The sequence below is a fragment of the Humulus lupulus genome, chromosome 5, assembly GCF_963169125.1.
Source record: "Humulus lupulus chromosome 5, drHumLupu1.1, whole genome shotgun sequence".
In the NCBI taxonomy this organism is placed as follows: domain Eukaryota; kingdom Viridiplantae; phylum Streptophyta; class Magnoliopsida; order Rosales; family Cannabaceae; genus Humulus; species Humulus lupulus.
In genome coordinates, this window is record NC_084797.1 from 105,209,648 (window position 1) to 105,268,749 (window position 59,102).

The 59,102-nt window shown below is 40.0% G+C and overlaps 2 protein-coding genes and 1 long non-coding RNA gene across 5 annotated transcripts; 1 reads left to right on the forward strand and 2 right to left on the reverse strand.

The window, feature by feature from the left end:
• Positions 1 to 35,612: 35,612 nt before the first annotated feature.
• LOC133780532 (uncharacterized) lies at positions 35,613 to 37,968 on the reverse strand. Of its 2 annotated transcripts, none has more exons than XR_009869393.1 (3): positions 37,314 to 37,968; positions 36,883 to 37,218; positions 35,613 to 36,580 (listed from the first exon to the last, which is right to left on the reverse strand). It is a non-coding gene; the product is annotated as an uncharacterized LOC133780532 (long non-coding RNA). The 2 variants fall into 2 exon arrangements; XR_009869394.1 differs by having other exon boundaries at positions 36,660 to 37,218.
• A 2,936-nt stretch (positions 37,969 to 40,904) lies between these two features.
• LOC133777570 (actin-related protein 2/3 complex subunit 5A-like) lies at positions 40,905 to 42,648 on the reverse strand. The gene is made up of 4 exons (XM_062217247.1): positions 42,479 to 42,648; positions 42,328 to 42,400; positions 42,072 to 42,172; positions 40,905 to 41,368 (listed from the first exon to the last, which is right to left on the reverse strand). Exons 1-4 carry the CDS (start codon positions 42,631 to 42,633, stop codon positions 41,233 to 41,235), a joined length of 465 nt encoding a protein of 154 aa, XP_062073231.1. The 5' UTR covers positions 42,634 to 42,648; the 3' UTR covers positions 40,905 to 41,232.
• A 173-nt stretch (positions 42,649 to 42,821) lies between these two features.
• Positions 42,822 to 45,445, forward strand: LOC133777569 (uncharacterized). 2 transcript variants are annotated; one of them, XM_062217245.1, is made up of 2 exons: positions 42,822 to 43,035; positions 43,387 to 45,445. In XM_062217245.1, exons 1-2 carry the CDS (start codon positions 42,948 to 42,950, stop codon positions 45,213 to 45,215), a joined length of 1,917 nt encoding a protein of 638 aa, XP_062073229.1. In that variant the 5' UTR covers positions 42,822 to 42,947; the 3' UTR covers positions 45,216 to 45,445. The 2 variants fall into 2 exon arrangements, with proteins under 2 accessions (XP_062073229.1, XP_062073228.1); XM_062217244.1 differs by having other exon boundaries at positions 42,822 to 45,445.
• Positions 45,446 to 59,102: the final 13,657 nt, after the last annotated feature.

Sequence of the window (59,102 nt, forward strand, 5' to 3'; positions counted from 1 at the left end):
CCGTGGTTTGCGGATTATGTTAATTATTTGATAGCGAAGGTTGTGCCTCCTAACATGTGAACGCAGCAACTTAAAAAGTTCTATTCGAAAGTTAAGCATTATTATTGGGATGAGCCCATTCTTTTTTGTCATTGTGCTGACCAAGTGATTAGAAGATGTGTCCCAGAAGAATAAATGATTTCCATTCTTACTCATTGTCATACTTTGCATTGTGGCGGTCATTTCAGAGGAACAAGTACAAGAGCAAAAGTTCTGCAATGTGGGTTTTATTGGCCTATGTTATTTAAAGATGCTAATGTCTTTGTCAAGAGTTATGATCATTGTCAAAGAACCGATAATATATCAAGAAGAGATCAAATGCCAATGACTAGTATTTTGGAAGTTGAGTTGTTTGATGTGTGGGGAATAGACTTTATGGGACATTTCCCGTCATCTTATAATAATAAGTACATTATGCTTGCAGTGGATTATGTTTCTAAATGGGTAGAAGCTGCAGCAACTCCTAAATGTGATGGTAAAGAGGTACTTAAATTCCTTCACAAAAATATTTTTACTTGGTTCGGTACTCCAAGAGCAATTATTAGTGATAGAGGGAATCATTTTTGCAACAAATCATTTAGTGCTCTCTGTGCTCGTTACGGAGTTCATCATCGAAAGGTGTTATTCTACCATCCACTTGCAAATGGTCAAGCCAAAGTGTCAAATCGGGAGATTTAAAGCATTTTGGAAAAGACTGTAAATACATCTAGGAAGGATTGTTCGAAAAAGCTTGACGATTCACTATGGGCTTATCATACAACATTCGAAACTCTGATCAGTATGTCATCATATCAATTGGTGTTTGGTAAGGCATGCCACTTATCGGTGGAACTTGAGCACAGAGCTTACTGGGCTGTGAAAAAGTTAAACATTGACCACTTTATGGCGGGACAAAATAGGCTTATGGAGTTGAACGAGCTCGATGAATTTTGAAATGAAGCTTATGAGAATGCGAGATTTATAAAGATAAGTGGAAGGCCTTTCATGATAAGCGCATACTTAGGAAATATTTTCAACCGGGAGACAAAGTACTGCTATTCAATTCTAGACTTAAGCTCTTTCCCGGTAAATTGAAGTCGAGATGGTCAAAACCATACACAGTAGTTGCTTCATTTCCATATCGAGCAGTGCAAATTCATAGTGAGAAGACGAGATACTTTAAGGTGAATGGTCAGAGATTGAAGCATTATTTGGAAGGTTCGGTGGAGAAATGCAAGTATGTGGTGATTATGAAATCACTCTGAATTGAATGAAAACAAGAGTCCGGCTAAAAGACGTTAAAGACAATGCTCTTAGGAGGCATTCCTATGTTTATTGTTATTTTATTTTAACTTTATGTTATTTGTTTTTATTTTGTTTGGAACAATGTTTTAGGGAGTTTATGCTTTAGTTACTTTTAGTTTTAATTAGGAAAATTTTTGATGTAATTTATAAACCGTGAAAAACGCAATGGTTCTACAAGAAATGCTTTAAAAAATATATATTTTTTCGAAGTTGTAGCGCTACAGCGCTATCCAGGTAGCGCTACGGCGCTACTTCCAGAGCCCATAGGTTTTCTAAATAGAAAAGCAGTGCTACAGCGCTGTGAAGGTGGCGCTACGACGCTCTTTCCAAAACCAAAATTGGCCAGAATTGCCCAGGTAGCGCTACAGCGCTATAATAAGTAGCGCTACAGCGCCCTTAATCATCAAATTTTTTTAAAAAAAGGCTAGGTTTCAAATTTTTTTCCCCAAACCCTCATTTTTTCTTCTCCGATTTCATTTTCTCTCTATTCAAATACCCCAAAACCACCATCTATCCTCCATTAATGCCTCCTCCAAGAAATCCCACCATATTTTTCCACCTTTCTTCTTCATCTTCTCTCTTCTCTCAGCCATTTTTCCCATTGATCCAATTCTTCCCACCAAAACTAATTTCAAAATCAACTTTTTGAACCCTAAAAATCGAAGTTCCAAATTTCTTGTAGATAGTTTGAATTTTCAAGGGGCTTTGGTCATTCAAGCAAGTGGAAGGCCATTTCAAAGGCTAGTAAGTGTTTTCACTCATTTTAATTTCAAGATTCTTTCCACATTTGGGGTTTGGTTCAAATGTTGCTTGTCTTTGGGTAGAAATTGATTTTTTCTGCTGTGATCTATGGTATTTGGGTATTTTGTTTTGTGATATTGGATTTATAAGGTTATTTTGAAGAAGGAAAGCAATTAATTTAAGGGGAGGCATTGCCAAAAATTTTATGGGCTTTGTGTTGTTGAGAGCATAGATATTATGGCTCCTAAAAGTAAGGATGGGAAGTCTAAGGATAAAGTTAAAGGCAAAGCTTCTACATCTCAACAAAGGGAGGACACACCAGAGCAGGAGTTTGATGAAACAATGTTTATGAATTTTTTAGATCAAGAACGGTATGAGAAGTTTGTGAGAAAAACATTGAATCCTAAAAGAGAAGTGGAATTTCAATCTGAACCCTTTGATCATCAAATTTTTGAGTTGGTTAGACCAAATCTAGTAGCTCGGAAGTGGGACAACTTTGTTATGAAACTTCAGGTGAACGTATCATTGGTTTATGAGTTCTATGAAAATTTAAAGGCTAAACACAATGATAAAGTATTTGTTAGAGGCAAACGGGTGCCTTTCACAGGTGAATCAATTAATAAGGTGTTTAATGTGCCGCATATAAAAGAGCAAGAGGAGGATTATACAAGATTTTTTAAAGGATACATAGATTATGTTGTTGTGGCTGAAAAGTTATGTTTTGAAGGGGCTCCATGGAATTTATCTGGTTCCTTACCCAAGAGTATTGCTTCATGTCAGTTGAATATTGAGGCCAGATTCTGGGCTTTCTTTGTATGTGCTCGGTTTATGCCAGTGAGTCATGTGTCTGGCATGACTAAGGATTGAGTACTTTTGATGTATGCACTGATGACAGGTATGACTGTCAACGTGGGCTCGTGGATTAAAGAGAACATTGAGTACATTGAAAAAGGCCATACCACTGGAGGTTTGGGCCATGGGTCTGTAATCACTATGTTATGCTACAAAGTTGGAGTGCTCGAGTTAGTCACATATATTTATCAGTCATTGCAACAACCTTTGTCTATTACTCTAATGAAGGATTATCCGGCCCTTGCTCTTTATGTGCCATAGGCGAGGAAGAAAGGTAAACGTCGTGTTGAAGCTGAGGTGGAAGAAGATGCTGAACCGGTGTTGCTGGGGGGTAGTACTGACCCTAGAATGCAGAACGTCAATGATAAATTGGATTATCTTGTCCAAAAAAATCAATACATGGTTCAGCAACAGATGATGAATTAATATATGGGATAATGGTACGAGTATGAAGTCAACCATGTGGCTTGAGTAGATGGTCTTTAAATGAGGCAGATCAGAATTATTTTGCTCCACCACCACCGTATCCACTGTATTCTCCGTTTTTCTCTCCACCTCCCCCTCCGCCATTTGCTGGATTTCAAGAACCACAGCCTCCGCTATCTCAACCTTTTAAGGGACCTTCGTCCCTGCCGCCACAACTGCCATACTGACGTGGCTGTTCAGGTAAGTCTCTTTTCTCATTCTTTATGCACTTTAACGTTGGGGACAATGTTAGGTTTTAAGTTTGGGGGAAGATTTATTTTTAGTGTTATTTGATGTGTTTTTCAGTTAGTTTTTCTTTAGTTAGGTGTATTGAGTCATGTTTTAGAGTGTAAATTAAGTTGGTGATAATTTCCATTTTAATATGATTGACTGTTATGTAGTATAATCCAAAGGAAAAGTTGATGTGCTTCTGAAACAATCTGTGTGCTTGGTTAGATTACTTTGTTTTTTCACTGTGATCTATTGACATTAGAGATCTATTGCTCATAAATTGCAAATGTTATAATTGAATTATTTTATGCATCTCGAATTTGGATTGTGGATTGAAAAAATTCTAGAACTTGTTTGTTTACTATTTGATATGAAATTTGAAACAATGCACATTTAGGAAAATGATATAGGCAATTTTTTTTGGACTGGTTGTGCCTTTCAAGCTAACCCTATTCAATTTTATCCTTAGTTAACCATTTTGAGCCTTATAACTATTTTCTTATTAACACATTCTTTTGACCCTAGTTATGAATTAGATTACCATTTACTCTTTTTGACCCATACCATGAGCATGAAAACTATTATATGAGGGGAGTGAATGTGTAATGGGATGTATGTATCATGTGTTATTCAGAAAATTCCTTGTGATTGATAAAAGTTAAAGAATGAAAAGAAAAAGGAAGTGCAAAATGATTACACACCCAGATAATTGTCTATTGAAAAATCAAAGTTTTGGGGGAGTGTATTGTGAAAAAAAAAAAATTCTCAACCATTGCACAGAAAAGGGGGTAACAAGGGATGAGAGATTTGAAATTTTCTGGGAAAGTTTGTTTAGTTGGAATGCTTGTGGTATGATTAAGCCTAAAAATGTTTCTTTATCTACCTGTACCTAAGCCTTCTATTACAACCTTTGAAAATCCATATTGATTCTTACTTGTGCATTTATTTATATTAATGGAGAATAGTAAGTAGTGCAGGCATATGGAAATACTTGGTTATGCGGTTAGTTGGTGAGAATTTGATGTGCATAAAGTGGTTTAATTATTTTCTTTGTGAGTTATGAGTAAATGAGCTTTGGTGTTAATAGATTGCAGTGAAAAGATGAAGTATTTTGACTGGAAATCTAGATTAATACTTTAAATATCATGATTGTTTTTCTTGAGAATTATATGTGCATAGCAGTCTTGAGTGTTGGAATTGGTTGGTTATGTCAATTTGGTTTGTTTAGGATTAAGTCTAGTCAGACTCTTTACTCAAGGGCAAGTAAAGGTTTAGTTTGGGGGAGTTTGATAAACAAGTTTTAGGCTCGTTTATGGTATAGTTTTTAACAAGTTTTTCATTAGTTTAGGGCTATTTTATTGCAGAATTATGCTTGTTTTTTCATGTTTCAGGTTTTTGATGCTAAGATGGTGAAAAGAGTGGAATGAAGTGAAAGTGGAAGAAAATGAAGTTATTTTGGAGAAAATCGAGTCATTCAGGAGCAATAGGTCTGAGTGTTGAATCTGTCAATAGCGCTACAGCGCTATATAAGTGGCGCTACAACGCTAGAAATGAGAACTTAACGTTGTTGAATCTGTCAGTAGCGCCCCAGCACTACAAAACAAGTTCTACAACACTTGAAGGACCTTAAGATTAGCATCCCCAGTGCTACATTACGGGCGCTACAGCGCTAGAAAAACAATTTCTGAGGAAATTTGGCACTAACAATAGCGCTACAGCTCCTAAGACCTACCGCTACAGCGCTATCGATGCAGTTTTGAGATTTTTAGCTACTTTTTGAAGGTTAAAACTGTCTTTTCACTTGGGAGCATTGGAAAACTATTTAAGGGACATTATTCTGCAAATTAAGCAAGCAGTTTTAGTTTTATAAACCCTATATCTAGAAAAGACTGTTGTAATTAGATTTCTTTTTCTGGTTTATGACTTTCTAGATTTCTTCTTCATCTGAATTCTTTAGGTTATTTTCTATGAACAATTATTTGAATTTTATTGTCATTATGTTATCTATGAACTAAATCTTTTATCTAGGGATTAATGTAGTCACTTGAATTTCAATTTAATTTCATTATGATATTCTATTGATACTTCTTTTCTACTCTAATCTATATGATGTTTGTTTAATGCTAGTAAATACTTGATCACTATTTACTTGATTTAATGGTTTTGATTCAAAATTTGAAAGATGAGAATTGAATATGCTGTCATTAGGTTGCATATTTGACGAAAGTACATGTATGACTTGTGTAGTAATTAGGTTTCCATGCATAATTCCTTCTATATGTTTAAGTTTATCATAGAAATGTAGAAACCCTGCATGTAGGCAGAGATCTTATATCTTGAAAAAGAATAGGAATCGATTATGTTAACCTGCTATTAGAATAGGAAGAAGAAACTTAGAACTGGTTAGTAAAATTAATAGAATGAAAAGTTTATGAAATTAATTCCTAGGCTTTTTATTATTGATTTTTAATTCTTTAATTTATTATTAAATTAAGTTCATAGTTTAGAATTATTCATCTTAATTTTAATCACCAAATAGAAAGTGAAAAATAATTATTGGTAATTGGTTAATAGTCTCTGTGGGACGATCAATGTTCTTATAGACTTTATTACTTGACACGACTACGTATACTTGCGTTCAGAATTTACAGATCAGGGGCTTGGTTTAAAAACCAATGATCTGTTGTGGTATTTGGTTAAAGATTGATTTATTAGTCGAGACATATTTGATTTGAAGGGGTCGACTTATAAGTCGAGGATCTCTAAAGCTCGGCTTATAATTCGAGGGTCTTTAAGCCTCGACTTACAAGTCCGGGGTGTACCGCCTTACTTCCTTAGAGCCGTTACTAACTGAGTTTAAAAACGTGCATTCAACTCGCTAATCAAGGTTTTAAGTCAAATAGTGTAATTACGCCATAAACAGAGTAAAAACTTTAGAAATAACTCTATACCATTGAAAATCATAAAAGTTTAACACTTGGGATTCAAAAATATTGTTTAGAAATATTTACAATATATAAATACAACCAAGTCAGCTAAACGACAAAATCTAGGTTTTGTTACATTCATCTCCCAAAATCCTCTGGCTGTGGCAACCAGGCAGACTAAACATGTACACGCCACTTCATGCCTGCTACACTCATGGTTGGTTGGCTTTCTCCTTACCCTTACCTGCACCACAGAGCATCTGTGAGCCGAAGCCCAGCAAGAAAACCCACAAATAGATAACATATGCAAAACATACACCAAGTATATAAACTGGCCATCAATAGGCTAAACACATACGACCTAGCCGTCCCAGGCGCTTTACCAGGCCCTGGGTTCGTGGTACACACCGTGAGGATATCCCAGGTATCCTTTAGGGACTCGCCCTGGCAACTTGCACTACACGTGCTCAACGCTGCTCCCAACCCCTTTCCGTACTCGGCCTTGCACTCAACGTGCCTAACGCCGTTTCTGGCCCTTTGCCGTTCCCGGCCCCTGCCGACCTCGGCCTACACCGTTCCCGGCTCTTGCCGATCATTCACATAATCGCATTCATAGCATAATAAACAAGTACAGAATACTAGAAAATTCAATCAAAGGGCTACGCCCTGCAATTCAAACACATTGAGCTCAGCCCTGCATACAAGCTCTATGGGAACAAGGGTTTTCTAACCTGAGTCCCGAGCTCTTCGAGCACCGCTATCCCGAGCACAGTCCTCTAACTTGAGCCTCACCGAAACCCTAGTCACAACACATTAACAATATCCATCCATCAAGTTCTAATCCATTATATAACTTTGAGTCATATCCCTAACCTCCGGGGCCTTGAATTCTATCAATTCGGGTGATAAAATCCATCTTGAGCCATAACCATTGAGTTCCCAAGCCTAAACACACTTACAAACTCAAATTGGCACTAAGAGTCGCGGCCCTACCCACAAGCATCGCGGCTAGCCTCGAAACAGAGGCTAGCACCACTCTGAAACCCACACGGGTCGCAGCGCGCATCACCAAGTGTCGCGCCTCAAGCATCTTGGGCTCCCATGGCCGCGCGCACACACGGGCCGCGGCCCTCACCTCCAAACCTAGAAATCTTCATCTTTTTCCCTGCATTTTCTTCAAACCAATTCTCCCAAAACCAAACTAACAACTCTAGATAATCATCACAAGATTCTAGCCCAGTTTTAACATCAAAACCTATCAAGAACCAGCCCCCCAAAACTCAACCTAATAATCAAATCCCAATCTAAACTAAGCCTACATGAAACCTCAATATACAACCTTAAACCAGCTGCAAAATTGACTCAAATAAACATATTAAGAACTTACCTTGAAGAATTATACTTCTGTGCAGAATCTCTAAATCCCAAGCTCAGCTTCAATCCTTAGTTCTTGACTAATGGCCACCCAAAGCTTAATTCCCTTGAGTTTGTCTTAGAGAGTGAAAGAGAGAGGGAGATGAGAAGCTATCTACAGCTGGGAATGAAAGTGAGTGTTGGTTTCTCCAAGTTTCCCAACAGTTCCTTTACTTTGTTTTATTTAACTTAAGCAGGCTCGGGGTACCAAAACGTCCCCGAGGGAAAAATGGTAAATTTCCCCGGTATTCCCTCCTAGACATTCTATCCTCAAATATATCTCCAAATATTTATTTCCACAACCCGATAACCCCATAGCACATCTAATACCCAAATTACCCCTCGAATCGCCCGAGTCGGAATCTCAACCCTGTTGTGACTTTCTGGCTAACCGCTCCCCAGGACTGTCTCGGATCGTGCTGCACAGACATACCACATATATATAGCATTTATCACATTTATACCCCTAATATCCAGACGGGGCCCGCATGCATATTTAACTCAACTAAACATGCATCACTATCATATATTCACATAAATTCACATATCAACATATCAATTCATTTATTGCCCTCCAGGCACACTAATAAAGTCCCTAAGCCCTATTAGCAAATTCGGGTCATTACAACTATCCCCTCCTTACAGAAATTTAATCCTCAAAATTACCTGAACAACTCGGGATACCGCTCCCTCATCTCTGACTCAAGTTCCCATGTCGCCTCCTCAACCTTGCTGTTTCTCCACAGCACTTTCACCAAGGCGATGGTCTTGCTCCGCAAGACTTTATCTTTCCGGTCAAGAACCTGAACCGATTTCTCCTCATAGGACAAATCCTGATCAAGCTCCAGATTCTCAAAACTTAGAACATGCGTCGAATCTAACATATACTTCCGGAGCATGGATACATGGAAAACATTATGAACCCCTGATAAAGCTGGAGGCATCGCTAATCTGTAGGCTACCTCTCCAACCCGTTCCAGAATCTCAAAGGGGCCAACAAACCTAGGGCTCAACTTGCCCAGAACACCAAACCGTTTCACACCCCTCAAGGGTGAAACCCTAAGGAACACATGGTCACCAACCTGAAATTCCACGCTCCTGGGTTTCAGGTCTGAATAACTTTTTTGTCGACTCTGGGAGGCGAGCATACGCGCTCTAATCTTCTCAATTGCCTCATTGGTCCTCTGAACCATTTCAGGACCCAAATATCTTCTCTCACCTGTCTCATCGCAATGAATAGGTGATCTACACTTTCTTCCATAAAGCATCTCGTACGGAGCCACTCCGATGGTCGCCTGATAACTATTGTTGTACGAGAACTCGATCAAAGGGAGATACTTACTCCACGATCCCCTAAAATCTAGCACACAGGCTCGCAACATGTCCTCCAATATCTGAATCGTCCTCTCGGACTGCCCATCCGTCTGAGGATGATAAGCAGTACTAAACCATAACTGTGTGCCCATAGCCTTCTGCAGACTCTCCCAAAACTTGGAAGTGAAGGTGGGTTTTCTGTCGGATATTATCGACCTCGGAACCCCATGAAGTCGAACAATCTCCTTCACATATAGCTCAGCATACTGCTCCACAGTATAAGTTGTCCTAGCAGGCAGGAAGTGGGCGGAATCGGTATACCTATCCACAATCACCCACACAGAGTCATGATGTCTTACGGTCCTCAGCAAACCAACCACAAATTCCATGGTGATCCTCCCACTTCAATTCTGGGATCCCCAGAGGTTGCAGCAACCCCGCTGGCCTCTGATGCTCAGCCTTGACCTGCTGACACGTTAAGCACTTGGCCACATAATCCACCACATCCTTTTTCATGCCTGACCACCAATACAAAGCTCTCAAATCCTGGTACATCTTTGTCGTACTCGAGTGCAAAGAATAGAGAGTGGTATGCAATTCATCTAAGATCTCTCGCCGGATGTCAGAATCCATCGGAACGCAGATCTGACCCTTGTACTTCAGTAATCCCATCTCTGATATAGAAAAGTCCTTAGTCGCTCCGGCTAAGACACTCTCTCTGTGACCTTTCAACTGAGAATCCTTCCCAAGCGCCTCCTCGATCCTCTCAAGGAGTGTAGACTGAAGAGTGATGTTGGCCAACTGACCAACCACCAACTCTATACCTGCTCTGGTCATCTCCTCAGCTAGCTTATCAAATATCTGCCTCGAACTAAACAATTGTCCTGGGCCCTTCCGACTCAATGCATCAGCCACCACATTAGCCTTCCCAGGATGGTATAGGATATCGCAATCATATTCCTTAACCAATTCTAGCCACCGCCTCTGGCGCATATTCAGGTCCTTCTGAGTAAAGAAATACTTTAGGCTCTTATGGTCGGTGTATATCTCGCACTTCTCACCATAAAGATAATGTCTCCAAATCTTAAGTGCGAACACCACCGCTGCCAACTCCAAATAATGTGTAGGATATCTCTGCTCATATTCCTTTAACTATCTCGATGCATAGGCTATCACCTTACCAGCTTGCATCAACACGCACCCCAAACCCTGTCTGGATGCATCATAGTAAACCACAAACTTTTCATTCTTTGTCGACAAGCTTAACACTGGCGCAGTGATCATTCGTCGCCTCAACTCCTTAAAGTTGTTCTCACATCTGTCCGTCCAGACGTACCTTGTCTTCTTCTTTGTCAGTTCTGTCAATGGCGTAGCTATTCTGGAGAACCCCTCAACAAACTGCCGATAATACCCTGCTAAACCCAGAAAACTTCTCACATCAGGAACATTGCTCGGTCTAGGCCAATCTCTGACCGCCTCAACCTTACTTGGGTCAACCAGAATCCCCTCCTTACTGACAATATGGCCCAAAAATGTAACTTATTGTAACCAGAACTCACACTTACTGAACTTAGCATATAACTTATGCTCTCTCAACAACTATAGAACCAACCGTAGATGCTACTCGTGCTCTGTCTCTGACTAAGAATACACTAGGATGTCATCGATGAATACAATCACAAACTTGTCCAGATAATCCTTGAAAACCCTATTCATCATGTCCATGAAGGTTGCTGGGGCATTGGTTAATCCAAAGGACATAACCAGGAATTCATAATGTCCATACCTTGTTCAGAAAGCAGTCTTTGGTATGTCCTCCTCTTTAATCCTTAGCTGATGGTAACCTGATCAGAGGTCTATCTTGGAAAACACTGTTCTTCCCTGTAACTGATCAAATAAGTCGTTGATCCTAGGCAGTGGATACTTGTTCTTAATGGTTAACTTGTTTAGCTCCCTGTAATCGATACACATCCTAAGGGATCCATCCTTCTTCTTAACAAACAACACTAGAGCACCCCATGGCGAGAAACTCAATCTGATGAACCCCAAATCAAGTAACTCCTGCAACTGAATCTTCAATTCCTTTAACTCCACTGGAGCCATTCTATAAGGTGTCCTAGATACTGGCTCCGCTCCTAGTACCAACTCTATAACAAAGTCAATCTCCCACTGCGGTGGCAACCCTGGAAAATCTGTTGGAAACAAATCCGAAAACTCACACACCAATCTAGTCTCACCCGGTCCAACTGACACCACCCTAGAGGTATCCACAATGCTCGCTAGGAATCTTATGCAACCTTCCTACATCAGGTCTCTAGCCTTCATTGCTGAAATCATTGGTACCCGCGGTCCACTAACTGTCCCCACAAACACAAAGGGTACCTTCACTTCTGGTTCAAAAGTCACCATTCTGCGCTTGTAGTCAATCATTGCCCCATACTTCGATAACCAATCCATCCCTAGAATCATATCAAAGTCATACATCTCTAACTCAATTAGATCAACAGACAGTTCCCTACCATCTACCTCTACTGGCAATGCTCTAATCCATATCCTAGAGACTACCAGTTCTCATGTTGGCAACAAAGTCTGAAATCCCCTAGCATACACACCACTAGGTCTACAAAGCTGTTCTATCACTCTAGCAGATACAAATGAATGGGTAGCCCCTGAATCAAACAATGCAGTATACAGAGAACCAGCACTAGAGATATGACCTGTCACAACTGAGGGGATAGCCTCCGCCCGGTCTGTGTCAAACTAAATGCCCTGGCAGGAGCAAGACTGTCACTCTGCTTCTGGTCCTCCTTCTTAACTTGAGGGCAATCCCTCTTCAGATGACTGGCACTCCCATAAACAAAGTAGGCCCTGATCCTGCACTCACCCTGATGTCGTCGCCTGCACCGCGGACACACTGGAAAACTCCTCCAGTTGTCACTGCCACCCTGACGGCCAGTGGAAGCACCCCGTGCCCTCCTATCTGAACTGGGAGGAACAAAGAAATATGGGGCCTTCCTCTTCTGCTCACTAGAACCATCCCCATGAATGAATCCAACAAAAGGAGGCACTGTCCTTCTAGTATCGCGCCTAACAGCGCTTTCCTTCCAATTCTGATCTTCAGCCCTCTCAGCAGTAAGGGCCTTGTCCACTACCTGGCCATAAGTAGTAGTCTCTGGATCCAATGTAATATTCACATCGTGGGCGATCATAACGTTTAACCCCTGCACAAACCTACCCCTTCTTGCCACATCAGTCGGCACTAAATCTAGCGCAAACTTCGCCAATCTGTCAAACTTTATAGCATACTCTGTCACTGCCGATCGGTTCTGAGTCAGGTTGATAAACTCATCAACCTTCGCAGCTCAAACTGCCACACTATAATACTTCTCATTAAATAAGTTTCTGAATTCTTCCCAGGTCATAATTGATACATCCCTTCTCTGAACCACCACGTCCCACCAGATGCGGGCATCATCTCTAAACATGTAGCTAGCACAAGCTACCCTCTCATTCCCCTAAACTCTCATAAAATCCAGAATTGAGGAAGTCATATTCATCCACTGCTCTGCCCACAGTGGGTCTGATCCACCCTCAAAGGTGGGAGGATGTTGTTTCCTGAACCTCTCATACAAAGGTTCCCACCTGTTCTCCATAACAGGTTGAACCGGCACTGGCGCTGCAACCTGCTGAACTGGCAGCCCAGTGACCTGAGGTGGGGCCAGCTGCCTCAACTGTTGCAACTCTTCCTCTGTTCGCTGCAGTCTTACTTCCATCTCGGCAAACATCTCTTGCCAATTATGTGGGGCGGGTGTAGGGTCTTGACCCTGGTTGTCATCCTCGGCCCTACTACCGTGGTGTCTAGCTGATTGTCGAGGCATCTCAACAAATATGCCTACAACCAACGACGCCGCTCATCAAGCATGATAACAATATCCAAAACCACCTCCCAAACACATCAGCCATCCACAAACGGTAACTCATATAGCATATAACACACAACGGACCATGCCCTGGCATCATGCATATACTAACTCATTCATCATGCTCTATATACAATAAGCAGGCAAACAGGGCATTCAAACACATATTCAAACATATTAGTCAATCATACCAACCAACCCTGAGTCGAGCTTGTCACTGACAGCGAGCGTACATGTTCGGTCAATCTCCAGAACCAATAACCTTGGCTTGCTCTGATACCAAGTTGTAACACCCTACTTCCTTAGAGCCGTTACTAAGTGAGTTTAAAAACGTTCATGCAACTCGCTAATCGAGGTTTTAAGTCAAATAGTGTAATTACGCCATAAACAGAGTAAAAACTTTAGAAATAACTCTATACCATTGAAAATCATAAAAGTTTAACACTTGGGATCCCAAAATACTGTTTAGAAATATTTACAATATATAAATACAACCAAGTCAGCTAAACGACAAAATCTAGGTTTTGTTACATTCATCTCCCAAAATCCTCTGGCTGTGACAACCAGGCAGACTAAACATGTACACGCCACTTCATGCCTGCTACACTCATGGTTGGTTGGCTTTCTCCTTACCCTTACCTGCACCACAGAGCATCTGTGAACCGAAGCCCAGCAAGAAAGCCCACAAACAGATAGCATATACAAAACATACTCCAAGTATATAAACTGGCCATCAATAGGCTAAACACATACGGCCTAGCCATCCCAGGCGCTTTACAAAGCCCTGGGTTCATGGTCCACACGTGAGGATATCCCAGGTATCCTTTAGGGACTCGCCCTGGCAACTTGCACTCCACGTGCTCAACGCTGCTCCCGGCCCCTTGCCGTACTCGGCCTTGCACTCAACGTGCCTAACGTCGTTTCAGGCCCTTTGCCGTTCCCAGCCCCTGCTGACCTCAGCCTACACCGTTCCCGGCTCTTGCCGATCATTCACATAATCGCATTCATAGCATAATAAACAAGTATAGAATACTAGAAAATTCAATCAAAGGGCTACGCCCTGCAATTCAAACACATTGGGCTCAGCCCTGCATACAAGCTCTATGGGAAAAAGGGTTTTCTTACCAGAGTCCCGAGCTCTCCGAGCACCGCTATCCTGAGCACAGTCCTATAACTTGAGCCTCGTTGAAACCCTAGTCACAACACATTAATAATATCCATCCATCAAGTTCTAATCCATTAAATAACTTTGAGACATATTCCTAACCTACGGGACCTTGAATTCTATCAATTCGGGTGATAAAATCCATCTCGAGCCTTAACCATTGAGTTCCCAAGCCTAAACACACTTAAAAACTCAGATTGGCACTAAGAGTCGTGGCCCTAGCCACAAGTGCTGTGGCTAGCCTCGAAACAGAGGCTAGCACCACTCTAAAACCCACACGGGCCACAGCGCGCATCACCAAGCGCTGCGGCGCGCATCAAGCATCTCGGGCTCCCATGGCTGCACGCGCACACGGGCCGCGACATGCCCTCCTAGGGCTGCAGCCCTCACCTCCAAACCAAGAAATCTTCATCTTTTTCCCTGCATTTTCTTCAAACCAATTCTCCCAAAACAAAACTAACAACTCTAGATAATCATCACAAGATTCTAACCCAGTTTTAACATCAAAACCTATCAAGAACCAGCCCCCCAAAACTCAGCCTAATAATCAAATCCCAATCCAAACTAAGCCTACATGCAACCTCAATATACAACCTTAAACCAGCTACAAAATTGACTCAAATCAACATATTAAGAACTTACCTTGAAGAATTATACTTTTGTGCAGAATCTCTAAATCCCAAGCTCAGCTTCAATCCTTAATTCTTGACTAATGGCCACCCAAAGCTTAATTCCCTTGAGTTTGTCTTAGAGAGTGAAAGAGAGAGGGAAATGAGAAGCTATCTACAGATGGGAATGAAAGTGAATGTCGGTTTCTCCAAGTTTCCCAATAGTTCCTTTACTTTGTTTTATTTAACTTAAGCTTTAAGGTTACCTCAAGGCTCGGGGTACCAAAACGTCCCCGAGGGCAAAATGGTAAATTTCCCCGGTATTCCCTCCTAGACATTCTATCCTCAAATATATCTCCAAATATTTATTTCCACAACCCGATAACCCCATAACACATCTAATACCCAAATTACCCCTCGACTCGCCCGAGTCGGAATCTCAACCATGTTGTGACTTTCTGGCTAACCGCTCCCCAGGACTGTCTCAGATCGTGCTGCATAGACATACCACATATATATAGCATTTATCACATTTATACCCCTAATATCCAGATGGGGCCCACATGCATATTTAACTCAACTAAACATGCATCTCTATCATATATTCACATAAATTCATATATCAACATATCAATTCATTTATTTCCCTCCAGGCACACTAATCAAGGCCCTAAGCCCTATTAGCAAATTCAGGTTGTTATAGGGGGTATGTGAGGCTCGACTCATAAGTTGGGGGTAGGTGGAACTCAACTTATAAGCTGAGATTGGCATTACGCATGTGGAGTGCAGGCTGAATGGCTGGGCCACCTAGGGGGTGCACCAAGCACCTGACTGGCTCGGATGCCAAACAAATTGAAAGGGAGTGCGAAACACACTTGTGCAACTCTATGGTTGATGATCTGTATTGATTGCAAGGAGCTGAACAAGTTGTTCGTCAAGAAGAAGGTTAGATCCTTAAGAATGTGTATTGATTACAGGGAGCTGAACAAGTTGACCATTAAGAACAAGTACCCATTACCTAGGATCAATGACTTGTTTGACCAGCTACAGTGGAAGATAGTATTCTCGAAGATTAACCTTCGGTCAGGCTACCACCAATTAAGGATTAAAGAGGAGGACATACCAAAGATCGGTTTCCGCACGAGATATTGACACTATGAATTCCTAGTTATGTCCTTTGGATTGACCAACGCCCCAGCAGCTTTTATGGATTTGATGAATAGGGTCTTTAAGGACTATTTGGAAAAGTTTGTGATTGTGTTTATTGATGAAATACTGTTGTACTCCCAGTCAGAGACAGAGCACGAGCAGCATTTATGCCTGGTATTACAGCGGTTGAGGGAGCATAAGTTGTATGCTAAGTTCAACAAGTGTGAGTTTTGTCTACCATAAGTAACATTTCTGGGTCATATTATCAGTAAGGAGGGGATTCTGGTTTACCTAAGCAAGATTGAGGCAGTGAGAGATTGGCCTAGGCCGAGCAGTGTACCAGAAGTTAGGAGCTTCTTAGGATTGGCAGGGTACTACCGGCGGTTCGTCGAGGGATTCCCCTAGATAGGCACACCATTGACCGAATTGACACGAAAGAAGACTAAGAATGTGTGGACGAACGGGCGTGAGAACAGTTTCAAGGAATTGAAGCAGCAGCAGATCACCGCTCCAGTATTGAGTCTGCCGTCAGACAATGAGAAGTTTGTATTCTATTATGATGCTTCTAGACAGGGTTTGGGATATGTATTGATGTAAGCTGGAAAGGCGATAGCCTACACATCGAGACAGCTGAAGGAGTATGAGCAGAGATATCCCACACATGATCTAGAATTGGCAGTGGTGGCATTTGCACTTAAGGTTTGGAGACATTATTTGTATGGTGAGAAGTGCAAAATATACACCGACCATAAGAGTTTGAAGTACTTCTTTACTCATAAGGATCTGAATATGCACCAGAGACGTTGGATAGAATTGGTAAAGGATTATGATTGTGATATTCTATACCATCATGGGAAGGCCAATGTAGTGGCCGACGCACTGAGTCGAAAGGGCCCAGGGCAGTTGTTCAGTTCGAGACAGATATCAGATAAGTTAGCTGAAGAGATGACTAGAGAAGGTATAGAGTTGGTGGTTGGCAGTTAGCCAACACCACTCTTCAGTCTATGCTCCTTGAGAGGATCAAGGATGCACAGGGGGAGGATCCCCAGTTGAGAGAGCACAAAGAGAATGTCTTAGCCATAATTGCTAAAGACTTGTCTATTTCGGAGATGGGATTATTGAAGTACAAAGGTCGAATTTACGTTCCGATGGACTCTTGTATTCAACGGGAGATCTTGGATGAGTCTCATACCACTCCCTATTCTTTACATCTGGGTACGACAAAGATGTACCAAGATTTGAGAACTCTGTATTGGTGGCCGAGGATGAAGAGGGATGTGGTAGATTATGTGGCCAAGTGCTTGACTTGTCAGCAAGTAAAGGCTGAGTATCAGAGGCCAGCAGGGTTGTTGCAGCCTCTAGGCATTCCAAAGTGAAAGTGGGAGGATATCACCATGGACTTCGTGGTTGGATGGTCGAAGACCGTGGGACAACATGATTCTTTGTGGGTAATTGTGGATAGGTATACCAAATCCGCCCACTTTTTTCCTGTGAGGACGACTTATACTGTGGAGCAGTATGCTAAATTGTATGTGAAGGAAATTGTACAACTTCATGGGGCTTCGAGGTCGATAGTATCTGACAGAGACCCCACCCTCACCTCCAAGTTTTGGGAGAGCCTACAAAAGGCTATGGGAACGCAGTTGCGATTTAGTACTGCTTATCATCCTCAGACGGATGGACATTCTAAGAGGATGATTCAGATACTGGAGGATATGCTACGAGCCTGTGTGCTAGATTTTGGGGGATCTTGGAGTAAGTATCTCCCTTTGATTGAGTTTTCGTACAATAATAGTTATCAGGCGACTATCGAAGTGGCTCCGTATGAGATGTTATATGGGAGGAAGTGCAGATCTGTTATCCTTTGGGATGTGATGGGTGAGAGGAGATACCTGAGTCCTGAGATTATTCAAAGGACCAATGAGGCGATTGAAAAGATTAGATCTTGAATGCTCACCTCCCAGAGTCGCCAGAAGAGTTACTCAAACTTAAGACGCAGGAGCATAGAGTTTCAAGTCGGTGTTTCTCAGAGTTTCTCCCTTGAGAGGAGTGAAACGATTTGGTGTACGAGGAAAGCTGAGCCCTAGATCTGTTGGCCCCTTTGAGATTCTGGAACGGGTTGGAGAGGTAGCTTATAGATTGGTGATTCCTCCAGCTCTATCAGGGGTTCACAATGTGTTTCATATATCCATGCTGTGGAAGTATGTATCAGATTCTACACATGTACTGAGTTATGAAAACTTGGAGCTTGACCAGGATTTATCATATGAGGAGAAGCCAATTCAGATTCTTGACTGAAAGGATAAAGTCTTGCGAAGCAAGACCATCGCTTAGTGAAAGTGATGTGGAGGAACAGCAAAGTGGAAGAGGCAACTTGGGAACTTGAGACAGATATGCGAGATCGGTATCCCGAGTTATTCAGGTAATTTCGAGGATAGTTGTAGAATCCCAAATTTTCTAATAAGGCTTAGGGCCTTGATTAGCATGCCTAGAGGGCAAGAATTGATTTAATTATGTTAATAAATGAATTTGATTATTATGTGATTAGAAATGCATGTTTAGGTGGATTAAATATGCATGTGGGCCCCATTTGGTTGTTAGGGGCATATTTGTAATTTTAGCCCATTGGGGGCATAAATGCTATATTTGTATATATTGTGATTGATACCACGTGTGAGTGGTGATATATTTGTGATGCACGATCTGAGACAGTCCTAGGGAGCAGTTTAGCTAGAAAGTCACAACGGGGTCGGATACTCAGCTTGGGAGGAGCCTAGGGGTATTTTGGGGATATAATATGTGTTTGGAATTTATTGAGTAACGGGTAGTAGTTTGGTAATTATTTGGATATGTTGGGATTAAACGAGATTTATAGGAACATTTGAGGAACTAACAGGATTTGGCAATTGACAAGATTGCCCTTGATGATATTTGAGGACTTAGATAACTTAAGGGGCATTTTAGACTTTTGCTAAGATTGAATATGCATTCAGATGATTTGAGAAAACACTAGACTTAAGTGAAAGATAACATCAACACTCTTAACTTCTTCTCTCTCTCTCGGTTCTCTCTCATCCTCTAGAAGACTCAGCTGGTTTTTGGAATTTCGGAGGAGAAACTCATAAACTAAAGCTTGGAACTTGGGAAGGATAAGCCTAGGGTGCTGGAGTACTAGTCTAAGCTCGAAATCATCCTTGAGGTAAGGAACCTAGTACTGAATTATTTGAGTTTCTGCTAAGTTTTGTTAGAATTTTAGGTTTGCATGTGATTTGGATTTTTAAGTTTAATTTTGGATATTGGCTGAGTTTATGAGGTTATCTATTGACTTGTTATGGAGCCTAGATTGTGTGGAAGAAAATTCCAGGCTTAATTCTGGGTTTAGATATTGAGTTGGGTTTATTTTAGAGGAATTGGCTCAAGGAAAATGCAGGAAGAAATGGTTATTTTATGGGTTTGGAGGCTCGAGTCGCAGCCTTGTTCTTCAGGTGTCGCAGCCCGTGTGTGTCGAAGAGGCTGAAAGCCTCTGTCTGCCAGGCGCGCCGCGGCCCAAGGATGGGAGTGCTGCGGCCCGTGTCCTTCAACTGTGAGGCACTTTGCCTCTGACTTGGGTGCACCGTGGCCCTTAGGGGGCTGGTCCGCAACTCAATTTCGAAGTATTGACAGTTTGAAGATTTTTAGCTCGGGAACCCAAATGTTAAGGTTCGGGAAGGATTTTACCACCTAGATTGGTAGAATCCAAGGTCCCGGAGGCTAGAATTATATCCCAAAGTTATATATTGGATTAGAGCTTGAAGGATGGATATTGTTAATGTGTTGTGACTAGGTTTTTAGCCAGGCTCAGGTTAGAGGACTGTGCTCGAGATTGCGATGCTCAAGAAGCTTGGGACACAGGTAAGAAAACTATTGTACCCGTAGAGCAGGGCGTGGCCCTATTGTTTGTATTGCAGGGCATGGCCCTATGTGTTTGAATTGCAGGGCATAGCCCTATCATTTATGTTTAGTATATGTTTAAATATTTGTTGATATTATGCTATGTATTGCATATTTGTGAATGAACAGCGAAGGACGAGAATGGCAGAAAGTCGAGTACAGCAAGGGGTCGGGAATAGCGTCAAGCACGTGGAGCGCAAAGACGAATACAGCAAGGGCCGGGAGCAGCGCTAGCATGCGGAGTGCAAAGTCGAGTACGGCAAGGGGCCGAGACGGCGTTAAGTATGCGGAGTGCAAGTCGTTAAGGCAAGACCCTTTTAGGATGCTGGAGTCATCTTCACAGTGAAGACCGCGAACCCAGGGCATGGTAAAGCACCTGGGACGGCATGGCCGCCATGTGTTTAGCCTATTGGTTGTTTTGTTATATGTTGTTGATAGATATGCATATGTTAATTATTTTGTGTTGAGTTTTCTTACTGGGCTTCGGCTCACGGGTGCTCTGTGGTGCAGGTAAGGGCAAAGGAAAGGTCAACCAACCATGAGTATGGAGAGCGTGGAGTGATGGGTACATGTTCGGCCTACCTGGCTACCACGGCCAGGGGTATTTTTGGGAAGTGCAATGTATAGACTAGAATTTTGTCGCCTAGTCGACCCTAAATGTATTTTGAATTGTAAATATTTTATAAACAGTATCTTGGGATTCCAAATGTTTAATTTTTAGTATTTTCAATGAATGATCACATTTTTATATTTAATGCCTTTATATGACGTTCAACACATTTTGACTTACAAGTCAGGGGTATGTGAGGCTCGACTCATAAGTCGAGGGCTGGTGGGACTCGACTTATAAGCTAAGTTTGGCATCATGCACGTGGAGTGCAGGTTAAATGTTTGGGCCACCTAGGGGGTGCACCAAGCACCTGACTGGCTCGGATGCCAAACAAATTGAAAGGGAGTGCGACATGAACTTATGCAACTCTATGGTTGTTGATCTGTAAAATGTTTATGCTAGTTTCAGTTATTACTGCTAGTCTGATGTATTACTCTATGAATTGTTGAATATGTTTTCTTGTTGAGTCTTTTGGCTCACGGGTGCTTTGTTGTGCAAGTAAAGGTAAGGAAGAGCTTGGCCAGCCATGAGTTGGAGAGTGATAGCAGTGACGTGTACATATGTAGTACGCTCGACCGCCACAGCCGAGAAGCTCAAGGAAGCTAGGGTTGAACCCAGTTTTTGCACCTAGGTCGGCTTATTTTGTATCCTTGGTGTTGTAACCAACTTTTAAACTTTTACTTTGGGGATCCCATGTAAAGAACAAAGTTTTTGGTTAAATGAATTTTTTTATGACTTGACCAAATTTTTAATACCTGAACCTTTAGTAACTTAGTCACATGTTTGGTCCAAATGACTTGTTTAGCAAGTCCAGCACTAATTTTAAACACACTTGGTAACAGACCCTAATTAGCAGGGCGTTACATTTAATATCCCAGATATTAGGAGTACATTTACTTTGTGATCAAATCATATCCCTATATAAATGGGAATTATTTGTATTAAATGTAATAATTATGTAACTGCGTGATTGACTCACGCAATTACCCAAACTTGTCCATGAAACTTCCTTATAAATACTGGGAATATTGGACAGGAAAATGGACCATTATTCTGTAATACCAAAACTCTTCCAAAATAGAGAGAGAAACAACAATAATATTAACTCGTGGACTAGGTGGATTTTAACCATTGAACCACGTAAAAGTTATGTGTTCTTGAGTGAATTCACATTATTATTCTTTATGGTTTACTATTAAACTCTAATATGCCTTATTATTTCTTAATACACTGTTGGCAAAAAAACCGCGTCAACAGTTTAGTGCTTTCTTTGAGAGCAAATTAGTGCTTCATCAAAATCCCAGTCGATTCTCATCATGGTGCTCACTTGTTTAATGCACGATAATGAGATAGAACAGTTTGGTCAGCAGGAGGCCCATCATATCACTATTCTGAATGAACATGGCCTTGAGATTCAGCAGCGACCGGGAAAACAACCGATGGGTCATGGCGACAATGGGAGTTTGGTGTCATTGCCATTGAATCCAAATCCAGACTACCAAACTGCATTCGAATTGGAAAACATGTAATTGAGAAGCCATCTCGCTAAGGCAAACAGGTAGATTGAGGAGGTTTTGGCTCGGTTACCCCCTCTTGCAACCGACGTTAATGTCAGAAAGAGGCAAAGTGGGTCTCACAAGTCCCAAAGGAGTAATCAATCCAAACCAAGTCGATTAGTCAGAACTGCTACCCCAAGTTCTGTATCTACAGGGTGAGATCGCCAGAATTCTCAACCTAGTGGCCCTCATAGGGGTCATGAGTATGTCAGTCGGTCAGTTAGAACCGCAACCCCAAGTTCGGTGCCTCCTTCACAGGTCCCTAGAAATGCCCATGGCAATCCACGAGGAGGGTCTGGGACAAGATCACAAAGACAAAATGTTCCAACAAAACCTCTTACTTGACGTTTGGATCGTCAGGTGCAGAGAGCTAGAGACAATGGAGTAGAACATAGGCAGGCTAATTTAGTCCATCCTGATGGAACAAGGATTGCCTCACCAATAAGGCATCCCCCGTCACCTATAAGACATCGGATGCCACCAAGTAGGAGAAATCCACCTCCATCTATCAATACTTACATCCCAGGGACACGTGTTGAAAATCTAGATCCTCGACCCCAACCGCAAGCTGTAAGCTTCACAAATGGGAGTTAGTGGACCGAAATTTGTCGTATTGGTAGGCCCGAGGGCGACCTAAGAAATCAATTAAGTTCAGCGCAGAGCCCTCGGTACGATCCACAACCCGATTTGCGCGATCGTCTAAATGTGAAGAGGAGGAATCCAACTCGGGATGAAGGTATTAGTTATACTCAACAAGAGGGAGGTCCATCCATAGTACGCAATATGGGAATAGTGCCCCACAAAACAAAGCTCGAGCTTGGAGGGATAATAACCCATCAAACGCATATGATAGGATGGGAGCTGTTGAACATCCCCCAAGTAACCTAGGGACCAGAGACCAAACCGTCGAGAGACTAGCTTTGATGGAAGAGTAAATGAAGTGGCTTTTATCTGGAAAAGACAAAGACGATTGCGACTCAGAGGACGAGCTCAAGCCTTTCACTCCGAATATTGCGGCGGCCACATATCTGATAGGCTTCAGAATGCCACACTTGTCAAAATTTTATGGAGATGGAGATCCATCAGACCACCTTGGAATGTTTAACACCATGATGATGTCCCACAATGTCGGCCTCGATTTAAGGTGTATTTTATTCCCTGCAACTCTTGTCGAGCCGGCCAAGCAATATAAGAGGCATTCCATAAGCTCGTGGAAGAAGTTTTCTTCTGACTTCAAAAGAACCATTCCGAGCGTCACAGGCAGCTCGGGTTGATACCAATTCACTGGCCAATGTAAAGCAGGAACCTGGTGAGACGTTGAAGGCATATCTAAGTAGGTTTGCCAATGTCGCTGCACGAGCTAGGGATGTTGATGATAGCTCCAAGCTCATGGCACTGAGGACAAGAATCCTCATCGGGGGCGATCTATGGCAAGAATTACAAATAAAAGGAGTTAAGAGTGTAGATGACTTCTTGGTCCAAGCTCAAGAGTTGATTAATCTAAAAGAGGCGTGAGCTTCCATCGTAGGAACCAGCCAGACCCCTGTCCAGCCTGTTGGAGTAATAACGGATGTTACAGCTATGGTTCAAACCGTTACCCAGAATAACCAAGGGGGAAATAACAAAAGGAAGGGAAATGGCAAGGGCGACCAGAGCGGGACGAAGAAAAATAAGTCTGGGGAGAAATTCAAACATGTTTACACTACTTAGACCGACCTAACGGACACTAGGGAGCCCATCATCCTGGAAAATTCTACTTTCCTTCCATGGAAGAAGCTAGAGCCATCGTAGAACTAGAGGGCAAAGAGACATTCTTCAAAGTTCTGTCGATTCCATAATGACATCGGGCATAACACTGATGACTGTCGACAGCTGAAGGATGAGATTGAAACTCTCAATTGAGCAGGACCTTTGGCCCAGTACGCCCGAAATCGGGTGGTCCCTAATCAGCCTGCTGGATCAAACCCTCCATCAGTTCCCGAAGCTCCAGTAAGTCAAACTAAAGATCAAGCGAATCAGGTCGACCCTCCTCCGATAGTAGGGGAGATATAACAACCATTTTGGGAGGACCTCATTTGGCAAGCACGAGCAGTGGGGCCCAGAAGAGGTACATTAACAAATTGAAGTCTCATAACGAAGTGGAGTTCGTCCCAGAGCAGTGGTTATCGAAACAACAACGATTGGAAAAGTAACCAATCATCTTCACAAAAGACGATGTTAGCCACGTCCAATTCCCACATAACAATCACTTGGTCATAACCGTTCAGCTCGCCAACCAGAGGGTCTAGAGGACACTGGAAGATAACGGAAGTTCCGTGAATCTACTTTTCAGGTCCACCTTGGAAAAAATGGGGTTTTCTGTAACTAATTGGAAGGCGAACTGAATGACTCTGTACGAGTTTTCTAGTGAAGGGCTGGCAGCCATCGGGACGATCGGATTGGTAGTAACATTGGGAGAAGACTCGTGAACTGTTTCCAAGTTACTTGAGTTCATGGTAATCGATTGTCCAGCTGCGTATAATGCGATTTTGGGCCGACCTGCACTGATGGAATTTGAAGCCATAACCTCTATCGGCCACCTAGTAATATAATTCCCCTCAGCTGCGAGAATATGCACCGTCAGAGGTGATCAGCTCGCTGCCAGAGAATGCTATAACATTTCTATGAAGGGAAAATCACAACCTAGGCAGCAAGTTATGGTCCTAAATGACAGAGGTGAGGTGTCCTAGGCAGTAGAAGTTACTTGTGGGATGGAAGAACCTCAACAAGCAGAGGATAGTGACGTCGCCCCATGGACAACATTGACCCACGAATGGGTGAAGATAGGTTAGAACTCCAAGCCATAAAAGAGCTTGAGGAAGTAAACATTGACCCTAAAGAAGCTTCAAGAGTCGTAAAGGTTGGAAAGAATCTTGATGGTAAAAGGAAGAAGAAGCTGGTCAATTTCTTACAAGAGAATCTGGACATTTTCGCCTGGTCACATGAAGATATGGTGGGAATAAGCCCAAGTGTAATCGTGCACACTTTAAATTTGGACAAGAACATGCTTGCAAAATCCCAAAAAAAGGAGACACTTGGGAACAGTCCGAGCTGAAGCTCTTGAGGAAGAAGTAGCACGATTATTAAAGTGCGGATTTATCTGCGAGGCAAAATACCCGAGTTGGGTTGCCAATCCCGTGCTGGTCCCAAAACCAAATAGGAAATGGAGGACCTGTTGGGGTTTTATGCCTTAATTAAAACCCAAATTCCTTGTAATCTCATTTTATATTATCAATAAAAGAATAGAAATCATTTTTTGACTTGGTCAATCACTTTGCTCACATGTTTTATTTTCATGATTATTTGTTTGATATAAACTTCTATTAAATCCCGAGCATATAGCTAATCTTATTTATAGTGACGTAATCACAGTGGAATATAAATATGATTATATGTTCAAAATAAGTTAGTCCTAAGATTAGTCAGTTCACCGGATTTACACTGACTTGCCAATCTACGATATGATCTACTTACACATTACAGTGTTATGTTCTTTCCAGAACATTAGAAAAGTAGATAAGATCGGATGTATTTGTTACATCAAACAGGGCCGATATTGACAGTTGATAAGATAAGTAAACATACCGTTATTATCTATTCTAGTCATATCATATAGTTGACCATAGGTCAATTCAATCTCAATTCTGAGTGGTTAGTATTCTAACTGATTGTATTATTTGAGTTCTTTGTCTTGTTCGTTACCAGCTTACCCTACGGACTAGCCCATACTTACATCTTGGGAACTCAGTAGTATAATTGAGTGGGAGTGTTAATCATAGATATGAACATCTATAGCTTCTGATGAAGAAGTGAAATGATGGTTTCCTTGTAGTTTAGTTCAAGGTGTTAAATGATAGAGATCTCATTTCAGTAATTAAATTAGTTTACTGAAATATCATTTACAAGGAACTAAGTGTTTTAAGGATAAAATACAATGAGGGGTAAAACGGTATTTTAGTCCTATCTCATTGTAGACCGTCTATAGAGGATTGAGTGACAATTATGGTTGTAACAATGGATAATTAATAGAGTATCTATATTTGTTATAGAGCGTTCTATGAATTCAAGAGTGCAATTCCAAGTCTATAGTGGAGTCACGAGGAATTAATAAGTTAGTAAATTTATTTGTTAGATTTATGATAACTTATTGGAGCTTGATTTCATAGGCCCATGGTCCCCATTGTACCTTGGATAAAATCATCTAGATAGTCTCAATTAATTGATTTAATCATCAATTAGAATTATCAAAGTTGACCAGGTCAATTTTGGATAGTTTCACAGAATTGTGTAATTTTGAGAAGAAAAGAGAAATTATGGCAGATTTATTAATTAAGATAAATTGGTATCTAAATTAATAAATAAATTTAAATCAATGTTCAAATTATAAATAATTAATTTGATAAAGGATTTAAATAATTATTTAATTAATTAAATCAATAGAAAATAATACAGGCCTTGATTTTAAGTCCAATGGGCTTATAATCAAATGGGAAATTTCACGGGCTTATAGCCCATGATAATTTCGACCTAGGGCTTCAGAATGGCTGTTATTTTATTGATTTTTTAATTAAATTAAATGGCCTAATTGAGTCTATAAAAGGAGTGCTTAGAGAGAAGTCAAAAAGAAGTTTGATAAGTCACAAGTCAGATTTTCTAATAGTTTTAGATTCTCTCTAAACACAAGTCATTTTCTAAGCCCCTTTGTTATTTTATCTTCTTCTCTCTATATCTATCTCATGTGTTGAGAATTTCCCACACTAGTCTAGGTGGTTCTAAGGATACATCAGAAGATTGTGAAGAAAATAGAAGATCGGTTCAGTTTCTTGATAATACTCTGCGATAGAAAGGATACAAGAGTTAGAGAAACTGAAGGAAGGACTCTTAATTCCGCTGCGTATACTGTAAGTATTCTATTATTTGTTTCTCTTTGAATTCAATTTTAGAAACATGTTTTAGGCTATCTCGTATTAATTTGTTTAATATTAGATATACATGAAAATAAATAAAGATCATGTATAAGCTAATCCAACAGGACCTGCATCGACTTCTTCAATCTGAACAAAGCTTGTCCCAAAGATTGTTTCCCACTGCCAAGGATTGATCAGTTGGTAGATGCCACGGCAGGTCACGAGCTCATATCCTTCATGGATGCATATTATGGATATAACCAGATCGTGATGAATCCTATGGACCAGAAACATACTAGCTTCATGTCCCAAATAACGTATATTGTTATAAAGTTATACCCTTCAGGCTAAAAAATGTCGGAGCTACATATCAGCTCTTGGTCAACAAGATGTTTGCTAATCAGATCGGGAGAAGTATGGAAGTGGATGTCGATGATATGCTTGTTAAATCAAAGACTGTCGATAACCATGTGTCTGATCTAGAAGAATGTTTTGGGATATTGAGGAGGTATGACATGAAGCTGAATCCTCAGAAGTGCACTTTCGGAGTGGCATCTAGAAAATTTCTAGGATTCATAGTCAACACAAGGGGGATAGAGGCGAATCCTGATAAAATCAAATCGTTGTTAGAAATTCCCTCGCCCAGGTTATGTAAAGAAGTTCAAAGCCTGATTGGAAAGGTGGCAGCTTTGAATCGTTCCATTTCAAAATCAACTGAGGAGTGCGAACAGGCATTCCTCGACCTAAAAACACACCTGACCGAGCCTCCAGTGCTATCTAAGCCTATGTCTGGAGAACCTCTATTCCTTTATTTGGCCATGACAGAAAATGCAGTCAGTGCCGTGTTAATTTGAGAAGAAGACCATGCTCAAAAACTAGTATATTATATAAGCAAGAGACTTCTCGGAGCTGAGTCACGATACCCACTGATAGAGAAGCTGGAATTTTGTCTGATATTGGCTTCCAGGAAGCTCCGATCATATTTCCAGTCCCATTCAATCAACGTCATTACCGACCAACCTTTAAGGCAGGTGTTGCAAAAACTTGAAACGTCGGGACGTCTTTTAAAATGGGCTATCGAGCTTAGCCAATTTGAGATATTGTATGTGCCACGGGCCTCAATCAAAAGTCAGGCCCTTGATAATTTCTCCCGAGAAGGGAATCAATTTCATACAGCTCTAAGATTCAGATTTGAGGCATCCAACAACGATGCCGAATATGAGGCCTTATTAGCTGGGCTGAGAGTGGAAAGGGAGCTCAAGGCAAAGGTCGTCCAATGCTATAGTGATTCTCAGCTCGTGTTTAATCAGGTGTTGGGAGAATATCAAGCTTGAGGTACCAAGATGGCAGCCTACCTAACTAAGGTGAAGAGAGTATTGTCTGAATTTGAGTACAGTACTGTTGAACACATACCTCGTGAGTAGAACTCTAATGCTGACACTTTGGTGCGGCTTTCCATTACCAAAGAAGTTGAGACATTGAATGTGGTGCTAGTGGAGTTCTTGGAAAGTCCAAGTGTAACAGAAGAAATGATAAAGGTCGAAATGATCGACACAATACCGACCTGGATGACTCCCATAATGTAATACCTCACAACAGGAAGGATACCTGACGATAGAAAGGACGCAAGAAAAGTACCTTATCAAGCTCTGCGGTATGTAATAGTGGATGGGACCTTGTACCGACTTGGTCATTCATTGCCTCTCCTACGATGTGTTCTGCCGGAGGAAGCTAAAACCATTTTACAAGAAGTACACGAAGGCTTTTGTGGAGATCATGCTGGGGGGCAAAACCTAACGCTGAAAATACTGAGGCGTGGCTATTTTTGGCCCACTTTAACAAAAGACTCAATCTCGTATGTTCAGAAGTGCGAAAAATGCCAGCGTTTTGCCATAGTTTCCCGAGCTGCTCCAGTCAAGCTAACAATGATCTCATCCCCATGGCCATTTGTGGTATGGGGAATCGACCTAAAAGGGTCCCTATCTATGGGAAAGGTAGGAGTTCGTTATGCGGTGGTGGCGATCGACTATTTCACGAAGTGGGTAGAAGTCGAACCTCTGGCAACCATCACTTCAAAAAGAGTCCTAGACTTTGTGGTAAAGAGTATAATATGTCGGTTTGGGCTCCCTAAAAAGATCGTGTCAGACAAGGGGACACAATTCAACAATGATCTCTTCACTGACTTCTATGAAAAATACGGCATTACTAAGAGTTTCTCCTCACTAGCATATCCGCAGGCCAACGGGCAGGTCGAGGCTGTGAAAAAAACCCTAAAGGTGAGCCTGAAGAAGAGGTTAGATGAAGCCAAAGGATTATGGCCCGAACAGCTCCCACAAGTAGTTTGGGCCTACCAAACTTCTCACAGAACCTCCACGGGACATACTCCTTTTTCCTTAACTTTTAGAAGCGAGGTCATGCTTCCAATCGAAGCCAAGGTAGCCACCCACAGGCAAAGGAAATTTGGCTAGGAATAGAATGATGAACTACTTAACGCATCTCTCGACCTGATTGAAGAAAAATGAGAAGAATCGCAGTTACAGCTCACCCATTATCAACAAAAATCGCTCGCTATTTTAATTGTAAAGTTAAGAGACGTAGATTTGGACTGGGCGACCTGGTTCTCCGAAGGGTCTTTTTGGCGAATAAGGATCCCAATGACAGTGTATTAGGCCCGAACTGGTAGGGACCATATCAGGTCATTGAGGTTTTGCATGAAGGAACTTTCAAGATAGCTCGGCTGAATGGGGAAGTAGTCCCACGTACCTGGAACACCCTACATTTGAAAAAGTATTATCAGTAGTACCACCATAAATATAAAGCTCATTTATAAAATCCTTTGATTAAATAATAGATGGATTATTAAATAATTTTTCTTTTTAAAATTGTATTAGTTCGTGTTCTAATGTTTGTAAAAGTAACCAAGAAAGTTTCTACATTCTGGTTACTTGGGGGCACATAACCTGAGGTTGGCCAAATTAAGCCTGCTTGATACGATTAGGAAACTTAGAAGCTTGGAAAAATTGAATATTCAACAGCTTTTTAAAGCTCGAGTGTTCAATAAACCTAGCACGAACTAAGTTTAAAATCATTTAAAATCCTAGACGTAACCAGATCTGAAATTTAGAAGCTTGAAAAAATTGATTATTCAATGGCTTTTAAATTTTGAATTTTTAATAAACTCAGCACGAACTAAATTTAAAATCATTTAAAATCCTGGACGTAACCAGGTCTGAAACTTAAAAGCTTGGAAAATTTGAATATTCAATGGCTTCTTAAAGCTTGAGTGTTCAATAAACCTAGCACGAACTATTTTTAAAATCCTGGACGTAACCAGGTCCGAAATTTAGAAGCTTGGAAAAATTGATTATTCAAAGGCTTTTTAAAGTTCGAATTATCAATAAACCCAATGCAAACTAAATTTAAAATCATTCAAAATCCTGGACGTAACCAGGTTCGAAACATAGAAGTTTGGAAAAATTGATTATTCAACAGCTTCTTAAAGCTCGAGTTTTAATCAACTTAACGCGAACTAAGTTTCAAACATTAAAAACCCTGGATATAACCAGGTTCGAGGCTTGATTCTTGACAGGTATAGTACAAATAACCAAACAAAAACTTGGATATAACCAATCTCAATAAAATCTATCTTGATCTAAAAATCGATTCCTAAAATCTCGAATGTACAAATCTAAGGATTCACAAGCATGAGTGTAACGACCCAAAATCGCTATTAAGGCTTAAGGGCCTAGATTGTGTGCCAGGGGGGGGGGGGGGATGTTGGGATTTATGTGTGATTTTATGAGTTAAATGCATGGTTATGATTTAGAGTGTGTTATATGACTATTTGATTATTTGAGATGCATGACTATGTGTTTAGTATGCATGTTTAGGTAAAATAAATATGCATGGGGACCCCGTTTGTGTGATAGGGGTAAATTGGTAATTTTAGCCCGCTTAGGGCATATATGTGATAATTGTATTATGTGATTTGTACCACGTGAGTGTGGCGTTTTTATTGTGATGCACGTGCCGAGACGGTCCTAGAGAGCAAGTTAACTTAAAAGTCACAACGGGACTTTATACCCGGCTCGGGAGGAGCCCAGGGGTACTTTGGGAATTTTGTGGTTAAGTAGAGAATTAGCGGTTGATGGTTATTGGTGATTTAGTAACCTGGGTAACCATTAGTTACTGCTGAGAGTAACAAGTTTAGGTGAAAGAAATGGTAGAATTGCAATATAGGAGAAAGGACTAGAGTGCCCTTGAGGTTTAGTTAGCAAAGGGTTTTGATGAAGGGGTAAAATGGTCATTTGGCTGGGAATTTGATATGTTGCAGCTGGGTAATAAGGGGTACACGGTTTGGGGCTTGGTCATATTTTGGTTTTGTTAAAGAATAGAGAGAAGAAAAGCTAGAGGAAAAGCTAGGGCAAGAAGAAGAAGAAGATGAGTGAAGGAGCTGAAATTGGAGACTTAGGAGATGAAGGAAGCTTAGGGTTGGATTCTTCATTCAAGGTAAGGGTTCTATGTAATTTAAGGCTTGTTTCTGTTATGGTTTGAGGAATTTAAGCATGGTTTAAGTTTGAGTTTTGGGTTTTTATTTTCTGAAGTTGAAATCAAAGATGTGGATTTTTGGGGATTTGATTGTGTGTTTGGGTTTCTTTGATGATGTTTCTGAGTTGTTAGATGGTCTATGTGGGGTTTTGATTTGGTTTTGGGGCTTGGGTACCTGCTTGGGATGATTTGGAGTGGTGTTAGCTCGGGGAAAATGCAGGGAGAAACCCAGAAATCTGGGTTTCGCGTAGGAGCGTCGCGGCCCTGTTCTTGGGCGCCGCGGCGCGAGGCTATTTCTGGGCAGAGGGAGGCTTCTGACTTGCTGGGCGCCGCGGCCCTATTGAGCAGGGTGCCGCGGCCCTCTTGGGTGGCGCCACGGCGCTAGGCCATTTTCAGGACTTGAAATTTTGCATTTTTGAGCTTTTGCTCCGGGGGTTCGGGGGATGTTTCCAATGATTTGTTTTAGGAATTTGGGAGTCCCGAGAGTGTGGGATTGGTCCCGGGAAGTGGTTTTGAATTGATTAGTATTAAAGGATGTTTTATGTGTGTTGTGACTAGGCTATTGGAGAGGCTCGTGCTAGAGGACCGTGCTCGTGACTTTGGTGCATTGTGAAGCTCGGGATACAGGTAAGAAAACTGTAGCACCCGAGAATAGGGCATGGGCCCATAGTGTTATTGCAGGGCATGGACCTAGATTGTATTGTGTGCTAATGTGTAACGACCCAAATTCGCTAGTAAGGCTTAAGGGCCTTGATTAGTATGCCTGGAGGGCCTAATGGAGATTATGTGTGGTTTTAGTAATTTAGATGCGTGATTATGATTTAAAGCATGTTATATGATTACTTGAGTATTTGAGATGCATGACTATGTGTGTTAGTGTGCATATAGGCCCAGATTAGGTTAGAAGGGCATAATCGTAATCTTGGCCATTATGGGCATAACTGCTTTGATATATGTGATAATTGTTGAGACCACATTATTATGTGGATATATTCGCGATCAGTGACTCGAGACGATCCTAGTGAGCAAAGTAGTGGAAAAGCCATAGCGGGGATTTATACCCGGCTCGGGGTGAGCTCAGGGGTATAAATGGGAATTTAGTGGATGAGCTGGAGATTATTATAACATTGAGGAATGCTATTGGTGATTAATTAGGTATCGGGAATTAAGCGAGAAATAATAGAGACACTCGAGGAAGTAGCGGGAATTGGGCAAAATGACTAAAATGCCCTTAAGTGGATTAAAGGACTAGAGTTAATAGGGAGGGCATAAAGGTCATTTGATTCTTAAGGATGGGTATTACTGAGGTTTTAAGTTAGTGGAATTTGTAGAATATCAAAGGAGTCTGAAAAAGAAGGGAAAAGAAAGAGGGAAAACAGAGAGAGTTTCTCTAAGTCAGTTTACACTTTCCTTCACCTGTTTCTTGAGAATTTCTGGAGTAAAGCTTAGAGAAGAGCTGGGATAACTAAACATCAAGGATCTTGACCTAAGACTAAGGAATTGGTAGAGGTTTAGCTGGGTTTCACTAACACTTGAGGTAAGATTCTAGAGTTCATCCATTTCTGTTTCTGGTTTTTAAGTTATGGTACTTGAGTTTAATTGAATGGAACTTTGGGGAATTCAGGCTTAAGGCTGAGGAATAGCAAGCCAAGGGAGCCTAGGGATAGCTTGTGGGCGAAATTCTATCAAAGGTATGAATTCTAAGCTCTAATTCTGTTGTTCAACTGGTTTATGTTGGGTTTAGAGTTTGGAGGTGGCTATGGTGAATTTTGAGTTTGTGATTGCATATGCTTGGGTTTTAGATGTTTAGGGTGCTTGGGATGAGTGGAGTGTGGTCATGAAGTTGTTTTTAAGTTTGGGTAAGAGTTGGAAGAGGTTTGGTTGAGGTTGGCTCGAGAAAAATCGCATAAGGGAAATTTTGGTGTTGGGCTGTCTGTGACTAGCGCTACAGCGCTAGCCTTTGGGCGCTGTAGCGCTAGGGCTTTTTGCTGGAAGGGTTTTGGTTTCTGTCTGTAGCGCTATAGTGCCCTCCCAAGAGCGCTGTAGCGCTACCCTGCCTTCTGAAGGGGATTTTGGGATAATTTGCAAGGGTTTTTGACCTAGGGTTTGGGGTTTGGTTCCACCACCTTGTTTGGTGGAACTAGGACATCCCGGGGGCTCGGGATTGGCCCCGGGGCTAGGTTTTGAACTTGAGGGTTGATGATGACTTTGGCCATGATTGTGTTTAGGTGAGCGCTAGGGCTCGAGTGGGATCGTGCTCAAGGTGTCGAAGGATCAAAGCTATTGAATTGAAAGGTAAGAGAACTGCACCTGGTTATATGATTGTGATGGGACTAAGTGCTCCCGAGATTTGTATCATGTCAATGTTGGTATCACGCCATGGGACATGTAAAAGCGGTCTAAGAGTGCCGTACATACTAATAGCGCACAGAGCGCGACTCGGCCATTGGGAGCCATGAACACTGGGATAACAGAGGGAGCAGCCTGTGAGCGCTAGCCCTGGTTATCATTTATAAATTGTGCATGTAATGTGTTGATGTATCTAGTATGTGGAATACTTGACTATATTGAATGGTTATTTGACTGAGGCTATGTGACGCAACGTGAGATATTGACTTGTCTGATAATTGCTTATGCTTTGTTGATATTGTGTTTTCTTGCTGGGCCTTGGCTCACGGGTTCTACGTGGTGCAGGTAAAGGCAATGGCAAGTTGGACTAAGCCTGAGGTGGAGAGCTCCGAGGTGAAATGTACATAGCCAGGTGTTCGATCACCACGATCGAGGAGGGGACCAGGACAGAGATTACCTAACCGCTTGTTTTGCCTTAGTATGGCTGGATATTGTACCTGAGTATTGTAACTTTTGTAAATGATCTTTAAACTTGTATTTTTGGGATCCCGTGTAAACAAATAGTGTTTCTTAACGAAAAATGTGACTTATGAGACCAAAATGCTTTAACCCTAGTCCCTTTGAAACTTCTGCAACACAATTTTAATTAAATGACTTGATTAGCAAGTCTGGCACTTTAAAAACACACAGTGTAACGGTCTTGGCTATCCAGGGCGTTACATAATGTATAACCTTAAATGAATTATTATATGTTGAATGATTATTTCGAAATGTATTATATGTGTGATTATAGTGCAATGAACGGCTAAGGCCGAGAGCGGCAAGGCCGAGAACGGCAATGGAGCCGAGAACGGCGAAAGGCCGAGAACAGCAGTGGGGCCGGAAGTAACACTTAGCACCTGGGATGCTTATAGTCAGGGTAGGACCCAGTGGATAAATGTGATATCCTTACGGTGAGGACTGAGACCCCAGGCTTTGGTAAGGTTTCGGGGGCGGCACGGCCGTGTTTGCTTAGTCTAATGGTTGACCTGTTTATCTGTGGACTATCTGGTATGATTAACTGTATAATTTGCATATGTTATGTGCTGCATGAGTTTTCTTGCTGGGCTTCGGCTCACGGGTGCTCTGTGTTGCAGGTAAGGGCATAATTTGAGTCAACCAGCCATGAGTACGGAGAGCGTGAAGCGATGCGTACATGATTGGCCTGCCCGACTGCTTTGGTTGGGGGTTTATTCGAGAAATGGCTGTAATAATCTATGATTTTTATAACTGATCAACTGTAAACTTATTTCAAGATGTAAATAGTTTTCAAACCTTATTTTGGGATCCCAAACGTTTAATGCTAGAAGTTTTTAATGAAACAACGCATTTTTAAGGATTACAGCCTTATCTTTTAATTAGTCACACTTTCGTTTTAAAAACCTCGATTAGCGAGTCTTTGCACACTGTTTTGTCTTAAAACTCACTTGGTAACGGCTCTAAGGAAGTAGGGCGTTACAATGAGAGATAATAAAGGAAAGATAAGTGGATCAAAAGATGGATATATATTGAAATAAAGCCAATAAATTACATGAGGAGAAAAAACCTCGAACTGGGCCCGAAAGCAATTTTTTAATATCAAAAAAATGTTAAACAATTACAAACAAAAAATAAATACAAAGGGGATATCATTGGGCTCCATCAGCTCGCCCCGAAGATATGACCTCCTCGCCATCTCCCTCCGTCATTCCAAACACATCACCAGTCTCTGACAGTTGTTGCAAGAGCCGAGCCTTGAATTTTGCAAGGTACGGATCCCACAGCCCGAATTTCATGAGAGACAAGTTCTCATCCGAGTTGAAGGCCCAACAATGGTACAACATCTCTTCCATGGCCGATGATGATGTTGCTTTTTCTTCTTTGGTTGTGACTTCAGCCTCGAGCAACTTTGCTTTGACCTCATCAACCTCGGCCTGAAGTTGTGCAATTTGAGCTTGGGAGGCAAACAATGCAGTCTTTGGAACCTACTCGTTTTCTTGGGATGACGCGAGAGCAGCCCTGGCATCATGCTCATTCTTCTGAGCAGCCGTCAAAGCAGCTTTGGCGGCCTGCTCGCCTTCTTGAGTAGAAGTCAAGGCGGCACGTTCCTCGATGGTCCTCAAATCCCTCACGCTGACGTTGTAGGCGTGCCCCACCATGTGAGTCGTAGTCTCATAAACGATACCCCGAAAGGCTTCAGGGATCTTCTCTAGGTCCTGAGGGTTTACTGGTGTATTCGGACGGTGGGGTCTTGGCGCCTCGGTCTGTATAACTTGAGGGGCCATGAAGCGAGGTAGGGGAGGAGGAAGTTGCTCGGTAGTAACCTTAGCCACAGGAGTTGGCTCCCAAGTCAAGCTCGTCTCCTTATTTTTGGTGGGGGGTTTTGAGGTGTTCCCCGTTGCAGGGGTGGCCTTCTTCGTAAACCTGGGATTCTTTACGACGGGGCCCAAGCCGACTTTCTTAGCCTAGATAGCAGCTCGGAGATCGGGGGCTCCTGGTTGTTCCATCTCTTCACCTGAAAAGAATAAAAGGAGTTAGTTCACAAAAATAATGTTTCAAAAAGAATTTATAAAGAAAGAAAACAAAGATCCTACCCTTTGGGTTGGGGGAGGAGTCTATTATCACCAGCTCGGGTGTTTTGACCGGAATAGGTACGACCTCCAACCTTGGAACTAATGGATGAGAAGGGGAATCTACAGTTAATATTTCTAGGATCCTAAGGGGTTCAATGAATGTAGACGAGCTGATTTGGGTTAAAACGAACTAACCTAAAATCGGCAACAGCCCTATCTAATTCCCTAAAGGGGTATGAGTTACCTTGGCCGGAGGGGCCGACTGCTACCCCTGATGCAACTCGTTCTAGATCGAGTTCCCAGATAGCCTCGAGAGCCCGCATTTTTCACACTAAAGGCAGCTCGTCCTCTTCGTCCTCAATGGTCGGAAAGGCCTCTTAAGAGGATGCGAGCTCGGGGATCGTCAGAAGGGTAGCCCGAGTCCGCAAGGCCTATATTTGACCTTCACTGATCAACTGGCAGGCCAGCATCGTGACATCATTCACGACCTGGCGATAGTCCTTTTCATTGGGGGGAAGTCTAGATAGCTTCTCATACTGGCCCCTAAGGGTCACAGACTTTTCCGTCCTCGCAAATATGGCTGCACGAGAAACAGATTCAATCAAGACATGTACAAAAAAAAGTCTTAAAGGAACAAAAATTCATTAATTAAATTTGTAAAGATAAGGAACTGACGAAGTCAGTTGAAGTATCGATGTTCGCAGTTCTAGAATCCATTGGACATAAAGAACAAGTCTTTGTAGTCATTTGGATGACTTTGAAGCTCGATGACAGGGGCGGAGTTGGGAAACCACATGAGGTAATAGAATTCGTCACCTCGCCCTTTCTGATCAGGGCTAGCTTTGAGGCAGAAGAAGTACAGTATGTCTGCTGAGGTGGGGACCTCCTACTTACGCTTAAAAAACATGTACTTCAACCCCACCAAAAGTGTATACGAATTTGGGGCGAGCTGGAATGGAGCAAGCTTCGCGTAATTCAAGAAATTTGCGAAATATTGGTCCATGGGATGGAAGGCCCCAGCCTTCAAGTGCTCATCACTCCAAGCCGCAAAGTCGTCTCGGAGAGGGGAACAGCTCTGTTCCCCTTCGAACGCAGGACGGACAAGGAGAGTTCCAGCTTCGACCTCTATGTTGTGGCTTAACATAATCTTATTTACCCTCCCCTGGGTCGTGATCTTTGAAATGATACGCTCAGCCTTGAAGTATGTGTTGGGGTCAACTACGAGCTCCCTCTCCACCATCGGACTGAAGTGCGAGATGGGAGATTATGGAGCGATCTTCTTCCCCTTGTTCTTATGTTGAGAGGACGAGCTCGAGGCATTCTTCTTTGGGGCGTTCTGTTGGGAAACTTCATATAGGATCATTATTTATTTTCATGTAGATCTAATATTAAACAAATTAATATGAGATAACCTAGAACATGTTTCTAAAATTGAATTCAAAGAGAAACAATGATAAGAATACTTACATTATACGCAGCGAAATGAATGAGTCCTTCCTTCAATTTCTCTAACCCTTGTATCCTTTTTGTCGCAGAGTATTACCAAGAAACTGAACCGATCTTCTATAATCTTCACAGTCTTCCAAAGTATCCTTAGAATCACCTAGACGAGAGTGGGAAATTCTCAACACATAAGATAGACACAGAGAGAAGAAGAGAAAATAACAAAGAGGCTCAGAAAATGACTTGTGCTTAGAGAGAATCTAAAAACTATCAGAAAACCAGTGTCTGTCGTCTTGTGACTTATGAACTTATGTTTTCATCTCTTACTTAGCACTCCTTTTATAGACTCAATTAGGTCATTTATTAAATTAAAAAATCAATAAAATAATAGTCAATTCACAGCTCTAGGTCAAAATTATCATTGGCTTTAGGCCCGTGAAATTTTTCATTTGATTATAAGCCCATTGGACTTAAAATCAAGGCCTGTATTATTTTCTATTGATTTAATTATTTAATTAATTTATCAAATTAGTTATTTATAATTTGAACCTTGATTTAAACTTATTTATTAATTTGGATACCATTTATCTTAATTAATAAATCTGCCATAATTTCTCTTTTCTTCTTTATATTACATAACTCTATGAAACTATCCAAAATTGACCTAGTCAACTTTGATAATTCTAATTGATAATTAATCACCCAAGAAAACATAACCTCTAAGCTATCTGGTTCTAAACCTTTTCCCTTCATTTCCTTTACCTCGAATGGGTATTTTTTAAATTAATTCACCATTAGAGTTACCCAGATTCACCCAAAAGTTTTCCAGTTTTATGAGCGTCTTATGTCTAAGACATTTTTGGACTCACCCGTTGAACCTAAGTCAAAACCTTTCCCTAAGAACATTTAGAAATAGCCTAACAGCAACTACAATGAGTGTTGCAGGTGAACATGGTGAGGAACAGAAATTCCATTGGATAAAAAAAAAAGAAGAAAAAAAAAACTCTTCAAACCAAAGAATGAGATACTTACAAGAAGTGTGTTCGCTGACGGTAAGATGAAGACTCGACAACGGGAAGCTCCTGGAAAGCTTCTGAATGACTGGGCACGATGAACGGTTTTGGGGATTCTGGGAAAGAAGGGCAGTTTTGGAAGTTCCTAAAAAGGAAAAATTTTAAATGCAAAGGTGGTGCAGTTTGAAATTTGGCCATCTTATTTATACGTAAATTGTGGAAATTAATCTGAGCCGTCCAGTTGGATTAGTTCAAGATCCAAGGGCCAAGATTAAATGGACCAAACGACGGCGAAAAGGTGACAAGACAATTATTGCAGTCCACGACACCCGAAGAAACGCCAATTGCGATACACCACGTGTCTAGTACTCAAGTAGTGGGCACGCGTGGTTTTATGTAACAGAAGTCTAAAAGCCCGTACAGTGTAGGCCAGAAAGTGACGACGTCATACACGAGCAGGAGCTTGGGGGGCAAATGTTATACCATAATTTTAGCCCGAGTTCATTCACTCAACTCGGGTACAACTGGCAAATAAATATACAGAGAGATAACCAAGAGAATGATATCTACTTATTATCCACGTGGACAATTCGAGTTTCACGTGGTCATATGTGGTGTTAGGCGTCCTGGGTTTAACCCGAACTAAGGATGCAATGGCTATGAAGCGCAAGCTCAGATTGTTAAAGTAGTTGTCGAAGCACGAGCTTGGAAGAGATATCCAGCTCGTGGTAATTCTAGTATATTTCCTACTTAAGGATCCCCGGAGACTCGAGATCCCCTTATATATTTATTTATAACCGGACTGTCATATTTAAGATCACAGATATTAGGAGTACATTTACATTGTGATCAAATCATATCTCAATATAAATGAGAATTATTTATATTAAATGTAATAATTATGTAACTGCGTGATTGACTCATGCGGTTACCCAAACCTGTCCATGAAACTCCCTTATAAATACTGGGAATATTGGAAACGAAAATGGATCATTATTCTGTAATATCAAAACTCTGCCACAATAGAGGGAGAAAGAGTAATAATATTGACTCGTGGACTAGGTGGATTTTAACCACTGAACCACGTAAAAGTTCTGTGTTCTTGAGTGAATTCATATTATTATTCATTACGGTTTACTATTAAGCACTAATCTGCCTTATTATTTCTTAATACTCTGTTGGCAAAAAACTGCGTCAACACATACCTCTTGCAATTTGTTGACGGAAAATATGGCCAATAACAACTTCTATAACAAACTAAAAAAATTATTAACATGAAACTCAAATAAAAACATAAAAGGTTTTTACATGAGTTTGCCTAAATAATTTACCTAAGTTTATGGGTTAGTTTTATTTCTTATTTCCTCAAGAATCATGTCGCCACATTGTAGCACATGCTACTATCTGACCACCACTACTTGTTGGGAGCCTGTCAATTGCCAATGGCATGACATGTAAAGTAGGAATGATTTGGGGGACAAAAATGTAAATAGTGATGTAGCACTTTTGGATGTAAGAGAGAGAGAGAGCTCCAAAAAAAGGGAGTCAGAACCTTGGGAGCGAAGCATCAAGAAATACAATAGACAATGTTTATGAATTGTTTCTTCTTTCTTTCTAATAGTTCTAAAGCTATCCGACAGAGATATAAAATTACATGTAGAATATACACATAACATAAGGTAATTAAAGTTCGAATTAAGCTGACGATTTCTGCATGCATTGACGTCTTCTTCCAATGAAATTACCTTCTTGGTGGCTTTGGCAAACTCATTTTTTAAGGCCTCATTAAATCTCTTTACCATTCTCAAAATTTGGGAGTAAAAATTTCTTCTGGTACCCCTCTCTTTCTCTTAGCTATGATCTTTATTTATAGAATATTGACTCACAGCCCTACCTTTAAGAAGTTTGTTACAATATTCTTTTTTCCCAAATGAGTACAGAAAATTTTCTTACCGCAATCCTCAACATGTTCATTGGAAAGAAATGCAGCTCAATGAATCAGAGTCTAAAGAAAATACAAATATCTGGAAACACCTTTGTGACTATGATTATAATTACCATAATGTCTTAAGAGGATAGCTCTAGTGAAATTCATTAAATGGAAGCCTTCTTTACTATCACTCCCATAGTGATGGGAATCAAACTGTATTTACAGTGTCTGAAAGGGAACGGAGTATGCATCCCAAACCAGCTCTCTCTGTCAACTTCTCATGAATCCTAAGGCACTGGTCACACGTTGGGCGATCTCCGGTTGACAAGCCTCTATACAAGTACCTTGAGTGATGGTAATAAAAAATTGTTAGAATAATGAAATGTCATCACACCAAGATAAAAGTAATGCAAAAAAATCATTCCTTGGAAAAGAATTCGATTAATGGAGGCAAAACAGCTAAAATTCCTAACAGAAATCTGATTAAATATTCATTAGTTCAAATACAAAAATCCTAATTTCTCTGCTCTCTCTTCTTGCCATCTTTTTACAAACAAACCATGAGTTCTGTTATCCTCTCACATGTTAAAAGCTGCTTATATGTGCTAGAACTAAAATAAGCATATGTCTCTACTATATTTTTACCTAGCCAATACTCCATTTTATAAACGAAGCTCCCATGATATCATTACAATCCAAGCTTAAGATTCATTCAAATGATGACAGTATTCAGCAGTTAATAAGCTTTTATGTATGCTTTTGAGACAAAAACTATGATTCTCTAAGCTAAATTGTATCCAAAGCAAAAATGAATTGGGAGCCAGACCAGCGTATTCATAATTTACCTTATATATATATATATATATATATTTTTTTAATATTTATCCTTGTTATACAGTCTACTTCTCACCGTTCAGTACCTCAACGTTCAGCATTTATCCTTACGTTTCCAGTTATTATAAAAAATATTATAATGCCGAAGAACGAATCACCAAATTTATAGCAAAAAAGAAACAAAAATGGTATGATAGTAAGACGGTAACTCACTTCATTAGAATATCGTAGTATTCGGGATCCAGAGAAGAGAACATAGCATCCACATCCTTAATCGCCATAAGAGCTCTATGAACCACAATCCAGTTCGCAGACTACAATCAAAGCCTAATTCAGCATCAATTTCCCATTCAATTCTACGCTATACGGTCCAACAATACGGAAACGACGTCGTTTCTTCCATCCGTTTTTTTTTTATTTGCAAGAAAAATTCTGAGAAAGCTTATAGAAAGGTAAGAGGAACTCAAACCTTGCAGCGCTCATCTCGAGTCATGGGAAGCGATCCTTCCAGCGCGGTTTTCAGAGCTTCGACTGGCTTAGACCTGTACGAACAAAAAGTGTTGTAAGCGTTAGATTTTCTCCTGCGAACTATTGGAAAATGGAGATTTTGCGATCGTTACTGTTTCAGAAGGCTTTCGATCTTTCTGGATTTATGCTCGATTCTTGTTATTATGGCATCTGTATTGTCTGCTCCTGCCATTTCCTCACCTCTTCTCTCCCTTTTCTTTCCTCTCTGGGATTTTGCCAGGAAACTAATCAAACCGCGTCGTTTCATTCTACCTTGTATGGGCCTGCACGATCGGCCCAAATAATGTTGAAGTAACGTGGCCCAAACAAATCCAAATGGTTAAGGAACGAAACAACGGATATATAAGACAAGTGTAAAATAAATAAAAAGGCAGGGTCCTTAACGTCATTTACATCAAACGGTCATCATGACCTTGCCAATTTTGTCACTTTTTGAATTTCTGGTCCTTTTTCATTTCTCTCTCTTCGTTTTTCCTTGGCTTCAAAGTCTACCTTGCTTCGTCTTCCTGTCTTTACTCTGGCACAAAATCCAAAGCTCTACAGAAGCTCACTTTCTCACCAATGGAGGAACCAAGCCCTTACCGACAACCCCATTTTCCATATGCAGATCTAAATTCAGCTCTTCAGCCAAACCCCATGAGACGACGAGGTAAGTCATGTACTCACTTTCTTTTCAAAATTCTTTTCGTTGCCGTAGTTATCATTGTTCTACCATTGTTCCCTTCACAAGCTCCTGAATTTATTAACGAATCCATTATCACTAAGCTCTGGGAGCTTCTTCACCTTCTTTTCATTGGCATTGCCGTTTCTTATGGTTTGTTTAGCCGAAGAAATGTTGAAATAAGCTTTGAGACTCAGTCCTCAAAGATTGAAAATTTACACCATGATATTTCTTCAATGTTTCACGTTTCATCGAATTTTGAAGATGGGTATGTAAATCCATATGGGTCTGATGAGAAGAGACTGATTCAGAGTCGTAACGATCAGTATCATCTTGTAGGTGAGTCTAGGACTCTGGCTTCAAGTATGAACGACACTGTTATTGATGAACAGTGCGATCCCAATTTGTCTGTTAGTGAAAATGGTCCAGAAAATCCTTGTGGTTATGGGGAAAGGAATGTTTTTCAGGCTTGGAATTCTAAGTATTTCCAGGGTGAGTCAATGGTTGTAGTGGCTCAACCTAACTATGGTGTTGGCGAGTGGGGTGAACCTAGATCGACAGCTGATTATAAGCCGTTAGGATTGCCTGTAAGGAGTTTGAAATCAAGAATAAGGAAAAGGGATAGTGCAGAACTTGTTAATGATTATGAGTCTGGTTCGGGTTCTCAGGGTTCATTATCTAAGAGTTCTGTTAAAGATCCACAAGAGAACTTTGGCGAGTTGGGTCCTCAAAATGAAGGCCATGAGTTCAGTGAAGCTGTTGCTTCACCTTCCCCAGTTCCATGGCGTTCAGGATCTGGAAGGAGGGCAATGAGAGAAAAACTTTATAGTGATAGTCGTCCTTCACATTTTAGGCCACTCTCAGTTGATGAAACTCAATTTGAATCTCTCAGAAAAACCAGATCACCTTTTTTGCGGTCTGCGGCTTCATTTTCTTTTCGTGCTAGTTCTTCCTCCCCTGGAAATGGTTCCCCCTCACATTCTGTTTCTTCTGAAGAAATTAGCTCGAAAATGGAGGACGAATGCAGCAATACTAAGAGCTTTCAAGGGTCTTATGCTTCTTCAAGTTCTCCGTCAGCACCCAACATAAAGAAGCCAGATGTAAGAAATTCAAAGAGTTATCAAGAATCCTCTGGTTCAGACTCACCGCCATCCCCAAAACTGAATGATGAAGCTTCAGAAGTAATGAACTCAGAAATGGAAGATGATGGCAACAGAACTAAAGGTTATGGATGGTCTCCTGCTCCGTCAGATTTTCCTTTGCCACCGAAACCAATGAATGATCAAGCTTCTGAAGTAATGAACTCAGAAATGGAACAAGATGGTAGCAAACCAAATGGTTTTCGAGGGTCTTCTGCTTCTTCAGGTTTTCCTCTGCTACCAAAGCCAATAAAACAAGGTTGCAGGAAAACGAAGAGCTTCCAAGGATCTTCCGCTTCAGGTTCGGCATCACCACCAAAACCAGTGAATGACAAAGCTTCATTCAGTGGATTTCACGCAAGGGGACATAGTGTTGGTTCCTTCTATGAAAATGATTTGGCAGGCCCGAAAGATTACTTGAAGGAACAGGAACTGAGTGAGAGTAGAAGAGAAGACCTGTTGAGTAACAAGGAGAGTGAAGCAAGTTCACTGAAATCAGAAAGGAAAGTGTCGAGTCCCACAAAAGCTTCTTTAAGGGGAAAATCAGTTCGGACAATCAGGTCTCGTGGACCAACCACCAAGGCATACGACAATGGTGACATGGCTGAAGAGATGTATGGCAATATTGAAATGCCATACGTAAGAAAGGAAACAGTGAAATATGAAGGTGTTGACAGCCTGGTTAGTGGAAGCAGTAAGCCAAACCTTGATAATGCCTCTGCCATGAAAAAAAATACAGTTCCTGAATATCAAAATAGAGAGAGGCAAGAATTTTCTGAGAATGTTTCCAAAGGATCTGAAGAAGATGATGCGAAGAATGAGGCAGAGGACAGGGCTAATAAATTTTGGTTAAGCTCGCGAGGAGATGCTGACTCTGAATCTGTCGTTGATGCAACATCAGATTCTAATGAAGTTGACAAGAAAGCTGGTGAATTTATAGCCAAATTTAGAGAACAAATAATGCTTCAAAAAATGGCTTCTATTGATAGATCAAAAGGTTTGAAACTAGGTGGCGACTATCTTAAGTGACATTTTTACAAGCTTAAGAAAGGCTACAGATTCTTGCTGATAGCTTCTGCCATCTCGTTCTCCATTGTGTACACATTAAGCTTTAATTTATGGTTTGCTGTATTTACTCACAGTTGATTGCAAATTTCACTGCTCAATATTTGAGCAACTGTTGGGAAAGCTTTGCCAGTCTAGTTTTCTGCTGTGGTGTATTGCTTCATCGTTCATTATGAAAGAATAATTTTCCAATACTTGTCATTTTTCACAAGTGTATATGAAGCTATATTTACACCTTATATATAAATACTCCATATTACATAAATAAAATAATATATTTAATTGCTGCAAAAAAAATATATTTAATTATAACTAGACCTTATATATCTTATATATTTCCAATATTATGATTGAATTGTTCACTCCTTTTATAATATTAATAATGAAAGTACACACTTCATTTATTTACAAAATTTAAATGACAAATTTGAATTTCTTATAATAAAGTAAATAATTAAACAAAAACATACAGAATCAATACAATGTGAAATATAAATTAATGCAAAATCAATTAACAAATGCAATAAACTTATTTTTTATTATATGATTTATTTAATTAGTTTTTAAATTGTTGTGTTTTTATATAATTTTTAGAAATCGGAAAGATTTTATTTCAATGATAAAAATAAATTTTGATTTTATTAAATGGGGTTATCTAACTATGCACACGCTTTTATAAATAAAATTAAAGATCTAAAATTGATTCAAGTCAATTCACTCAGAGACAAATAAGTAATATTTAAAATTAAAAATATATATATTAACATTCAAAAATTCATATCTACTCTCACCTAAACCAAACTCACCGCATTTTATTTATAAAGCTACTGTTTTTTTTATATAAATAATTACACCCATTTCCACTTCTACAATTAGGATTGATTGAAAAAAAAGTGCATCATGAATTAAAAAAAAATATCTCATTTGTGTCAAGCTTTGCTTTATATGGAGGTGCGATTTGGAGCATTTTTTAAAAATCGCATAGCATATTGTAATGTCCCATTTTTTGGGAGCCTACTAGTAACCGTATCGAGGTGATGAATTGTGTATTGAATATTATTTTGATTAATAATGTTTGAAAAGCAAATTTCAAGTTGTTAGTGATAGTTAATATGTGAAATGTGTGGTTTTGGTTAAACCTATAATTTCGGTCTCAGACCCAAATGGAAACCCTAACCGGGTACATTCTCGAATAAAATGAGATTGGAATTGAATTATTATAACAAAATTTATTAATTCCCATAAAATTGGTTGGTATGTTTTATTTTAAGGTCATGAAAGTAAAATTCTTGTAAGAATTTTAATAGGGCATTTTTGTGAAAAAAACTTAATTAGCCAAAAATAGAAATTTAGGAAATTAATTATGTTGACGCGGTTCTTCGCCAACAGGTAATTATACGAATAAACGGGATGGATTAGTGCTAAATAGTGAACCGTAATGTGTAAATATTTATATTCCAAACTGGCGAAATTGGTATGATGGGAAGGTTGTCACTCCTTCCTTTTAGGTGGTTCGAAGGTTAAAATTCTTCTAGTCCACCAGTCAATATTATTGATATCTCTTGAATATTTCTTACAGGGTGTTTCTTTACAATCAAAACGCCAACCCCTTCCAACGCCCCGGGTCTCCATATTTATAGGGAGAGTGTATCTGGGTGTTGGTAAAGGGGGTCATCTCGTGACCTTCTTGCCCATCATGTCACATCTGTGACACTTATGATTAATTCCTAAAACCTGACAATGAAGTGTTGTCTAATCAATAGGTAAGAGGGATAATGGGCCGCATGGCCCAAACCAGTTGTGGGGTGCTTGAACACGCACGTTTATGCTGCGTGTCCGAGAATTCTGGAATGGAGTAGACACGTGATGTCTGATATGCGCACGTTTACATTGTGTGGTTGACTTCACAAATGGTCGAGGGTGTCAGATCTATGCCGCACCTCGAGCTTGATGTAGCACCAGCTCGTGATATCCATAATGCTGACCTGATGCCTTTGAGCATACTTGCTAACCCTTTGATTAGCTCGGGCTAAAGAGGTGGAAACTCGTAACAGCAGCTCCGGGTAGACGGTTTCCACGTGGCGGATTGAATTATGCCATTTCCCAGCTTGCTTAATAACTCGTGGATATTTAGGGCGTATATTTGCCCCCCAAGCCCCTGCTCGTGACACGTGACGTCACCTGTGGTCACAGCGGGGGCTTTTAGGCTTCTTTTTCGACTCTTCATGTCCCGCCTATTGTGCTGGTATCGGATACGTGGAGCATCGTGGTTGGTGACGGTCCTTCTTCCGAGAATCACATTAAATGGCCTAGCCTATCTTCGGTCGTCATTTCGTCTTTCGAGTTGTGACCCTCGTATCTCGCATTAAGACGATCAAACGGTCCTCGCTCCTTTGCCTTTTACGTATATATAAGGTTGGCCACCTTTTGCATGAGCCACCCTTTATTTGAAAAAAATTTCTTATCTTCTCTCTTCTTTGCCTCAGAAGTCTTTTTCCTTCCGGTTATCGTTCCAGAGGATTTTGCGTTTCAGACACAAGGGTTTCTTCGTAACTCCTGCTCTAAAGGCTCTACCAGGACTACTCCTACGCTTTTTGCAATTTTCACACAGCCAAAACTCTGTAAGTCCTTTGCCGGTTGTACGTTTAGATGTTTCTGTTTCTCTTGTTTAGGTAAACTTCTTTCTTAGTCGCACACTGTAGGTTGTTTTTTTCTTTTTGGCTGGTGCTTTGTGCGTAGGTTTTTATCCTAGGGGTATCGACCATATGAGAATATGTTTAGGAATGTGACGCAAAGGACAATATAATTCTAGGGTGACTTTTCTGGGTAATCTTTTGAAATGCATGTTTGGAGAGGGGAAGGCGATAGGTTTCTGGGGTGCAAAATCGGGTAGCTTAGGGGTCACGCTTCCCAGACGGTTTTGCTTTTTTGAAACTTTCCCTCCAAGGCAAGCATTATCCTGACCCTCCTGACACACGGATCCCGATCAATCGGGGACTCGTTGGGAACACAGGCGCGTGTTCACAGAACCGCGTGGCCTCACGCACCGCGGGCTGAGATTACCTTAGCCCGTGTAAGGAAAATCACTTCTTGTGCTAGATTCCCTTGCCCATTTTGTGATAAATAATTAAAGTGTGATTAAGTAAATATTAAGAAAAACAATTTGAGGATAATTATGTTGATAAGGATGCCCATATGGAGGGCTAATATGGTCATTTTATAAAAAAAATTAGTCTTGGTATTTAAGGCTAAACTTAGGAAAAAATATTTCATTTTGCTCTTCACTTTCATACTCAATAATTTTTTTTCTCTCTTCCTTCTCTCTAAACACTCTAGGTCGAACCCTACTCTCTCTCTCACCAGAAATTTTTCTCTCATCTCATTTCCCCAGAATAGGAATTTTCATTTCCTATCTCACAATACCTTATTCAGAGTCACTATGACTGTCGACTGGTATTCATCACTGTAACAGTCCATCCAAGGGATCGTATTTGCCTTACTGTCCTGAAAACTTATATATTCGAAGTAAAATACTTAGAGTCTAAGTTGTTCCTTAAGGTTATCAGTCTGTCTTAAGGTAGCCAAAAATCCTAAATCTCAATCTTATACTCATCGCCCTCTATGACCTCATTTAGAACTCGCGAAATAAATGGTCTTAATCCAACACTATCGACTTCGAAAAATATATTATTATTAATAATTATCTTACCATATAAAAACTCATCCTCATCAATATCCCAATAATCATCAAAATTTCACTAACTATTCAAAATTTCAGCAATACTTAAATTAATAAGATGCTCTAAGAAGCACACTATATTTCAACAACTAATAAATGAGTTCAAAATAAAAAATAGCTACGTAAAAAACAGAAAACATTAGCAAATACACCACCAAGAAAAAAGCAACATACACAAACAAGATACCTAAAGCAATAGGAAAACAATTGTCAAATAATAGAGGGCACAACACACCTAAGGGTGAGCAAAGAAAGGAGGCAGTCCACTAAAAAAAGATGCTAAAACACACTAATTAGAAACAAAACTAATTAACTCAAGAAACAAAGCCACTAACTAAACAACGAAAGAAAAACAAGACAGCCATCGAGTATAGCAAAGCAAACCAAGAAATACCACATACTAATTCAAGCTAACAAACTATAAAAGACCCAAATATAAACTCAATGTGTCTCCATCTTATCGTGTGTTCATATTTCTTGAAGATGGGGTCACTTTTGAACAAATACATAAATATTAAATATAAATATAACAATAGAGCATTTAAAAAATGGAAATGACAATCTTGAGATAAATAATAGATTTTATTTATATAAGTTGGTTGAGCAAGAAAATCTGAATTTTTTTTGTATACATCTTTCAATTTCAAAAAATCAAACTATTAAACAATTCAATTTTTTAAACGTGTACTCACCTTGTTCAAATTGTTAGAGAAAATTCAAACCCTAAACAATTCAAATAACACAGAAGTTTTCATCCATATATCACCGCATCACACAAAATTCAGAGAACTTACTTCACTAAGACATGCAAGATTTCAACCTTACGCTAAAACCGCAATACACAGAATATCCATAACCTACTTAATTGCGGATAAATATCTAAGATATTCAAACTCCACTAAAGCTATACAGTTTCTATTCAAAATTGTAAAAATTGAAAATTAAAAAAAAATCAAATACAAAATACCTCTTGCAATTAGCTACCAATCCAATCGAAATATTAACATAAACATTAATATTTAATTTTAATTTTAATAAACATAAAATATCAACATTATAAAAAAGAAAAATGTTAGATGTTGACATTTAATTTTAGAAAGTGCACAAAAATATATTTTTTTAAAAAAAGGAATCACTATAACTTTTTATAAATCATAAACACAATATTTTATAATTCTTAAATAATTAGTAATAAATAAAATAATATTCATGAATGTTTCTATAACTTTATACGAGAGCTAATCTTCAAACATATTTTCTCTCTAATCTTTTCTTTAACATTTTTCTAGGGATCCTATTTACTTTTTCATCAACCCAACAATGAAAGTTATTTTTAGAAATATCTACAAGTGTGTGTTTTGATGACAACTTTTCATAAGCTAGCTAGCAATTCCATTTTATTATTAATTAGTGCCATATTTTAATGAGAAAACAAAGCTAAAAACAAACATTTTTTTTAATAAAAAGATATTATTCAATACTATCCAAAAACAAAATGGGAATAAAATATGAAGAATCATCATATCATATATTATTAGAATTAAACCAACTGCAAAAAAAGGATTGTTGAGCCTTGATTTGGCCAACGACACGGAGTCAAAATAACGACAAAGAACAAAAGAGAAATCAAGAAGAGAATCAAATGGGGAAAAAGTGACACAAGTGATTTATAGTGGTCCGGCCCCAACTGTGTGGTAATAACCTACGTCCACTTAGTGTTGTTATTGATATTGAATCCCAAATTGTGATAAAAAAAAACTAGGATTCTTGAGTTTCACAATTCTTTGGAGTAATACAACTTTCGGTGGATAATCACAGTCTGCCTTTTCTCTCAAAATACAAAGATTAAAAGTTTCAGAATCAAAAGTCCCTTCCTTGAGCCTTCTCATTCTTATTTATAGGCTCAAGGAGGTTACATGGGCCGATAGCCCTTGATTATCCTTAATATTAGCATATCAAGGCAATAAAAAGAAAATATATTGAATGTAGTTATTACAAGATTGCGCATCTTAAAGGAAGTAAATAGAAGCATGCGACCATACTGGTCGCATCTAAACCCAAGATCTGATGAAGCAATAATCATCTAGTCGATAGGCAAACACCGTCCCTTCACTTCAGAACTACCACGTGTAGGAAATTCTTGCCACATCATCAGGAGCCATTTTTGGGTAAACATTTTCCCCCCAAGTTTATTTTACTGCGACCAGCATAAAGTAAACTTAGGAAACTAACCCTTTGCATACCCCACCAAATCTGTCAGAGTCGTCCATGCCTTCTCAAAAAAATTAACTAATCATGTCTTTTCAGTTTCCCAAAAGTTGTCTGACGGCTATCGTGCTTCCCCATGCCTTGAAAAGTTAATCCCATTATTACCTCTTTTACAATGCCACGATCAATATAAATAACCCATTATTTCCACTTTTCACTTTTTACTTATCCTCTTGTCCTCAGGAACTCTGAAGAACAAAGCAAAACAGACCCAGAAAAATTCACTGATCCAAGGTGCGCCCGTCCAATCGTTTGAAATCTTCACTCCAATCTTTCATCCAAGTAAGTTTTCTGATCGATTCCTTTCTGTCATGTTGTGATGTGCTTGTTTTCCCTTTGTTTTAGGTTCTGAGTTCTTGAAAATTTTTGTTTGTTCTTGCAAAATTGTTTCGCGGTAAATGGGTATGTTGATCTGCGCTAAACATGGTAGGAAAATAACACCTTGATGGGTTAGGAATCAGTTTGGTAGTAAGGATAATCAATTTAGGGTGTAAAATCGAAGTAAAAATTCTATTTTTAAGCCTGTAGAAAAACTGGGTTTTTCCCTCCCCTTCAGAGTCAAAAAAGTTTCTCCTCAAAAAACTTATTATTTCTGCTTTTTGATCCGTTTTCCAAATTGTTCGTATAGAATTTAGTGTTTTTGTCAGAATGATGCTGGTCGTATAAAAGCTTACCTTTTATACACGAGCAACATTATTCCAACTCTTAACACTTCTTGGTCTTTTGGGCCATAAATTCTCATCTCCCCTTCTCTGTTCGCAGATTTTCATGCAAGATTCGTGGGGAGGTGAGAGGCCAATTAACGATGACCTGCTCGCCTAACTGCTCATGGACGAAGAACAACCGTCTTTACTTATACTGGAGATCCCTTTTTCTCGTATTCCAACCAACAGACCTCCATCCAGTCCATCAAATATGGGTAGAGTAAAATCCACCGCCCATAAAAAGAAACCAACCAAACCCTCTGTAAATCAGCCTGCTCCTCGGGCTGAAATTCCTTCGACCAGCGATCGAGCTGAAAATACTGATCCTGAAATCCAAAGACAGGCCTGCCCCCGCGATGTACTTCGACCAGACGTCGAATGGTACCTTGCTCCTCCTAGCCAAATCACTGCTAGGATGGTAAACAATTTCCTCAGGAAGTAATGACTTTCTGGGTTAACTTTATTCCTACCTTCCACTGACCAGCGGGCAAACCTACCCGGCGGCGCCTGGTCGAGATATCACATTGAGGCAGGAGCGATCCAGCCTCTCCATCCTTTCTTCCAGGGAGTGGCCAATTACTTCGGGGTCGCACCTTTCCAAATAACCCCAGACGGGTATAGAATGCTTTCCGCACTGTATATCCTTTACAGCCATAAAAAGTGGCCTGTCCCCACACCGCATGAGGTCAACTACTTGTTTGATCTTAAGTCTAACCCCAACCAAGACAACACGTGATTTTTTCATTTCTGCCACCAGGAATCGACCTGCACCTTCCTGAGTGAGACTACCTACAAGTCCAATGTAGGAAAGTACTACCAAGAGTACTTTTTAACTACTGACCTGGTCGCCAACAACCTAGCCTTCACCCAAGGAGGTAACTTCTTTATTCTCTAGTCGTTTATTTCCTTTTATTTTATCTGCATCCTCCTTAGAAAATTAGCACTCTTCAGATCCATGGCTGCGACCAGCTCCTACTCCAGAAATGGAGATTCGAGCAGTGTCATTGGCCAGCATGTTTGACGTAGAAAAAAGCGTCAATGGCCTCTCGGCTGCCATTTTTGGGTAAACAAGGATAACTCATAATACAACAATAAATATTATATATAGTTGAAAAAAACAAAGAAATATCTTCAATAAATTGCTATCTATCATAAAAATAAAGATTTAAAGAATGTGTTTCATATATAACTATCAATTATATATAATTTATGTAATTTTTGGATTTTTAGTAATAGAAACTCAAAAGTTTACTAAAAAATTAATCTAACATAAACAAACTCAAATAAAATACTTACCCACTAAATATTAGAAAATAAGAGACTTCAATCTAAAATTGGGGATTTCAAATTTATCCAAGCTTTAAACACATACACAAGCTAAAATTCAAGAAAATAAACATATTTTAGATATAGAATTTAAATATTAAATGGATGTAAAACATTATTCATAAATGAAATGAAAAAATAAGAAGAAAATACATGTTGTCTGGAGCCCAAAACCTCCCTTGCCACCGCCGCTGTGTCAGAGAAACGCAGGTGCTGAGAACCTCCCCTGTTGCCACCGCCGTGGCTGAGAAAAGAAAGTGTCGAGATCCCCTTGGTTGAGAAATGTTGGCACAAAGAACCCTTGAAGCCCCGTCGCTGTGGATGAGACAACCTCACGCCGAGAACCCCTACAGCTTCGCCGTGGCCGAGATTCGAGAATGCCTATAGCTCCCCCGTGGCCTAGAACCCTTGCGCTGCCTGTGAGAAGCCCATCCTCAACTTCTTCGTTTTCTTCTTCTTTGTGTGCGGATGAGAAAAATGAAGCCCTAATACTAGCCCTAATTCGAAAATGATATATATTTTTATCCCTTTTTACTTAACATTTTTTAGGGCATTCTTTGGGCGCCATTAATACTCTTTTAGGACACCCAAATTGTGCCCTTAAAAGTCACCATTAGAAATTCCTTCCTCTAGTGTATTTAGGACTTGCATATTTATTTAGGACACTCATTTCATGTCCAAAAATGTGGTTTTTAAGGACTCTCAATGGATGTCCTAAAAACTCCAGGGACTTTTTTAAGGTCCCTACATTTAGGTGTGTGTCCTAAAAAGGTGACTCGTAAATGGTATTTTGTATTATTATATTAAGTAATGACATGAAAGGCATAATAGAAACGAAGATGTTTCTATCTTCTATCTTCAAAATGAAGGACCTTGGAGAGGTTGATACCATACTAGGTATCAAAGTTAGAAGAAATGTGGATTGTTATGCCTTATGTCAAGCTCATTATGTTGAGAAAATGCTTGACAAATTTGGTCATCTTAATATCAAAGAGGCAAACACACCCTTCGATACAAGTTGAAGGCTTGAAAAGAATGATGGGAGAGTGGTGGCTCAACTAGAGTATGCAAGTGCAATTAGGAGTTTGATGTATGCCGCTCATTGTACTAGAGCAAACTTAGCATTTGCGGTTAGTAAACTATGTAGGTTTAATAGCAACCCAATTATCTTACATTAGAAGGCAGTAGAAAGAGTATTTGGATACCTTAAAAGGACCAAAGAGTTATGTCTCCAATATTCTATGTTTCCTAAGATACTTGAGGGATATTCTGATACAAGTTTGATATCCGGTGTTGAAGATAATCTCTCCACAACCGGTTGGGTGTTCACCCTTGGTGGGGGTACGGTTTCTAGGGGATATAAGAAATAAACATTTATATGTCACTCTACCATGGAGTTAGAGCTTGTAGCTCTAGCAGCAACCAAAAAAAGAGGTCGGGTGGCTAAGAGATCTCATGTTGGAGACACCAAAAACTGCGGTTGATGTATCGACGATTTTGATACATTGTGACAATCATGCCACTATGATTATAGCTTACAATAAGATGTATAATGGGAAGTCTAGACATATAAGTCTAAGACATGACTATTTGAGAGGGATGAGACTAAAACTCCTTGAAAAATAGATTCCCCCATGATGACAACCCAGCTCAAAACTTGTATGCATCAAGTGTAGAGATCAATGGGTAAGAACAATTCATTGATAAGGGAATAGTTTCAACATTAACGACTTAAAGGTTCCATCAAGGATGTGTTAATGTTGGTTGCTACCGAGAATGAGGGCTAAGCCATAGGCTTTTAATGAAATTTAGTTGAAGAGCAACAAGAATTTATAAAGGTAGCAAACATGCTATATGAATTTCACCTATGTGAACCTAGATGTGGTGCCGCCTCTCAATAGAGTAGAAGTTTTCTCTCCGGATGGTTCATGAATTGATCAAGCACAAGGCCATTAAAAGAGTGAAGCACACAAATTGGGAGATACATTAGTATTCAGATAAATGTGTGTGAGACATTATCGATTTTTGTGAATAGGAATGTTGGGTTCAATCTTTTAAGAATACCTTAGCATTTTGGTAAAAGCTGTGAATAGGAACTAATATCATTTGGCTAGATAGTTGATGATGTATTTAACCAAGTGGGGGAATGTTATGATTGGTAAAATACATGGTGAAATTGGTTAGGCACGAAAGGTGCAAAAACCATAACGATTTTACAAAAGTCAACATGTGAGAGTTGAATTTTGTTCTAGGCATTTATAAATCATATTATTGGGTCCAAAGTGTTTCTTTGGAGTATGTAAGAGTACAAAAAATGTTTGGGAGCATTTGGGGCTGTTTTGAGACAAGTTTTGGAGTGCCAAGTCAGTGGCATTTGTGATGCGTCGCATCTGGGAGGCGACGTGTCTCTCGGCTTTGAAAGAGTGGACCAAGTGATGTGTAGCTTGGCACGAGGCAATGCATCGCCTGGAAAACGATGCATCACCTGGTGCCAGGCAACACGTCGCCAGGGCTATCCGTACGTGTCTGTGCAGTGATGTGTTTGTGGCTCCAAAATTCAAATAAGAAAACTCTAATCTCATTGGTTGAGTCTAATTAGGCTCCTATACTATTTAAAGGGTTCATTTGAGTTAATTGGTGACTTGATCATTCACCTCTCTCTCTCTCTCTCTCTAGCTTTCAAGATTACTAGTTTTCTCCAAGATCTTCATCAAGAAATCTTGACTTGTATGAAGGATCAAGGCTTGTGAATCCCAATCTAATTCTATTGTTGTAGCTTCAAGCAATTCCAATAAGAAGGCTAAGAATATAGATTTTTGGACAACAAATCTTCATTTGTGTCAAACCTTGTAACATTTGTGGTTAATATAAAATCATAGACTTATGATTTCATATTAGAAGATTCTTCTTCAAGAAAAGTCAACTTTACACTCATTTATTTGTGCTTATGTACTTTGTGATTATCTTCTATTAGAGTTAGATGACTTGTGATTATTGTTTTGAGTTGTAATACAAAACCAAGGTTATTAGCCTTATCCCCCAACATTAATGACTTGATTTCTATTCTCTTTCTCTTTTGTATTTGAACCTTTATTTTTGTAATCTTTTGAGAACATGAATTTGGATATTTTATTTAATTGTTTTTCAAATTTTATTCTTGAGCTAATATTCTTAGTAGCTACAATGAATAATGAATCTTAATATGTGATTTTTGATGCTTTGTTAATGTTGTTAATGATAATTTGAGATTCTATACATTCAAGTCATTTTATGGTGTATTACTTGCTATTGTTTGATCACCAATTGTGAGTAATTTTGTTAATTTTAATACTAAAAAGGTTAGGATTAATAGACACAAAACCTTAATGGTGCAAGATTGATTTCTTTAATTGAAATTTGTAATGGTATAGACATATGTTGTTACCTTGCATAATCGTTTTGGAATTGATACTTGGAAAAATATTCTTGAAGTTAGATTAGCATAGACATATGTTAGTTTAATTACATAATTGAAACCATAGTGATTTTGACGGAAACCTATGAACTTATATAGAATTCTTGGTTAGTAAAGTCCAGATTGCTATAGGGTGAATTGATTATTCTAGGTTATCATTTCTATCATGTCATTTCTTCTTTGGTGTATTTATTTTTTGCTAATTTTTTTAGGTTACATTAAATCACTATCAATTATTTTGTTCAAGGATTTTAAGTGTTGATTTTACATAATTTGTTGCTAACACAATCCTTGTGGAGATGACACTTGTACTTATCATTATATTACTTGTTTGTGATTGTGTACAATTTCGAATACTATATTTTTTGCAACAAGTATTTGGCATCGTTGTCGGGGATTGATTTTAGTGAGTTTTATTTGTAAACCTCAATTACTTTTCAATTTTGCTTCTTATTTTTTATTTATTTATTTTTAATTTTCTAATTCCTTTTTACGTTTTGTTTGCTTGGATTTTCTTACAAGATACCTGAGATGTTGAATCAACAAGTCTTCTTGAACTTCGTGCAACACAACTTTTGTAGCGTCCCAATTTGCTAATAAGGCTTAGGGCCTTGATTAGCGTGCCTAGAGGGTAATACGTGATTTATTATTATAATATGTGAATTTGATGAGTATGTGATTAGAGATGCATGTTTAGGTTAATTAAATATGCATGTGGACCCCATTTGGTTATTAGGGGGATGTTTGTAATTTTAGCCCATTGAGGGCATAAATGTAATCATTGTGAATACTATGATATATTGTGATATATTCATGTTGCACGACCCGGGCCAGTCCTAGGGAGTTGTTTAGCCAGAAAGTCACAACGGGTTCGAATACCCGACTCGAGGCGAGTCGAGGGGTATTTCAGGCATTAGACGTTTTATGGGTTATCGGGTTATGAAAATAAATATTTAGAGATATATTTGAAGTTCGAATGTTCAGGAGGGAATATTGGGGAAATTTACCATTTTTCCCTCGGGGACGTTTTTGGTACCCCGAGCCTTTGAGGTAACCTTAGAGACTTAATTTAAGAAGAAACAAAACCAAGGAAGCCCTCAAAAACTCAGGAGCTGACCCAAACCTTCTCTCTCTTTTTTCCTCTAAGCCATACCAAGGAGAAGTGTTGAAGATTAAGCAAGGGTTTTGGCTCTAGACTTGGGGATTAACTTAGCAACAATTTGTGGATTCAAGCAAAGGCTAAGGTAAGTTTTAAACTGTGATTTTAGCTATTTAATTATGTGGTTACTAGCAGGGTTTCTAGTTTTCTTGAAGCTTTGAAGTGGGAGATTGGAATTGGCATATGATGAGCTTTAAAGCTAGATTTTGTTAGGTTTTGTCGCTGAGACTGTTCTAGTACTTCTGTGATAAATGAATTGGATTGTTAGGTTGATTTTGGGGTAAATTGGCTTGGTTTTGGTGGTAAAAATGGAGGATTTTTCTTGGTTCGAAGGGTCGGGCCGCAACATTGTTCTTGCTGAGCCGCGACTCTCTAGAACACTTGGGAGGCCAGGAAGAAGGGTGGGCTGCGACACACCCTAGCTTGGGCCGCGGCGCAAATGGGGCATTTTTGGGGGATCGGTTTCTAGTTGAGGCGGGCCGCGGCATGGATTCATGGGGCCGCGACACTTAGTGTGTTTTCGGACTCCAAGGAGGTTTTAGGCTCAGGAATCCAAAAGTTAAGGCTCAAGATGGATTTTATCACCCGGATTAATAGAATTCAAGGTCCCGGAGACTAGAATTATGACCCAAAGTAATTTAATGGATTAGAAATTGATGGATGGATGTTTTTGATGCGTTTTGACTAGGTTTTCAGCGAGGCTCGGACTAGGGGACCGTGCTCGGGAGATCGGTGCTCGGAAAGGTCGAGACACATGTAAGAAAATTGTTGTACCCATAGAGCAGGGAGAGGCCCTATAGTTTGTGTTACAAGGCACAACCCTATATGACTGTGTTGTAGGGTATAGCCACATTGATTATGTTTATACGTGTTTAAGTATTTTTTTAATTATGCTATGTGTGCATATATGTGAATGAACGGTAAGAGCCGGGAATGGCGAAGGCCGAGAATGGCGAAGGCTGAGAGCGGCAAGGCTGAGTACGACATGGGACCGAGAGCAGTGTTAAGCATGCAGAGTGCGAGTTGCCAGGGTAAGACCCTACAAAATACCTGGGATATCCTCACGGTGTAGACCGCGAACCCAGGGCCTGGTAAAGGACCTGGGACGGCAGGGCCGTATGTGTTTAGCCTGTTGGTGGTTTTGTTATGTGTTAATTAATGGTTATGCATATGCTATTTGCTTGTGTGGAGTTTTCTTGCT

Coding starts and splice junctions, on each gene's coding strand:
- LOC133777570 (XM_062217247.1), bottom strand. CDS start 42,633: ATGAAACGACGCGGTTTGATTAGTTTCCTGGCAAAATCCCAGAGAGGA. Junction 42,173..42,327: donor CTCGAGATGAGCGCTGCAAG/GTTTGAGTTCCT, acceptor CTTTGATTGTAG/TCTGCGAACTGGATTGTGGT. Junction 41,369..42,071: donor TACTACGATATTCTAATGAA/GTGAGTTACCGT, acceptor CCATCACTCAAG/GTACTTGTATAGAGGCTTGT.
- LOC133777569 (XM_062217244.1), top strand. CDS start 42,948: ATGGAGGAACCAAGCCCTTACCGACAACCCCATTTTCCATATGCAGAT.